Genomic DNA, 72,089 nt, shown 5'->3' with positions numbered 1-72,089 from the left:
TTCGTACATTTTTTTTTTACCAGGCACCCCTCTCCAACATGGGGAGTGAAAGGAGCCACAGCACGCAAAATGACACCCCTTCGCACTTAGTGCAAAGCAACGAAAGAAGGAACGAAAAAGGTTTGCTCTTCAGGCTAAAGTCGATGAGCTAGAGGCTCAGAATAACAAGATAGCGATAAAGAATCAGATCCTCCAGGAGCAGTATAAGAAGCTCTTCAGAATGTTCCATGAAGCTAGGCATACTTAAACACATGAACTCATCGCCCTTGGGGAAGTCAACCACCACCTGGGTGCCCCCCAACACGGGGGATCACCTGCCTTCAACATGGATATCCCTAATGGGGAGCGAGTTACTCATCAAGGTGTTGATGAACATGAGACATTTCTTGACCCAGCTGCTTCGACCCGAAGCAAGAGAAGTGAAGGAAGTCACCTTTTTGCAGAAGGAGTAGAATGATCAAAAGCCGTTTATCGCGACTGTCGGGACTTCCTGATGCAACATCGAGAGAACCCCATCCACATAAGCTCGAAGGTCAATGATCTAAGGGTTTCTGAAAGGTTCGGTCATCTCTCATGCCCCAAGCTAATTGCCAATCTAGGGAATGAGCGACATGTCCTAGAGGAATATGAAGGTACGGGGGACTCGGAGGCGTTTCGACAGGCTCGCCCTGGAAGTCAGTACGGTGAGTCCAAAGAAAAATCCCATGCCCTTGACCAAGCTTTCCTACTTCCAAGAGGAGATGGAGACTTACGGAAGAAGGATCCAGCAGTACCTGACTCCACTCAGGACCCCCTTGTCCTACAACTCCTTGAGGAAGTAAACAAGTTAAAGGCCGAACGTCAGGCCGAAATACCTAACTGGAACTAACCTAGGCCTGGCCCTCTTACAAGGAGGATCCTCGACACCCCCCTCCAAGCAAAGACAAAGCAGAAGCTTGGCTTACAACTCTACATTGGAAGGGAGGACCCGATTGAACACCTTAATCTCTTTGAGTCTGCCATGGCATACCGGATGCACACTGACGAAGAACGATGTCTTCTATTCCCTTCTACCCTCTCTGGCGGAGCTCTGAATTGGTATTGCCGTCTTCCACCTGAGACAGTAGACTCATTTGAGGAATTGAGGAAACTATTTGTCTCTCAACACATCTTCCAGACAGATCGCTTGCATTCCGCAGATGACTTGTACACTATTTGCTAGAAGCCGGATGAGTCACTACGAAAGTATGTCGGTTGCTTCAGCCATGAGTATTCTCGCTGCGCTAAGGCAGATGACAAAACCGCTCTTAAAGCCTTCACGGCAGGCCTACGCGACTGTTTCTTCAAGTACATAATCAATGCTAACACTTGGAAGACTTACTCTGAGGTAATGGCATAGGGTTATAACCATGCCTCAACCGAGGCAATGACATATCAAGGGAAACTCCCTATAGCCATCCCTTATCAGCAAATGGAGAGTAGAAGCCAAATCTAACCGAATGAGAAGACCTCAACCTTCCAAACAGCAGCGACGCTTCCTCCTGCCCTACCTAATACCTCACCAAGTCAACAGGCGTATCATTCTCAGGGCAAGAGGAAAGACTTCCATCCTCACCAGTCTCATTTTAATACTTGCTCGATCACTCGGTTTCTCCTCTGATAAGTTTCTCTGGTGATGTTGTGCAACCTTTAGGGAACATACATTTACCCTTCACCATCGGTACAGGCCCGTACACAGCCACCATCACCACTAACTTCTTGGTGGTTGATTGCCCAACGACATACAATGTCATCTTTGGGCGCACATACATTAATGATCTCAAGGCAATGGTTACATCAAAGGAGATCAACTTAGTGCACGATCATGTTACAACACTTCAGTCAAGCAACAACACTTGCATGTACCCAAAGAAACACTTTCTATACATGACCAAGTTATCAAGACTAGCTCGGACAAAGCCAACTTGAATATTCACGGTGGTAACAATCAACCCAACGATCCTCGAGATGACTCTTTCACCCAGCAAGCACAACCGAGTTGGAGAAGGTCTCTATTTTAAAAGATTATCCAGATCGCATAGTGAAGATTGGCACCACTTTGTCACCACCCATTCGGTTGGCATTAATCTCTTTTTTGCAAGAGAACATTGAAGTCTTCGCTTGGTCATACGAGGACATGCCAGGCATCTCTCCCGATATCATCTGTCATCGCTTGAGTATTGATCCCAAGACCAAGACAGTGAGACAGAAGCAAAGATTTTATGATGCTGAACGATATGAAGTAATGAAGGCAGAAGTTGAAAAACTCAAAAGCATAGGCTTCATCCGTGAAGTCAATTATCCAACGTGGGTAGCAAATGTGGTCCTTGTTAAGAAAAATCTGACCAAGGAAAGTCTCTTGCTTCAAAAGATCTTGTGGAGAATGTGTGTCGACTACACCGACTTAAAGAAAGGATGCCCAAATGATAGCTTTCCCCTTCCTCTCATTGATAGACTTGTAGACTCTACAGTAGGGTGTGAACTCTTGAGCTCCATGGATGCTTACTCAGGGTACAATCAAATCCTCATGAACCCTTCGGACCAAGAACACACGGCCTTCACCACTGATAGAGGACTATATTGCTATAAAGTCATGCCATTCAGCCTAAAGAATGCAGGGGCGACTTATCAAAGATTAGTCAATTCAATGTTCGCTGAACAGATTGGGAAAAGCATGGAAGTTTATGTTGATGATATGTTAGTCAAAAGCAAACATGCTGACCAACACATTGCCAACTTGTTTGAAACCTTCTCCATCCTGAAAAAATATCGAATGAGGTTGAACCCCAACAAATGCGCTTTCGGTGTGGGCTCTGGAAAATTCTTGGGCTTCATGATTAGCCAACGAGGCATTAAAGCTAACCCCGAGAAGATCAAAGCAATCATAGACATGAAAGAATCAGTAACCTTAAAAAACATGCAGAGCCTTACTGGCAAGGTGGCAGCCTTAACCAGGTTCATCTCTAAGGCCACAGACAAATGCGCTCCTTTTTTCAAAGCACTTAAGGGAAGTAAGATGTACATCACGTGGACCGATGAATGTGCCGAAGCATTTAAGAACCTCAAGGAGTACATGAGTAAAGCCCCTCTGCTTTCCAAACCTGAGGTTGGCGACACCCTAATTGTCTATCTATCTGTCTCAGCTTCAACAGTTAGTTCCGTCCTCATTCGTAGGGATGGTAGTATCGAACGACCTGTCTACTACGCTAGCAAGGCTCTCCAAGATGCGGAGACACGATACTCCAACATTGAGAAATTAGCTCTAGCATTAGTCATGTCTGCTCGGAAACTTCGCCCCTACTTCCAAGCACACTCCATCATCGTGCTTACCAATCACCCCCTTCGACAAATACTTCAGAGTCCTGACAATTCGGGGTGAATGATCAAATGGGCCATAGCACTGGGAGAGTTTGACATCTCCTACCACCCAAAGCTAGCTGAAAAGGGCCAAGCAGTTACAGATTTCATTGCGCAATTCACTTATCTCGTTGACATTTCTCCTACACCTGAGGCAGCGGCTTCATCACCCCTGGAAACCCGGAAGGTAGAACCAACACTCCCAGTATGGACTCTATATGTTGATGGCTCATCCAACCGACAGGGTTGTGGAGCAGGACTAGTCCTGACTACCCCCGACAAAGTGGCAATGGAGTATGCTCTTCGCTTCAAATTCAAGGCGTCAAACAATGAAGCCGGGTATGAGGTCCTTTTAGCAGGCTTACGTTTGGCCAAACACTTGGGAGTAAACAAATTAATATCTTCAGTGACTCCCAATTGGTGGTTAACCAGGTCACGAACAACTTTGAGGCTAAGGATAACTCCATGGCAGCGTATCTTGCGCAAATGTAGCTTTTGCTCGGGCACTTCCACTACCAGATCACCCAAGTCCCTCGAGCGGCAAACAGTCATGCAGACGCTTTGGCTCGCCTCGCCTCAGCAGTGGAAGACAAGATTGGGAGAAAAATTCATGTCGAATTGTTGGCAACACCAAGCACCATGGTCATAGAAGTGTGTAACTTGCAACAGGAGGATAACTGGATCACCCTAATTTATAAATTCCTTGTTCATGGCACTCTCCCAAATGATAAAGTCCAAGCTAAATAGATTCGATACAAGTTTACCCGCTACCTGATCATTAATGACCAACTCTATAAGCGAGGTCTTAACCTACCATACTTACGGTGCCTCACACATGCGGAAGCGGAAATTGTCCTTCGAGAAATACTTGAAGGAGTCTGCGGAGATCATGCTGGATCTCGATCCCTAGCACACAAGGCTTTTTGCCAAGGATATTACTAGCCAACACTCCACCAAGATGCCATCAGAATATCCCGCTCATGTGATAAGTGTCAACGCTACGCAACTATTCATCACTCCTCTCCCGAGCCTCTTACTCCTATGATCAGCCCTTGGCCCTTGGCCCAATGGGGACTTGATTTGATCGGCCCAATGCTTGCAGGAAAGGGCAAGGTCCGTTATGCAATCGTTGCAGTTGACTACTTCATAAAGTGTGCCGAAGTAGAACCCTTGGCAACCATTACTGAGGCAAAAATAGAAGACTTCGTATGGGAGAACATCCTTTGCAGATTTGGCATTCCTAATGCAATAGTCACATACAATGGGTGACAGTTCGACAACAAGAAGTTCAGGATGTTCTATTCTAAGTTCAATATCAACTTATGTTTTGCCTCCCCAGCTCATCCCCAGTCTAACGGACAAGTTGAGACCATCAACAAAATAATCAAGCGCACTTTGAAAACCAGCTTGGACAAGGCTAAAGGTTGTTGGGCCAGAATTTGTACCCCAAGTTCTTTGGTCATACCGCACTTCATATCGGACTTTAACAGGAGAAACTTCATTCTCCCTTGCCTTTGGTACAGAGGTTGTTGTCCCAGTTGAGCTTGAGCAAGCAACGTTTCAAGTCCATAACTACATGCAAAGTGAAAATGACAAATAACTCACCCTCAACTTGGATCTAGTCGAGGAACACAGAAACCAGGCTCACTTGAGGAATGTCGCCTACAAGCAACGCATCTCCAACTACTATGACTTAAGAGTCAAACCTCGCTCTTTCAAAGTGAGGGACTGGGTATTGAAGAAAAGACTACTCTGCGATAGAGTCTCGAGTGAAGGCACGCTTAGCCCAAATTAGGATGGACCGTTTGAAGTTATTGGCATCAATCGCCCTGGTTCTTACAAGCTCAGGAGCTCCGATGGCAAGACCCTTGGCCATCCATGAAACGCTGATCACTTGAAGTACTATTACAAGTAGACTCACACTGTACAAGTGTTGAGCTACGGCTATTCGGCATCCTATGTAATGAAGGTCATTTGGCATCAATTCAATAAAGAGGTGATTTAGACAACTTGGTCCTAACTCCCTTACATCCCTATCACTGAAACGCTCAGGTTTGAAGCTTCAACACGAATGCTTACAACATGAAATAAAGTCTAAGTATATGTCAACATGACTTATATCCAAACAAGGGATCCCTTCATGCATAGCCAAACATTCATAAGCATCACTCATGTCAATCAACATAGACATCATACATTCCAACACATTCATACATAAACATCATACATTCCAACACATCCATACATAAGCCAACTATGCTTTGAAAGGGTTCAACATACTTTGTGTCATTTGACACTTACTACAATGTGCCTCGACACCTTGCCCTTATTCTCACCAACCAAGTGATGAAATGTGAAGAAAGAACTCATCTTCATGCCACCAACGAGGTGATGAAATGTACAACCTGTACTCTCCTTCATGCCACCAACTAGGTGATAAAATGTACAACCTGTACTCTAATATCACTTGGCAACTTGCCACTTCTGCCACCAACCAAGTGAAGAAGGAACTCATCTTCGTGCCACCAACCAAGTGATGAAATGTGATGAAAGGTGATAAAGGAACTCATATTCGTACCACTAACCAAGTGATGAAAGCAACTCACCATTCATTACACCAACCAGAAGACGAGTGGTACAACTTGTACATGTGAACTCCTAGCATTCAAAATAATAAAAAACCCTCAAGCTTTACAACTCAACTAGGGGAGCACTTATGCCTAACAAGAGTATAGTCATTAACAAAGTCTTATTGCAAGCCAACAACGGCTTCAGTGCATGGTATACGAAGATCAAGCTCTTCAGCCCTCTTACATCTGATTTAGACATTTCTCCTCTGTAACAATGCAAACACTACAACTCGTAGAAAGCTTCACACACTCTTGATCAAGACTGTTCGAAGCAAATTCAATTTATATGGTTCATCCAAACCTTTGACTACTACAAGGTGTGACTTGCATCACAATCTCTTGCTCAACAGTGTGGAAGCAAAATTTGTATATGTTGTCTCTCTTCCACAAAATTTGTATATGTTGTCTCCCCCACATTTTCAAATTTCTAATTTTCCCCAAAAAAAAAAAAAAAAAAAAAAAACAAAACAAAAAAAGAAAAAGAAATTGGGAAATTCAACAACTTCAACAAATGAAGGGTAACTACAACTCTCAAAAGCTTCACACACTCTTGATCAATATAGTGTGAAGCAAAACCAACTTATGGTGCCAACAAAGCTTCATCAATGGAGAGCAACTACAATTCTCAAGAGCTTCACACACTCTTGATCAAGATAGTGTGAAGCAAAATCAATTTACGGTGCCCAACAAAGCTTCAACACAAAAGCTTCACCTACAAAGTTTCAACATCAAACAAAGCTTCATCAATGGAGAGCAACTACAATTCTCAAAAGCTTCACACACTCTTGATCAAGATAGTGTGAAGCAAAATCAATTTATGGTGCCCAACAAAGCTTCAATACAAAAGTTTCACCTACAAAGGTTCAACTCTCAACTACAAAGCTTAAACACAAAAGCTTCACCTACAAAGTTTCAACACAAGAGCTTCATCTACAAAGCTTCAATACAAAAGCTTCACCTACAAAGTTTCAACACAAGAGCTTCATCTACAAAGCTTCAATACAAAAGCTTCACCTACAAAGGTTCAACTCCCAACTACAAAACTTCAACACAAAAGCTTCAACTACAAAGCTTCAACACAAAAACTTCAACACAAAAGCTTCAACACCAAAGTTTCACCTACAAAGGTTCAACTCTCAACTACAAAGCTTCAACAGAAAAGCTTCAACACCAAAGCTTCAACACAAAAACTTCAACACCAAAAACTTCACCTACAAAGGTTCAACTCTCAACTACAAAGCTTCAACACAAAAGCTTCAACAACCAACTACAAAGCTTTAACACCAAAACTTCACCTACAAAAGCTTCAACACCAAAACTTCACCCAAAAAAAATAATAATAATAAAAAAAAAAATAAAAAATAAATAAAAAATAAAAAAAGAAAGAAAGAAAGAAATGAGCCTCTTTGGGCCTAACAACTTTCATACCAAATATATATGAAGGAGGAGTTTTGGGCAACCACTTAGAAAGGAAAATGGTGAAGTTTTGTTTGAAAAATTGCCTACTAGCAAGACACCTCCCTCGACCGGAGACTTGGAGGACTCTTACCATATACCACTACACCTTGGTACTCAGAAATTTCACGACCACTCAGTGCCTTGGATTTTTCAAGTCCCCAACGAGAAGTTTTCCTCACTCAAGAAATTAAGGGAGCACTACTTCAACCTACAGGGTCCACCCACGAAGTTTCAACATGCAAACTTCAACAAAATAAAAAATTCAAAGAACTTAGTGAAGGATACCTTAGTGTATTTAACACAACACGTTGAATGAAGTAAAGCTTATTTATTGATATCTTCGATAAATTAAAAATACGTGCATACACATGAATCAAAACAAACAAACAGGAGGGCACCTTCACAAAGGCTACTCAGGAGAAGTCTCAACACTCGGCAAAGCCCCAAAAATAGGAGGCACCGAAGGGTGATTATTTGGAGCCTCAGTACTGGGCAGAACCCCAGAAAGAGGAGGCACCAGAGGTTGATCATTTGGAGCTTCAATATGTGGTACAGCCCTAGAGGACAAAGGCAATAAATGCCCTTCGAACAAACTCACAAACCTCTGATGATCATTTAAAATCTGACCCTCGGATTCCTGTAACTGGTCAAGCTTTCTCTTCATGGTTGTAGAATAGCTATGTACGAGCATGTTCAACTGTCTATTCTCGTGCTTAAGCCCTCTGATCTCCTGTTTGAGACTTATCACTTCAGCCGCCAACGATTCAACTTGGCGGGTTCGAGCAAATAAGCGTTGGACCATATTAGACACAGAACCTGCACATTGAACGCTGAAAGCCAGAAAATCCTTAACATCCAACTCATCGGATCGTTTGGAAAGTAGTCTGTTGTCTTTGGGAGTAAGAAGATTCTTGGCCACCACCGCAGTGGTCATATCATTCTTCATCACAGAGTCCCTAATAGTAAGGGGACCAGTAGGAGATAAGAAGGATGGGCACTATATGTTATCTTGAGGAGACATGGCTACCTTTTCTACAACATTCAAGTCTAAATGACGGTCGGACGGGCCAGAAATTCTCAGAAAAATGAAGAAAAAAATGAAGTACAGTAAGTCTCAGAAGTACGAAAATAAGGGAAAAATTCCTACAAGCAATAACTTTCAGAACGGACTCCTTGAACTTAATTGGTGCTCCTATAAAAGAAAGAGCCAGATCTTCAATAGGGCTGCTTGTTCAAAAATCGAAAAGGCACCACTCTCCAAATTTCGAGAAGCGGATTTCCTGGGTTAAAGTTTATTAGCAATCTTCACATGCGACATTAGTTCCTCAGATACCAAGGACAACTTTGCCAAAGAACTCTGACAAAGTTAAGACAGGTAAATGTTGAAGGCCAGTTACCCTACTATTACCCACAAGGATAAAGGAACAGCACCACCACTTGATTATTGGAAAATCCTTATGTGTGTCAACCTCTGTGCTCCGTGGCAAAGCAGACTTGCAAAAATGCCCAACCTTTCTTCACATCTGAGAAAACACTCACAACAAGATTGCTTGCCAAGAAATCGAAGAGGCACCGTTCTCCGAATCTCGAGAACCATATCCCAACAAGATTGCCTGCTCAGAAATCGAAGAGGCACCGCTCCCCGAACTTCGAGAAGTCGGATTTCATTGGATAAAATTTGTCCACAATCCTCACACGCAACATCAGCTTTCTGGATACCACAAACCACTTTTTCAAAGTGCTCTAACAAAGTTAAAACACGTGAACCTTGTAACGACCACTACATTACTGTGACCGAGAAGGGTAAAGGAACAGCATTACCACTCGTTGTTGGGACAATTCCTATATATGTCGACCTCCATCCTCCACAGCCAAGCAAATCTGCCAAATAAAAAACCTCCCTCACATCCGAAATGGCACTCCCAATCTAGCTTCTCGAAATACTCCGTTTTCTTCTCCTTCGATAATACCCATGCCAACCAGCCACATCAGAGCAAGAATATCTCATATCATCAGGGTTGAAAGCAAGAGTATCCCATATCATGTTTTTTTCCCTATCTTTTCCTTTGCCTTTGCTCTTACCTGCAGGACAAGGAGAAAGAATGCAATCAGTCGGAACCTGAAATCAAACTTCCGATCTAGAACTGATTGCCCGGAACCTTTGCCTGGTCGCTTGCCTAGCATTGCGCTCGAGTACTCATCCTCAACTGTTGTCAAGGTCATGAATTCCTTCGGCAAATACCTCAGAACAGTTGGTACGATATTGGCTCTTTACACTGAAGCTGCCAAGCATGGATGAGTCACTGAGAAGTCGTGCTTTGAAGGACCATTTAAATGCAAAGGTTGTGCACCATTTCTGCTATACAAAAGATTGAAGTAGAAGGTTCAACGGCTAGCTAGAACAGATCACTACAGCACAACGCCTTTCTTGTGGAACCGCACAATCCAGACGGAAAAGTCTAAGTCAAATCCAAGCTCGGCATCATTACTCTAATTGAAGAGATCGAGAAGCCTCAACAGCCTTTTGCTAGCACCGTCGTCGAAGAACAAAGCTTCGCCATACCACATCTACTACTTTGTCAAACAGCAAAAGTATCCCATATCATCAGGATCGAACATACTCCAAGTTTGACGAACTTGTTTTGACCCTCAAATTCTAGAGTCGGCTTGCTCTTTTAGAGGAAACCAGAAAACCCTCCAGCCCAGTTCAAGAATACACGTGTGGAAAGTCAAGTACAATAAAGCACGTGCCGATTCGTCCGTCTTCTCCAAAAACAAGAGTACCTCATATCATCTCTTCTCCCTGTTTCTTCTCTTTATCCTTATTGCTAAATGAGAGACAGAGAGAATGAGTACAATCAGCCGGAACCCAAGATCAACCTACCGATCTGAGACTGATTGCTTGGAACCCTGATTGCTTACCTTGTCTGTCACCTCCCTCGGCAGATCTCCTCGCTTAGAGACTTGGGGGACTCCTACTACATAGTTTGTATCGCACTTGACCAAACCTGAAACTACAAGTAACCTTCAAATGAAAATGATACATTACCTTGTGCGTTAACGCCAACTAAAGATACCACTCCTGGATGAAGGAAAAGTACTTCCAAAAGAATATGCCACATCTACTTACAGGACAGAGAAGGCAAATGAAGGCGAAACCACACTTTGGTACTTGGAAGTTTCGTGATTACTCAATGGCTTAGATCTTGCAAGTCCCCAACCAAGGAGCTTCCCTCACTCGGGAACTTAGGGGAGCACTATTTGTACCATACTTGACCAATCCCGAAACTACTAAGCACCGGTCAACAGCATACCGTCAAGGACCCACAAGACTTTTCCTCCAACCAGGAGGCTAATCACAACATGACACATGTCGGTATCAGAGGCCAATCATAGCGCGACACGTGTCGATATCAGAGGCCAATCACAACACGACACGTGTCAATGTCAGAACAAAGCTAGAAACTCTCTTATATAAAAGGGGATCATTCTTCCACAATAATCCCTAATGTCATTTGTACTAAACCATTCACTAGAACTCACTAAAAGAGAGCTTGAACCTATGTATTTGTGTAAACCCTTCACAACTAATGAGAACTCCTCTACTCCGTGGACGTAGCCAATCTGGGTGAACCACGTACATCTTGTGTTGTTTGCTTCCCTATCTCTATTCATTTACATACTTATCCACACTAATGACCAGAGCAACGTAGCGAAGGTCACAAACTTGACACTTTCTGTTGTACCAAAGTCTTCGCCGATTTTGTGCATCAACAAGTTCCAAACCACAGAACACTCTTTTAAGACTATGCCGTATGTATCCACCTAACAAAGACATGATACATCAACGATCATATTGTGTCTACATCACATCAGCAAAGCATCAGGAGTTTAAAGTCATGCAAGCCGATCCCAGATAACCTTACCGACCTCTACACGACGTCACTACCGAAGTCAACCTTCTAGAAGCTTATCCGAGCAATTGGTATACCTAACTATTCATATACAATGCTTATAGTTCTCATTTGGAAGTTCTGTCAAACTTAGAGGGAGTATCCAGAAGTATACTCACTTGATCTTAATGTACTATTTTTTCCTACGATTAGAAACATTTTTCCCACTAGGTTTTTGCTACCTAACTAGGTTTTGACGAGGTACCCATCCTAGGCTAATCATACCCTTGTGAGCTCTTCTACCTGTGTCCAGAAGACATATAGTTTCGACTTAATCCAACTTCTAACTTTTCTCTTTTGTCTATGGGTTTTTATCCCACTGTGTGTTTTACCATAGCGAGGTTTTGTCAGTTTTACCTTTTATGCATTCTTCTGTTGATTTGAGGCTTGCATTCGCTCATTGTGCCGACGAATTCATCAACTGAACTATCTTCATCGCTAAAGACCTGATGCACTATTTACTTGAGTATTTACACACTCAAGAGGGAGTGTTGTAACCCTATTAAATAAGGAATGTGATTTTGTGAATCCTATAATATTTGGGATATCCTTATGGGATTCTACCAAATCTCTTAGACTAGATATTATCCTATTAGAGTTGTAATCCAATTGAGGTAAGGAATTACCTTCCCTACTACTATAAATAAAGACACAATGGGATGAGATAACACACACATCACAATTACACATCTCTCTCTTTCTCTCTACTGCTGCTGCATTCCCTCTCTCTATCCTTTAAAATGATTCAGTAAATAAGGCCTACAACAATGTGGATTTCTTTTTCTTTTTCTTATCACTATGATTCGTAAAAAACAGTCCCCATTTATAAATTGAAAATTGCTTTCCCTGTACTAACTCGTTTTCACTCTGGATTCTCATTGGTATGTATTATGATTTCTATTATTCCAATCTCTATGTGAAATTGAAATACTATGTTATTTGATGATTTGCTTCGTGAATTTGAATTTGAGTGCCTTCTTCTAATGAATGTTGTATGAGATTCAGAAACAACACTCTACAGTTCAATGTCAAGAATGAATGCACGTTACAGACTGTATATTTTGTTTTTTTTTGAACATCGTGTAATCTTTTATTCAAAAGGAATTATGTGTGATGAGTGTTGAACTATCTATTGATACATGATTCGAGAACTGGACAACTTTTGAATTGTTTGGTCCATGTGTACATTTATCATTGAAACTACATATATGGTCAAATTGGTTCAAATTTTTTTATGTAAATTTTAACTAGTAGTAGAGAAATCAAGAACCAATTAGTTCAAGTCTACTGATTTCATTATGATCTGCTGCAGTTTCACTGAAAACCTTGAATTTGGCAAGTGTTCCAATTCTTATTGGTGGCAGTAACTTTAAGAAGCGGGAACTTGAGATCAAGATGTTGCTCACACTCAATGAATTTGATACTGCAATCAACAATCCACAACCCTCATTACTAACTGATAACAGTTCATACAACATAGCCTCAGAGGCGGTGGAAATCAAATAATTGGCATCGTCAATCTTGGAGGCTGGCATCGCATATCATGTTAGAGGAGGTACCAAACAATATGAATTTGCTTTGATTACTTCAAGGCTATTGAGGAGAGATTCCAGGAACCACATATAGCTGAAATTGAGCATCATGACACTCTTGACAACATACAAGTGTGAGGGGTAATGGCTTTTAGATGCTGCCGAGAAACTCGACTGATTGGATGTGCATATGTTGGAGACACAATTAGTGTTTACTGACAATCCCAACGCATAATCAACAGCACGATCATGCATTATTACAAGAAGATAAACAAAGCAAATTTGAGTCGCTCTACACGGTAGGAAGTCCGCACTACTGCCAAGCCCGCTTGTTCTCAAACGTTGCCTTGTGCTCACTAGGTTCTGAGCGGCCAAAAACAAAGTGCGAGTGGATCAGTCATTTATCTAGTCAAAATCATTTGAACATATTAATCTCCCTTTTAGAAACCATATACAGTTTTTTTGAGAAAATGTACGATATTCATTAACGATAGAAATACATGCAATCAATGAGGATAGGTTGCATACAATGGGCCTCGATAAAACCTTGCCAGGAATTTCAACTTGATCAAAAGGAAAAAGAATGTCCCGCACCAAACAAACCAGGAATTACTACCCTCAAAGAGAAGATCCACAATTACATCAAGAGGTTCTTTAAACCAAATAATAGAATTATCACAACTTAGACTCATTCGTGCTAATCTATGCACCACTTTATTTGTCTCCCTACCGCTAAAACCAACTTTCCATTGGGGCAACGCCTGAATCATCGAGTGAGTATCATTTAGAATATTTTCGAACGGCGAGTGATCCTGTTGACCATTATGTTGAAGAGCTACCATCACAAGTAACGCATCCCCTTCGAAAACCAAGGCTTGTAATTGCTTCTCCATGACCAACCATATATAGTTTAAAACTACATACTAGTATCTACTATAATATATAATCAAACGAAATCTGATTCAAAATCATCAAATCAGAAATCATACGAGACCAACCAATAATAATACTAGTATTTACTTGTAATTAACAAGAAATCCCGGTGCATCTCCTCTGACAGATGGTAAGTAATTTCTTTTCCTTCAATTTGGAAGCCAAGAAAACATGTGATCTCCAACTATGTACTTATAATCCTGTGAACATAATTAAAATTTAAAGCAAGTAGTGAAAGCCAACAGAGAAGTCAATGGAATTTGAGAAAATGGAAACCACCAAATTTACAAATCAACCAAATGACACCGAAAAAATATACAAAACCCCCCTAATTTTACGAAATACAATCAAATCAATAATACCCAGACGACTAAATAAGAAAGGGGGAAAGCAATAAAACCTAGACGACTTAAATATTATGTAGAGGCGGAAGGAATAAGGGTGAAAGCAAACATACCCAACTGCAATCCAAAGATTTGGTCGGAAAAGCTTTGCCAAACCCCTACAACTCGTCGGAAAACGAAGTCGTTAAGGTTTCGTTGGAATCAACACAAAAATCGAGATAAAAATTCACATGTAATTGTTCTACATGTACCTTTGTTCAATAGAAATCGTTTGGTGGTGATCTCCAGCCACGTTGTACCTAAATTCAACAGAAATTAGTCTGAAAAACCAGAGTGAGTTGCAATGAGAGAGGAAGTTAGGAGAGTGAAGAAGGAGAAAGAAAGGAAAAGGAAAAGGGAAGGGAACAGAACAAAATGAAACATATTACCAAAGGGCATTTTAGTTATGTAGCTGTACAATTTTTAAAAAAAAAAAAAAAAACACTGAAACAGGGGCAAAACAGTTAAAACACTATCGGTGAACAATGTTTTTTGCTGGGTTTTAGTATATAGTAATTCACTAGGAAGTGGTGCCCTTGCGTTACTGTGGGATAAGAAAGTTGGTAGGTAATAACAACTAAAAAATTAATAAAAATAGATTTTGCATAATTTCTAAGTTTTTGAGTTTTGACTAACGTTATATTAATTTATACAAACAAATGCATTGAGAAATAAAGAGTAAGTGAAATTGGATACATACCTGGGTAGAGAATTTGGATAACGTGTATTCATTGTCTTAGTTTGAAAAGAAGACAATTTGTATATATATTAGTAATAGCTAATTCCCCTAAAGAGAAAGCTTAGTAAAAATTGAAATTAAATGTAAAATGTCAATAAAACAAAATTAATAAAGTAATAATTAATTTTACATACCTTTGAATGTTTGTGTCGTCATTGCTTGAACACGTAATTGTCAACGTTGTAAGTTCGTTGCTGAGTTAGCAATTTTTTTTTTCGTTTCCTAAAATTGTAAAACAAAGTGTTAAAAATAAACGTTTTATGGCAGTTCATAAATAATATGTAATAGTTAGTTGACATGGATGGAAAAATGGAGTCATATGTAGGATGAAAGAGTAACAACTAAATTTGTACAAATAAAAAACAATTTGTAATCCATTACCATGCATCATTATCTATTTTATGCTAAATATAAAAGATAAGGTCTATTACTATGAGTGAAGCTAGTGTTTTTGGTATGGGTGTTTTTAACTGTAAAGAATTGAGAAACTGAGATTAAGAGGAATTCTGATCAAAGAATTGAGAATTAATAGGACTTGGATTGTGACATCCCACATCATCCAGGGAAGTGATCCTTATATGTATATTCTCATCCCTACCTAGCACGAGGCTTTTTGAGAGCTCACTGGCTTCGGGTTCCGTAGGAACTCCGAAGTTAAGCGAGAAGGGGGCTAGAGCAATCCCATGATGGGTGACCCACTGGGAAGTTGCTCGTGAGTTCCCAAAAACAAAACCGTGAGGGCGTGGTTGGGGCCCAAAGCGGACAATATCGTGCTACGGTGGTGGAGCGGGCCCGAGAAGTGATCTGCCCCAGGCCGAGATGTGACATTTGGTATCAGAGCCTAACCCTGGTCGTGGTGTGCCGACGAGGACGTCGGGCCCCTAAGGGGGGTGGATTGTGACATCCCACATCATCCAGGGGAGTGATCCTTATATGTATATTCCTATCCCTACCTAGCACGAGGCCTTTTGGGAGCTCACTGGCTTCGGGTTCCGTAGGAACTCCAAAGTTAAGCGAGAAGGGGGCTAGAGCAATCCCATGATGGGTGACCCACTGGGAAGTTTCTCGTGAGTTCCCAAAAACAAAACCGTGAGGGCGTAGTTGGGGCCCAAAGCGGACAATATCGTGCTACGGTGGTGGAGCGGGTCAGGGAAGTGATCCGCCCCGGGCCGGGATGTGACATGGATCCCATCTTTTCTTCTAGTTTATTACTATTTGGTATGTATATAATGAAAGAGTTATCTTGTTGCCAAGTTTGAATTTCACCAATCATAGGTTTAAGACACTTTGGACAATTGTTCTGTTACAGCATACAACTATTCTCATGGAAAAAACACAATTGAATCAAATTATAATTGTACAATGATAGTTAGGATGTTGTATGATAGTTTAGCAGCATATCAATTTTTTTTGCAATAAGACAATAGCACTTATCAACTTATACAAATTTGAACTTCATTTGGGCTTCCAAAAAAGTGAACGATCAATAATATAAAAAAAATCTATGCAACCACAGAAGCAAAATTTATTTTGCAAATAAGTTGTCCTATGAACACTGAGTGCAAACTGCAAAAATCAACATTATCCACAATGTTTATTTTGAATGAAACACAATTTAAGAGAAAAAAAAAAAAGAAAAGAAAAAAAACTAATCAATTAATTTTTGTTAACAACACATCTGATTTATAACACATAAAGTGATGGCTGGATTATAAAAAAAACCTAATTAATAGGTCACATGCATTTAACAAATACATATGTTTAAAAATATATATCCATTAACTGAAAGAAAAATTATTATCACAATAGAAAACTGCAATGTTACCCTGTAATATTCACAGTAAACCAAACATTCAACTTTTCTGGTATCAGAGTATATAACTATAAACTTATAAGCTGAGTTCGTAAAAAACCGTTTGATATATAATTTAGACCACGATATTCAGTGTTACTAAAAACGATACCACAATACACCATCTAAATTCCATATACAATTTAGACCCACATCATTCACAGCAATGAGATAGTTGACGAAGAAAAAAACAGAAATATAATCTTTCACAGAATATTAGCATAGTGAAAAGCACTTACAAACACACTCAATTGTTGATAAACTTGACAGCTAAAATTTCGACGGGAACTCTGATGCAACAAATTTTTTTTCAAACCAAAATTAATCTGCAGATGATTTCAAACACAAAAATAATTAGTTTTCAAACAAAGATAAGACGAACTTAAAATATTTGCTGGCCAATTTGCATAAGAGGAGAACAAAAATGAAGCTTTTATCAACATGACTGTCAAATTTATACACATTAGCGTAAATCTAATTTAAACACTTAACACATAGGATTTATAAAAGTAAAAAAGAAACAAACTGTAAGTCTAATTATAACAAATAACAGTGTAAATGTTAGCAAAATAACTTGTCACATAAATTAACTAACACTGGTAAACCACAATATTAATCCACCTTGAAGAGAGAAAATTGAAAAAAAGAAAAAGATAAAAAAGAAACCAAAACTTTAACCATCACATATAACAAACAGATTAACGAATGCACAAAAAGCGAACAAATTGAGTCAAACTGAAAAGAAAAAGTAAATTCAAACAATTGGAAAACATACAGATGAAGCAAAACATGTAGAAAAAGTCCAAAAAACTGAGTAAAAACGAAAGAAAAAAATAAATACAAACAACAAAGAAACATATACAAAGAGCAGGTAGAACCATGCACAGAGAAGCAGCAAAAATCCTATACTTATCTTATTCTCCTCAAAACCTACCACATCCTTCTCACTGCTCAAAATCCAAATAACCACTTAAAATTGATAAAATTACAATTAAATTAAACAACAATGCACCAAGCAACATTTAAAAGCAAAATCCAGTAAAGGTAAAGATGAATTGAACAACCTAAATGAATGGAAACATTCATACCTCAATTGAATTTTCAACTTGATTTTCTTGCTTAAAAATCTTAATCTACAAAACCAAATTAGTTTTATCAAACAACATTCAAAAATAAAATCCAGTGAACGCAAACATCAATTGAATAACCTAAATAAGTGGAAGCATTCATACCTCAATTGAATTTGCAGCTTAATTTTGTCGTTTAAAAATTCTGATCTGCAAAGCCAAATCAGTTTTATCAACAATAAACTATCAATTTATGAAAGCAAAGACAACACATAAAAAGAACATTAAACTGGGAACAAAGTCATCATACTTTACTATAGTCTTGTGACAATTTGTCATTTGTAGTTTTTTAATAGAAATTATTATACCATACTTACGATTTCTTCTTGTTCATAGCACTAACTATTTGCACTGTAGAAAATTCTTCATGTGAATAAATTGAGTTTATACACCTGCACTTATATTTTTGTATTCACAGAAGGAAAATTTAAAACCAAAAGAGTAGAGTTTCTTAGTTCATAATTTTCTTGCACCATACAGAAATAAAATAAAATAAATTCAGAAAACGCAATCTCAAATACCAATCATACCATACACAAAAGCCAAACAAATACATGACAGCCAATAATAAAATGAAATGGAGAACTCATTAACCTATTTATTAACAATTTTCTTATGTAGATTGCCAACTGTCCATTCTTAATTATCAAATTCATTAAAACCATTCAATCTCTTATATGCGACGGTAGCCCTCGCACCCCAAAACGACAAACCAAAAATTTATCAATGTCTTAAACCTTTCAAAGACTTCACAAACATACATAAAAATACATACACTGAATCATTTTTTGTATCTATACACCAATAATTTGACATTCGATACGGAAAACAAATCTATAATCCAGGCTTTAAATACATTATAAACTCAATTAATACAAACAAACAAAGAGCATCACATCAAACAATTTCATCAAGTCCAGAAATCTGATTGCCTCATCACTTCACAAAACAATATATTTGAAAACAGATTGAAACAAAGCACCACTAAACTGCTATTTCCTCAAAATGAAAAGAAAACCAACTTATCCAGTTACACCTAGGATCCAAACACATAAACAGAACCCTCTAAATTAAAAAATGTTCTCATTTTTCCTGTATTTATATTTATCAAATCATCCATTTTTTTAGCTTTTTGAATAACATATAAAGCCATGGTCCTGAAGCTATGAAATGAAGCTAACACAACTTCCACCACACTGACAAACACATTGGACCAACTACTGTCCTAGGCATATCCATTCCTCGCTAATCTTTGCGCTTTTAAGCAAAAATAAAAAATAAAATAAAAAAAAAATTCGGTTCACCCATATAAAAACGGAAACAGTCAAAGTAAATTCAAAAATTAATCATGGCTATCCGTATCTATTCCTCACAAAACTAAGGGCTTTTAATTAAAACACTAAAAAAAATAAAAATAAAAAAATTGTTCACCCACAGCAAAAAACGTAAATATCAAGGCAAAGCCCAAAAACTAATCATGTCCATTCCTTTTTTTTTTTTTTTTTTAATTTTGAGGGACAAATCGTGGTATTTTCAGGCAAAAATTGAACCACAAACAATCAAAAAACCCTAATAAAATATAAATTTAAGAGCAAAGAGATAAATTATATACCTCACCTAAAAAGGGCTTGCAAAGTCGTAGTAAAACCCTAAAATTGGAAGACCAAAGTTCCCTGCAACCAAAAAACGAAATCAGACGAAAGAACCAGATGCAAAACACGAAAAAATAAAGAAAACATTGAGCAAAATAGATGAAGAGCCAAACTTTACAACAATCAATTAAAGGTCGCAGTAATACCCTAAAATTGGAAGACCAAAGTTTCCTGCAACCAAAAAACGAAATCAGAGGAAAGAACCAAATGCAAAACACGAAGAAATAAAGAAATCGTTGAGCAAAATAGGTGAAGAGCCAAACTTTACAACAATCAATTAAAAAAATTTCTTCCTAATAAAAAAGAAAATAAAATAACGCATGAACAAACGCACCTAAAGCAGAGTGACGGGTTCGTGGAAAACAGCGACAAAAACAGGCGAAACACTCTTCCACACGGTCCGATCAGAATCAAAACCGAAAGACAGACGGAGAAATAGAGAGAAACGGGAAGACAGAAGAAAAGAAGAGTAACACTACGTCTTCAGCGAAGAAATTTAAAAATCACGGAAATTGAGATCGGATTTTATTTTCTAAAATTTGTAAATTTTTTTGTTTGGTTAACCTAAAATAGCAATAGAATTGAATACAGAATTTGTTATTTTTAAACTCTCAATCATAGAAATTGAGAAATGACATCTATTTACATGAAATTTGAACTCAGGATTTGGAGGTCCCAAATTCCAAGTGTTTTTTTTCTACGCGGAAATTCTAAATCTCTATGTTTATGAATCCAAACAATGAAATTGGTGTCTGTTAATTTATAAATTCTGATTTTTATCAAAATTCTATTTTTATTACCTTCATCCAAACATAGTGTAAAAAGTGGAAGATGCTCCTAGAAAATACAACACGGACGGAACAAAAATGAGAGTGACAAAATGGCCAATTCACCAGCCAACCCCACTAAAGCCCAAAAAACATGAAGAGAATATGGGGAAGAACCGGGTGGGCACTGTTAATGAACAATAGTCATCCACCGGGTTTTTTTTTTTTTTTTTTTGAAGACAGAATTATATATCAACCGGCAAAGATGCCAAAGGGTTACAAGAAGGCCTACAAGGAGGTAAACAACCAATACAGCAAGAGGGAAGTGCAAGGAGGTAACAAGAACTAAGACGCCGCACCAAGTGCTACCGCGTCCCTTCTCACACTACCAACACAATTAATGCAGACAGGAAGTCCGTCATTACACAAAACATGAATAAGGGAGGATGGGGGTCTATCGACCCACGTAAAATCACATGCTTCCTTACAACGCCGCGAAGCTACCAGGTTTTAGTATAGATAAAATATCACTAAAATATGCTAACAAAGTTGCCATTTTTGTTCCAGAGCGAACCAAGTTATATAAATAGCTCAAAACAACTCAAATTTTTTAATTGAGCTTGGCTCGTATAAGAAGCAAGCCAAACTTAGTTTCATAGCTTGCACAAAATAAAATAAATAAATTACACAAGAAAAAAGCTTAAATAAAGTGATATTCAGTTTATTCACCTTGTTGTGAATTTTCTAGTGTGAAGAAATCATTCTCGCCAAATTTTATTGAGTCTCTTGAAGATGATTATTTTTTGAATTTGACTTTTTAATATAGAATTTTAGTGGTTTTACAGCTTATCTTAGGGATGCTTTTGTCATTACGCAATAGCTTAACTAACTCTAACATTTCTAACCCTGACATCTCAGCGGGCATGGGACTCGACTCAATAAGTTAATATAAAAAGAAGCATGATTTTAAAGGAAGATGATAGTGCTACTACCAGTGTGGTCCTCGCATATCAAAGAATACTGAGTAAAACGTTGAACTTATTTTCAGAGTTAATTAATTTGCTTCTAAGAAATCATTCTGTTTTTATTTCCAATAGAACAAGCGCCACAAAAAAAATTAGAATTCACTCACACACCTTGAACACATTCTTCATCTATCAACTATAACATGACTAAATTAAAACAACTGCCGCAATGCGCATGAACGATTCTAGCAAATCTCTTCCAATTCCCTCATCACATGATGGATGGCTACGAAGGTTCAAGCAACTCCAATTTTCTGTCCATGCATTGTTCAATACGGAGAATTCAAGGTGTTTGCCACGTCAATGACAAAGCGGTACTTAACATCAGCCTTGGCAACTCTTTCAAAGGCGGTGTGGACGTAATCCATAGGAATAACTTCGACGTCCGCTGTGATATTATGCTTTGCTGCAAAATCTATCATCTCTTGTGTCTCCTTCATTCCCCCAATCGCACTACCAGCAATAAGCTTCCTCCCTATTAGAGATTTATAGAGTTTCAATCAATCTTAAAGCAAAAAATGTAGGCAGAACTAGCCGCTAGGGAAAAAAATGAACTTACCCAAGATTAACGGGAAAACTGGTAGTTCGGGAGGTTGGATTGGAGCACCCACCAGAATTAGTTTTCCATTGGTCTTCAACAACTCAGTCAATGGCAAGAGAGGGTGAGGGGCCGAAACTGTATCGATGATACCGTCCATTGTACCCATGGCAACCTAATTGCATGTAATCACATCTAAGTATGTAATAAACACAAACTTCAAATGAAAAGGTCACAACGAGAAAAAAAATTTTGCTCAACAGTTTGACGTGTTACGTTGTTGGACTTTAATTAGATACTGTTAATCAAATTAGTGAATTCTTGTTACAAAGATCTCACTGGTGCAGGTCCACAACCGCCTTATTTGGACTTTGTTATCAAATGTTCATTTAACCCAAAAAGGAAGTGAATTCTGCTGGTTTAATGGAAAATGTCAAATGTTATAAATATACCTGCAATTGCTCCTGGTCATGACTAATCAGAAATTCATCAACACCAAGTTGTTCCACTGCTTCCTTCTTCTTATTCGGGGAAGTACTGATTACAGTCACTTTTGCTCCTACAGCTTTTGCAAACTTCACTGCCATATGGCCAAGGCCACCAAGTCCAACAACACCCAAGTGCTTACCAGGATCCATAAGTCCAAAGTATCTCATTGGACTGTACACTGTGATCCCAGCACACAGCATAGGTGCAGCACCTTGTAACAACAAGTTATCTGGGATTTGGACAGCAAAGTGTTCATCGACTACTAGTTTGTCTGAGTATCCACCAAATGTTCTTGATCCGTCTTCGTGGTGTTTGTTGTATGTCCACACCATTTTGGGGCAGTAATTTTCTAAGTCCTGCGTGCAGTTATTGCATGAGCGACATGAACCCACCATGCACCCAACTCCAGCAATGTCTCCTACTTTGAATTTTGTGACATTGCACCCAACCTTTGTCACTTCGCCTACAATCTCATGACTACAAAAAAAATTTATGACGTAAAAACTGACAACCAAAAAAGAATTACTCAAAATCAGCTTAATTATTAGAGATAATACATTGAGTAAGGGAAGTAGGTACGTACCCTGGGACGATGGGATAGATTGTCATTCCAACTTCGTCCTTAGCAAGGTGAAGGTCGGAGTGGCAAATGCCACAATAGAGTATCTTGATGCGGATATCATTATTACCAGTGGCTCTGCAAGTAAAAAGAAACACACATAACACCAACTTGTTACTACTGATGAAACCTGTATCTTACTTATACATCAATAACTTATATCTTACTTATACATCAATAACTTAGAGTCGCTAAATTTGTCACCAAATGATTTGTGACTACATATTCCATAAATGAACGGTAGAGATGAAAAACTACGATATTGTTTGTTGAATAAAATTTGATCATCAATGTAGCGCTGATACGAAGAAATAATTGAGTACCTCCTAGTGAAGTGGAACGGAGAGAGAACCCCCGAGGAATCTCTAGCGGCCCATCCATAGGCTTTCACTACTTCCTCTTCTGCAACTGATATTTCTTGAGACATTTTGCATTCAAGATATTGTATATCTGTGTTTGATAGCTAATTTCAAAAGAGATCGAGTGATTGAAAATATTGACATCGCAAAGAGTCTGTTCTGTTTAATTGCGTTGAGGGTTTGTTGTGCATTTTGTTGGGGGTTTACGTACATATATATACTATATGGTTGGGTAACATGCAAGAAATGTAAGAGTACGACCAAATACATCTTTCTGAAATTGTTAAGAGTCATCAGTGACGGATAATTCACGTTCGTGGACATTTCTAAAATCTCCCTCGCCGATTCACCCTTCCCCAAGCCAAAGAATAAACAACATTGACCAAATCAATTGGACGACTCTTTTTCTGGTTAGTATATGATATACAGCACGTTTTTTATGGTGAGAAAAGTTACACACTCATGGAGATATTTTCCAAGTGCGTACATGCAGTGGCTGATCCAAGATAATATTAGGGGGGTAAGTAAGAATAGCGAGCGCATTGCGCAATTTTTTTATACCAGAAATAGCATGCATATCATCATTTCATCGAGTTTTGGTAGACCTGAAGTCATTTGGAAAGACATAATGCACACCTGTTAATGCTTCATTTGCGAAGGTAACTAACATATTCCAAGGCTGCTCCCATATGGATGCTTAACAAAGAAACACACTTATCTTAAACACACTAATAATGTTTGATATCATTGCATCCCATTAATATGTTTGTCCAAAAATGATGATGCTTTGTCATTCACTGAGGTCACTATTTTATTCACTCTTCTTCCAGACATTTTATCAAACAGTTGGAGGGCATGTATCTAATCTTCGAAAGGGCAGCACCCAAGGTATTCATGAACATTCACCGAAGTTCGGAGGGTCAGCATCCAAGGTATCTATAGACGTTCACCGAAGGTTGGGGAGTCAGCTGACCCCCTGCCCCTCAATGCATCCGCCACTGCGTACATGTCATAATATAGGTTGAAAATTTTCTCCAATCACATAAAAAAGGGTGGAATTAAATTCGCTTTGCCTTATTTAGATTTTACCAATTAAATTTCACTAAATTAATATAGGATTAAGTTCAGATAACTATGCAATCTTTATGAGTAATTTCAAATTGGTCCTAACCTTTTAAAACATTCTAAATAATTACATAAAGTTTTGAAAAATGGATATCTGTTAGATTCTCTAGTGTTAAGTGATGTCATGAACAAATATGAACATATGTTTCAACTCTCAAGTCATTTATTGAGCTTTTAGTCTCCAAATCAACCCATTTTAGCTAAGCAAATTACTCTCAAGTCATTTATGGAGCTTTCAGTCTTCAAATCAACCCATTTTAGCTAAGCAAATTTACGGTTTAATTTGGCTAAAAGGGGTCAATTTGGGCGATTAGAGCTCCAAAGGCGATGATTAGTGAAAACCAACTTTAGTATTTATCCAACTCATCATTTAATGCTAGTAACATCATTACTTAATGTTGGTAAATGTGGGACCAAGATTTTCCAAGGCTGAAGTAAGGCATATCAGAATACGAATACCACAGAAATCCAGTCATGAACTCAATAGCTTCTGCTGCGGAGCTGCACAGATGGAGTGATTGAAAATATTGAAATCACAAAGAGTTTGTTCTGTTTAATTGCGTTGAGGGTTTGTTGTGTATTTTGTTGGGGGTTTACGTACATATGTATAGTACTATATGGTTGGGTAACATGTAAGAAATGTCAGAGTCGACCAACTACATCTTTCTGAAATTGTTAGCTAGAGTCATCAGAGGCGGATAAGTCAGGTTTGTGGACATTTCTAAAATCTCCCTCGCCTATTCACCCTTCCCCAAGGCAAAAGAATAAAGAACATTGACCAAACCAATTGGACGACTCTTTTTCTGGTTAGTATATGATATATAGCACGTTTTAGATGGCGAGAAAAGTTACAATCTCATGGAGATATTTTTCCAAGTGCGTACATGTTATAATATAGGTTGAAAATTTTCTCCAATCACATAAGAGGGTGGAATTAAATTCGCATTGACTTATTCAGATTTTACTAATTAAACTTCACTAAATTAATATAGGATTAAGTTCGGTTAACAACGCAATCGTTATGAGTAATTTCAAATTGGTCCTAACTTTTTAAAACATTTTAAATAATTACATAAAGTTATGAAAAATGGACATCTATTAGATTCACTAGTGTTAAGTGATGTCATGAACAAATATGAACGTATGTTTTAACTCAAGTCATTTATGGAGTTTTCAGTCTACAAATCAACCCATTTTAGCTAAGCAAATCTACGGTTTAAATTGGCTAAAAGGGGTCGATTTGGGTGACGATGATTAGTGAAAACCAACTTTAGTATTTATCCAACTCATCAATTAATGCTAGTAACATCATTACTTAGAGCATCCCCAGCGTGGGGTTTTGCTCGGGGGAAAGGCTCCAAAAGCATGGCCCGAGGGCCGGTGGTGATGCTCCAGCGTGAGGGAGGCCGAAGGCAGGGGGAGGCCCGAGGGCCAGGCCCGTGAGGGATTGCCAGGCCTTGAGCCCGAGGTGGGTCTGACGCAATGCTGACGCCAGGGTGGCGTCAGCGCATTATTTTATTTTTTTTGTGTCAGGCGCGTGCACCCCACCTGCGCGTGGGGGCGCGTCGCCGACACAAAAAAAATTAAAAAAAGCAATTGTCAGTTACCGTTGGGAACTTAATGTGGACCGTTAGATCCTAACGGTCACTTAATGTGGACCGTTAGATCTCAACGGTAAAAAAAAAAAGAAAAAAGTCAGATTTAATATCCACCGTTCGATCTGAGATCAACGGTGGATATTAAAATGCTTTATAAATTAAAAAATAAATGAAAAAATAGTTTTAAAATTTTGAAAAGTTACCGTTGTGACACGTGGCACAATCTGGAGCGTTGGAATTCAAATTTTTTTATATCTAACGGCAGAGATTAATTAATTGAATAAAAATTTAAAAAAAATTTAAAAAAAATTGTAAAAAATTCAAAAAAATTCGAAAAAATATCTGAAAAATCTGAAAAAAATTGTAAAAAAAATTGTTTTTACTTTTCTATAAATACCTTCTCATTATCATCTACCTTACACAACAATTTCATATTTTCTCAACTACTTTCAATCACATTCCTTTCTTTGTCTCAAAGTTTGAATCCATTTTTTTTCAACAAAATGACCACTGGTGCAGGTACGAATTGGTCGCTTATTGAAGATGTTGCGTTGTGTACTAGCTGGGTTGAAGTTACTCATAGTTCGCTTACGGGTAATGAGATGCAGTTGCGAGAAATGTGGAGTCTTATTCATACCAATTTTCTTGAGAAAATTGGTGGGAAAAGAACCAAAGAATCGATGTCCAGTCGTTGGAAATTACTTAGCCAATCGTTTAGTACGTGGAGAGACGCTTTGGCACAAGCTAGTAGTAATATTCGAAGTGGGGAAAATTACTCGGATCAGGTAACAATATATTATTTATTTGATACCCAAATTTACATTATAATTATTTGTTACTTATATATATATATATATATATATATATATATATGTATATATTTGCTAGTTACTTATTTTCATTAAAATTATTTATTTGTTACTTATTTTCATTATTTACTAAACTTGAAGCCTTCTTACTTATTTTCATTATATTTGTTACTTATATATATATGTATATATTTGCTAGTTACTTATTTTCATTATAATTATTTATTTGTTACTTATTTTTATTGTGTAGGAACTTCAAGCACAAGCTTGGTACGCTGCCAAAACCAAAAGCAAAAATAAATCATTCAACCGGTGGGAATGTTGGAATATTGTCAAAGATTGTCTTAAATTTAGAGTTGTGCCAGTCGGTCCAGAAGTGCACATGAACAGCACCCCTCTACACTCTACACCCGATCATGCTCATGAAGATGATGCAGAAGAAGTGCCCGAAACGCCCCTCCCTGAACGCGCGTCGGGTTCGACCTGTTTTCCAATTAGGCCTGAAGGTAAGAAGGCTTCAAAGAGAAAAGGGAGTGCTTCGAAGAACGATTATGCAAAGTTCATGGAAGAACTTACTCGCCAAGGTGAATTGACTTTGGCGAGGGACCTGGCGAAAGATGAGGCTGATAAGGCTAGAGAGGCATCAAAACAAGCAGCTGTTAAGAGAGAATTTTATGCTAATGAGAGAGAAAGAGAGCTACTTAGGCAAGAAAGGGAACATGTTAGAGAAGAAAGACGGGCTCAACAAGATCGTGAGATTATGAACATGTCTTTAGAAGGGAAGTCTCCAAATTCTAAATTTTTTTGGAAGTCAGAGAAAGCGGACGTTGTGCGAAGGAGGCGTGCAAGAGAAGCAATAGCAAGCCAAGGTGGTTCTAGCACCGCAAGAGAAGATCATCCTAGCACCACAAATTGGTTAAGTGATGATGAATAGAGTAATTTTTGTAATCGGAGCCCATAATTTTCCAATCACTTTGGGTTGTAATTTATTATTTATTGTTTGTATTATTTATGTTGTTTCCAATTTCTTGAATATTTATTCAAATTAATTTGGTAAGTTATTTATTAAAAGTCCATCGTTCTAATTAAAAGTCCTTTACATAAACATAAACATAAAAAAATTACATATACTAAGAATTACATAAACATAAACATAAAAAAAATACATAAACATAAACATAAACATAAACATACTAAGAATTACATAAACATAAACATAAAAAAATTACATAAACATACCAAATAATAAAACACACCAAATAAAATAACATAAACATACCAAATTCAAAAAAACACACAAAATGAACTTAATTATCTTCAGCTTGTTTCAATGCCCACTGGTGCTCTATTAAGTCAATTTGTCGGGCATTGTGCATGTCTGGCATTTGAAATGCAGTATATCGTTGAATGAGCCTTTCGTTGTAACGTTCATCCCTTTGTAATGGCTCATGTTGCACGGGCTCATCGGTGGCGTCATGAGCACAATATATACGTGTTCTTGAATTGTTCATCGGGTCTAGCTCATATTCATCAACAGCTTCATAATCGTACTCATCTTCCACAATCATGTTGTGAAGAATAATGCACGTCATCATGATGGATCGAAGCGACTCTACATCAAACAATCTGGCAGCACCCCTTACGATCGCCCAGCGAGCTTGGAGGATACCGAAACAACGCTCCACATCCTTCCTGCACCCCTCTTTACAGCTTGCAAAGTGTTTTTCCTTTGAACTCCGCGGACGTGGCATTGTTTTGACAAAGGTTGACCAGCGCGGGTAGATGCCGTCAGCTAGGTAGTATGGCCCGTCGTACATACGTCCGTTGACCTCATACGTAACTTTTGGTGCCTTTCCTTGCAGGACATCGTTGAACACTGGAGATTGGGCAAGGACGTTGATGTCATTTTGAGCTCCCGGGACCCCGAAAAAGGCGTGCCAAATCCATGTATCAAAAGATGCCACCGCCTCCAGAATGATACTTTTTGCTCCTTTTCTGTCCCCGTAAGCGCCTTGCCATGCACTTGGACAGTTTTTCCACGTCCAGTGCATACAATCAATGCTTCCAATCATCCCAGGAAAGCCACGCATCTCCGTCTTCTTCAACAGCCACTCCAAGTCCATGCGTGTAGGTTTGCGGAGGTACTCAGCGGTGTAGATAGATTCGATTGCTCCGCAAAACCTCATCAGGGACTCAAGAATGGTTGATTGCCCCATCCTCGTTATCTCATCCACTTGGTCTGCAGATGCTCCATATGCAAGCATCCGCAAGGCATCAGTAATTTTTTGCTCAGGCAGTAGACCCATAGCACCAAAAGCATCTTTTTTTTGCACAAAATAAGAATCATGGTTGCAAACAGCAATCATGATTTTGTTGAACAAATGTCGTTCCATTCTAAAACGACGTCTAAAGTACGTATCAGGGAATGCACTATTAGGAACAAAATAATCATCCAAGAGTTCCATACCTCGTCGTTGCCTGCTTCTATCAAGGTTTCCGGAACGGCTGGGCCTGCAGATCTGAGCCGCAGCTTGGATGACTCGACGGGAATGTGAGGCTCTGCCCCTTCTTACTTCGTCATTTCTCATTTGACGCTCCTCATCCTCTTCCCTCTCATTTCTTACCCTCTGGTGATTGAAGATTGCTTCAGATTCGTTAAACAATTCTTCCTCTTCCTGATTGTATTCCCACATCATCCTTGAGGAAGAAGAATACGACATTGAAATAAAGAAACAGAAACTATGAATAATGATACAAATTTTTGTGAATAAGGAAGCAGAAACTATGAATAATGATAGAGATCTTGAGAATTTTGGTGTGAGATTTGTGAGGATGGATGGTGGATTATATAGAGGATTCAGAAAGGATTAGGTTCTGCATAATGCCACGTGGCATGCCGTCATTCGTTACAAATCTGATGGAAATCTATCCTCAAAGATTGTGAACAGATTATGACACGTGGCATGCCGTCATTCGTTAAAAATCTGATGGAAATCTATCCTCAAAGATTGTGAACCGATTATGACACGTGGCGCAACGTGATTGGTTAATAATCTTATCAGAAATCCATCACCAATAATTGTATTATTTTGTATTATTTAATAATACTTCGGATAATGACACGTGGCGCAACGAGAACGATTAAAAATCTTATTCGATATTACAATTAAAATTATTTTGTATTATTTTAGAAAAAAAAAAAAAAAATAATATTTTATTGCCTATTGCCAGGGCTATTGAAATGTAACGGTGGAGATGCAAATTCTATTGCCAGGGCTACTTACTGTTCATTAAGGGCAGTTACTGTTCATTAGGTGGATTGAATAGTGTATTGCCAGGGGGGAGGGCTCCAACGCTGGAGTTGCTCTTAATGTTGGTAAATGTGGGACCATGATTTTCCAGAGTTGGAGTAAGGTAGATTGGAATACGAATACTACAAAAGTCTAGTTGTTGAACCGTATATTTTCACCAAAAAAAAAATAATAATAAACAAAAATATAAGAGAAGTGGAGTAGACGTGGAGAAGTGCGGGGATTGTTCGTGCCTATTTTTAAGGGGTGAAAACAATATGGAAGTCGTTGTTTTATCCCTAAATATATAAAAATAAATAAAAATAAAAATGGGGTAAAATCACCGTAATCACGTTCTGAAACTTCAAGAAGTGGTTTGCTACCAGAACAGTCCCATTGTCCCACGTCTTCAATTAGAGCAACGTAGTGGCTCTTCCAAACCGCTCCACTTCGTGAAAATGGCAAGCAATTGCTCCACGTCTACTCTCTATAAAAGGAGGGGACGGCAAAAGCATACGGGGGGAGAGACATAAAAAAACGCTGCAGAAATTGAGAGACAACGGGGAAGAACAGACGGCAGAAATCTTCAGAAAGTTAAAGAGAGATCAAAGAAATAAAGTGCTGCGGAAATTCAAGGAGACAAAGGCAAACAGAGAGGAGGATACACGGCAAAGGAAAGCAACGAAGCATTCAAAGGTACAAATCCATCCTTCTAGATCTTTCTTTGTTTGGTTTCTCTCGGCTTTGCAGGAAAAAGAAAAAGAAGCAATTTGCTTCTTCAACGCTCTTCGCTCCCCACCTCTGCAGTCAATCCCATGAATTTCTTCGGGGTTGTCTAAACCACCCCGTGAAATTCCAATCAAATGCAAGAGCTCCGCTCCCCGCCGCTGCAGTCAATCCCATGAACTTCTTCGGGGTGGTCTAAACCACCCCGTGAAGTTCCAATCAAATCCAAGAGCTCCGCTCCCCGCCGCTGCCATCAATCCCATGAATTTCTTCGGGGTGGTCTAAATCACCCCGTGAAGTTCCAACCAAGTCTAAATGATCACTGCAACTGCAGCCGCCGATCACCACCATTTGCAGCAGCAACAAATCTGAACCTACAGCGGATGAAAACAAAGGAAGCAACTGGTCCCCGTTGTCCGTGCTCACATATGCAGCAGCCCCTCAACTAACGCTCTCCAAAATCAGATCATCAAGGTCTCTACCGGTGATTGTAGCAGTTCGGCATGGGAGAACAAAAAAATGGTCCTTGGCTATTTAAGAAATTCCGAAGATGGTGAACAAGAAAAAAGATGAAGCAAGTGATAAACCTACAACGAAAGACTAAAGGAAGCATCCCCATCGTCGTCGTCTCGGAGTCCAGAAGAAACTGAAGTTAAGGTCGGCGTTAAAAAAAAAAAAAAAAGAAAGCTGCGCTCACGCATAAAGTGCATAAAAAAAAATAATGCAGGTTTTGGCCCAAGTCTCCAGCGGAAAAGAAGATTGCTTAAGTCATTGACGGAGAAAAACGGTGCATAAAAGAAACGCACAAGATCTTCTCAGAGCACTAGAGAAACGAAGAGGAACAAAAATTCCTTCTTATCCTCTGCAAAGGCACAAATCTCCGGCTAAGTCTGCATGTGGCATGCAAAAGTCCAAGTCTCTGCACAAAAGCTATGCTGCTGTCGAAAGAATGCAGAGATCAAGAAAGTAATTTTAAATATGACTCGTCATATTTATTGTAATAAACTAAAAGACTGTGCCTCTGTTCCGCAGAGAAGAAGACCATTGGTTACTGAAGTAGGACAAAGTGCATCCGGGGTTCGAGATGTCGACAGAAAAGAAAATTGCTTGCAGAAATTACATATTGATCATGGTTATCCTCAAAAGCCCTTGGTGTTCTTCCTTGCGACAGAAATCCGAAGAAAGCACAACCAAAGAAGAATGGGCGCTGGTTGTCGCTGACCAAGTTTCGTTCGAAATCCTGTTTAAATTAGGAATTGGAAGAAAAAAAGATCTCCAGCAAGCAAAAAAGGTTTCGTGACTTTAGTCGAAGACTGGTTTTATCCCTGCAAGGACAAATCCATGCGGGATGTAGTGGCCTCAAAAGAAAGTGCATTTTTTCATATAGCACGTGGCACCTCAAAGATGAACAAACTATTATCAAATGTTGGGCCAAAGTTAAATTCAAAGTTGGAGACAAAGGACAAAAAGAAAAAGAGTTTAAAACTCAAAAGGAAGAGAAGAAGAGTCCCAGCCAAAAAAAAAAAAACACAAAAGAAACTTTTGTCACATCAAAAAGTAAAATTTAAAAATGTTGATGTGGTCTTCTTTCCTTGACAACAGGAAAGTCACTCACGTGGCAATCTAAAGAAAGCTATAACTCCCCATCCAAATTTATATTGGCCCTGTAAATGACTGACCCTATGAATTTGAATTTGGACCAAGTATTGAATGGCGAGGGGACGTTGCGTATTAAAACGAAAAGAAATACAAAGACAATGTCAACATTATGAAGACAATGTCGGCATCAAATTGGTGGATAGGCATCACTTCAAATACCTTGATGCAAACCATCTCAAAGCACAAAGTTCGATGGGTTTGTCATCTAGTGGACCTATTCCACATCAAAATTCCAAATAGCACGAAGCCGCAGTAAGTTTCAAATGACACGAAACCGCATCAAGTTTCAAATGACATCAAGCCGCAACAAGTCTCAAATGACATAAAGCCGAAGAAAAACGCTCCAATGGCAAGTCCTCACCCGCATGAATTAAAACTACACAAGGCATTAAATGCTCCAATGACTTAAAGTCCTCGCCTACATGAGCTAAAACTGCACAAGGCATTAAACGCTCCATGAGCTAAAACTACACAAGGCATTAAATGATCCAATGGTTTAAAGTTCTCGCATGCACGAGCTAAAACTGCACAAGGCATTTAAAGGCTGCAATGGCTTAAAGTCCTTGCCTGCACGAGGCATTAAATGCTCCAATGACTCAAAGTCCTCGCCTGCACGAGCTAAAACTGCACAAGGCATCAAATCCAAACAAGTACCAAATACCAAGGAATTACGAGTGACTTGATCCCTCAACGAGGGTACGTAGGCAATCTAGGGCTCCACCTAGATGCAGTCACAGAATCAAATAAACACCCAAATCCCCAAGTTACGATTTATTCATATTAGAATCAAAGGGTATTCCTTTCCCAAAAGAAGGGTTGTAATTAATAGGCGCGTAGCCTAGAATGGGTCGAACTCAATTTAATAAAACCCTCTTAAAAAATGAATGAGGGTGAAATTGTGTCGAGTGAATTATTGGTTTACATATTGTGTTCAATTTTTACTCAACACCAGTCATGGACACAATAGCTTCAGTTGCGGAGCTGCACAGATGAAGCAGTGATGCCACCATCATCCTGTTCTAGATTAATGCACGAAATCCGATGACTTCGTTAAGATTGACCATACTTGTTCGGCAAGACATGGAAACCTGATTCAGTAAGGAACCAATCAGGTTTCTTATATTCTTGCAATCTTTACAATCTAAGGATTAGCGGTCATCGTAAGTAATTGTACTCCAAAGAGCACTTCTACTTCTAGACATCTTCTGGGATTCTCCTGGTTTAATACGGATTCCATATCCTAAAAGATCTTTATCTCGACTGGTATAAATACACCCATCTAGGGGTTCATCCCTAGTAACGAGTTTGTGCATCTCCTTAACACACAACAGTGCACAAATTTGGTTCCAACAATTGGTGCTTTCATTAAGAGTGAACTCATATACTTTGGAGGCAAATATGTCCCCACCATGGATCAAATCTGGAATACATTGATGAAGATCAACGCTTTAGCCAACAAACTTCGAAAGGCCTCACGCATGAAAGAACAGTCGAAGCTTATTGACCTTGAAAGGCGTGGAAATGCCCTTAAAGACATCATTTATAGATTTGAAGAGCCACCAACTAAGGCAACACCCATTTAAACCCTAATAAGAACTGTGATCTGAACACTTGTGTGAAGTGTCGTCGCCCCACTCCCAGAGCGCTCACAAAAGATCCAAGAAATCCCATGGATTTTTTGGAAGCCAAAGTCTAATAGAAAAACCAGTTCTCCATGCCAACTACATTTATGGAGAATAAAAGTATCGAGGTAACACTAGAAGAGAAATAATGGCGGCTTACAAGAAGCTTAGGATAGTTGTTTCCATCAACAAACCCCTTTTAATCGACTCAACATCTTGGTGTTCTTTGGTGAGGATTTGGAGGATGTACAAACCCCCCACGATGATGCATTAGTCATCAAGGTACGAATCTTTGACGCTATAGTTAGTCGTGTTTTGGTGGACAATGGCTCTGAAGTCAACATCTTCTTCAAAGACGCATTTGAGAGTATAAGAATTCTACACAACATTAGTAAAGGTAAAACCACCTTACATACCTTCAAACGTACTCATTTCTGGTCGCTCGGATCAGTGAAGCTTGTGGTTCAAGTGGAACCATACAACTACTTAGTGGCCTTCCACGTCATGGATTGCATGACCTCATAATGCCATACTAGGTCAGAACTAGCTCCACCATATGAGGGCAGTCACCCATCCAACCACTAATACTCTGTTACCATGTACTTGGAGGAGTAAATGAAATTAAAAGGGAACAGGTAATAGCCCAATGATGTGCAGTGGAAAACATGAATATGATTCGCAAAGAATAACGCAGTTGTACTGCTCCAATAAACTAGTTGGGTGCAATTCCACTAAAAAAACTTCCCACATGTAAATTACCAAACTTCCCTTTAACAATTTAAATTTAACTAGACTCTTGTACCTCCGAATTTGATTATGCTTCCCTCCACTCACTCTTGAGTGTGAAAACTAATTTAATGAAATAGGAAAACATGAGAAACTAAAATTAAACTCAGCAGTCCAGAATTATTTAAAACCCCATACTAAGGGTATTCTAGTCAATTTGCAATTCTTTGTGATGAATTACATTATTTTAAGGTACAGGTTACAATAGTCTACCCTTTTAAGAAAATTTCATCATCGAAATTTCTACAACAAACTAGTAGAAAAGATATGGATACTGAGCTCTTATGCTTTCCTCTGTCTCCCAAGTGGGTTATTTAACTTTGTGGTTTCTCCACAGAACTTTCACCAACAGAATCACCTTATTTCGAAGAACCTTCTCTCTTTGATCCAATATAGTAACTAGTTCATCTTCATAACTCAAATCCTTCTACAATTCCACTTGTGGTGATTCCAATATATGCCACTTGTCTGGCACATAACTTTGACGCATCGAGACATGAAACACAGTATTACCATGCCATAATTTAGGAGGCAAATCCAAATTATACGCAGTAGCTCTAACTCTTTTGGTGATATGGCAAACACTGATGTATCGATAACTGAGCCCCACTTTTCGAACCTCACCACACTTTTCCATGGTGATAATTTCAAGAATACATGACTGCCCACATTATAATCTTTATTCCTTGGATGACCATCAATAATACTGTTCTATCTATCTTATGCAATTTTGAAGTTCCAGCTGATCATCTTCATCTTTTCTTAACACCATCCACAAGTTTCAGACCCAAAATAGTTTGTTCTCTAACTTCATTTTAACACAAAGAAGTTTTGCAAGACTTACCATACAATGCCTCCAAAGGTGACATACCAAGAAACTGTTGTTATAAGCAAATTCCATCAAAGGCAGATGACATCCCAACTTTCATCAAATTGCATTACAGTAACTCTCAACATATTCTTCAACGTTTAAATAGTTCTCTCAAACTATCTATCGGCCTGATGATGAAAATAGTACTGTAAAGTAAATGAATACCTATAACTTCCTAAAAGGCATTCCAAAACTTAGAAGTGAATCGGCCATCCCAATCAGAAATAATTGTGACACTTGCACTCCAAAAAGCTTAGCCAATTTGACAATATAATACATTTCACCAACAACGAGGAAATGTGCTGACTTAGTGAGACGATGAACAATGACCCATATGTCGTTATGACTATCTCTTGTTTGAAGGAGTTTGCATAGAAAATATATTATAATCTTTTCCCATATCGGTAATGGCGCCACAACTTTATTACAAATACTATTGCTGTCAGTTGCAAATCACTAGTATGATAGTTTGCCCATGACGTTTCAATTATTGAAAAACATCCCATGTTGCATTAAAACACAACCTAATCTTGGGTGTGAAGAATTTGTATACACTTCATATTCCCCATTCTCATTAGGAAGAGCAAGTACTGGAGCACGAGTGAGGTAATACTTCAATTCTTGGAAACTACGTTCATAGTCTTCATTCAGCTCAAAAGTTACCTTCTTTTAAGTTAACTTAGTAATAATTGCCAATCCTAAGAAACTCGTAACTTCAGTCACATTCTTAGGTTGTTCCTAGTTAACAATTGCAGAAGTCCTGCGTGGATAAAAGATTCCTTTAACCGAAATGATATGACCTAAGAAACCAATGTTATTAAATCAAAACTGACATTTACTGAACTTAGCATAGAGCTTTCTTCTCTTTAAACTTTTTAGTACAAGTCTCAAGTGCCTAACATGTTCTTGCTTACTTTTAGAATAGACAAGTATGTCATCGATAAAGACTATCACGAGTTTATCTGTATAAGGTTGAAAACCCTATTCATTAAATCCATGAAAATTACAAGGGCATTAGTCAACTAAAAGGCATGACAAGAAACTCATAGTGTCTATACCATGTTCTGAAGACAATTTTTGGAACATCCTTAGCATGAATCTCTATGTGATGATATCCTGACCTTAAATCAATTTTGAAGAAAACTTGAGCTCCCTTCAATTGATCAAATAAATCATCAATCCTAAGACGAGGAGATCGATTCTTGATCGTTAACTTATTCAACCAACGATAGTCAATGCACAGTCACATACTACCATCATTCTTCCTCACAAAAAAAATTGGAGCTTCCCAAAGAGAAGTACTCAGTTGTATAAAACCCTTATCTATTAACTTTTGTAATTGGACTTTCAATTCTCTCAACTCAGCTGTTGCCACTTGGTAAAGTGTGAGAGATATAAGATATGTTCTTGGTATGAGATCAATGATGGATTCAATCTTGTGTTTTGGTGGAAATCCAGGCAAATCTTTAGGGAACACATTGGGATACTCATTCATAACGGGACATCTTCAATATGAGTAGTACTTTTATCCTTAACAATAACATAGCAAGATATCCTACACAACCCTTAGAAATGAATCTTTTAGCCCGAATAGATGAGATTAGGCTATAAGGTAGACTTTTTGGCTCACTTTGAAATTCCATTTTTGGTCTCTCAGGTGGACAAAAAGTCACAATCTTCCCATAACAATCAATACAGGCATGATGCTTGGAAAGCCAATTCATTCTTAAGATATGATCGAAATCTACAAGATTAAGTGAAAGAAGATCGGCTTCCAAGAGTTCAACACCCATAAAGATTGGACAATTCTAATTTCTAATCTAATGGATGCTAAACACTTCACCAGTAGGAATAAATAATCCAAATTCTTGGTCAAGTGGTGACAGATAAACATTTGCCATGCATGCAAATTGTGGAAAAATATAGGAGTGTAGCTCCACAATTAAAACATGAGCTGAGTAACCAAAAGTATTTGACGTACCCGTTATGATAGTATGATCATTGAAATTAGGTACCAGGAGGAATATCCTTTAAGTAAAAATTTAACTTTGCACAGTAAACTAGTCAAATGAGATAGTCAACTAGTTACAAGTTAGTCAATGACATAAAGAGTAGTTGCAATAAGAAATCCTAATTGACCAATACATCCAACTAATCAAAGTTTGGCCAGATTAGTTTCACAACAATAATTCATAAACTTGAACACATTTACATATTAGTTCATTACGCAAACAACAATGACAAAGCAATTGTGAAACAAAGTATGCCAGATTGACTAGTCAAGCTCACCAGTCAACTAAGTATAGATTCGTCAGTTAATCAAATGCAAATCTACGAATCAAACTTAGTTCACTACAAGTTATCCTAGTCAACAACAATTTAGTTCATTGCTTATAATATGTAGTGTAAACTTGGTCGCTAACACATATCAAAGAACAACTCAGAAGATGCATGAAACATATGCAAGTAAGATATGTAGACAAGTTTAATAGACAAGGAGCGCAAATTGACAATCCCAAATGACCTAAGTAACCCTAAAATTTTTCACTCTTCTGACGAGAACTAGTTACTTGTTAGATTAGAAAACATGTCCATTTAAAAATGCTTTTGTGCAAGAGTACATAACAATGTACCTAAACAATTTGGACAACACACAACAAAAAATTGAGATCAAGGAAGATATGCATAATCTAAGCACTAATAAACTACAGCTAACGAGACAAACCACAAGGGAATTGAAACACGAAGTAGTTTGAATATCTGTACTTCCAAAGTATGATTAGCAATTCAAGAACTTGAGAAATAGATATGCAATGCAACTCTCAAATGAAAAATCTTTAAAGGCATGCATGGAGAGTAAAGCATAGATTAACACCAGATCATAATGCAACAATGATGTGTCAAGGTATAGGAAGAGGGACATGTGATAGCCTTCTTGAAATCATAGCTCCATGTCACTAGGCCCTAGGTTAATTCAAAGGCTAACCAAACTCATATCTATTAAGATTAAGAAACAACACTTCCTTCATAATATAAACAACGGACAAAACTCGCAAAGAGCATTACACGAACCTTAAAAGAAAGTTAACTTTGGCTTGAAATTTGAATGAGACACCAATTTGAGATATGCCAAGGTCAATTGAATGAAGGTGAATATTTATGAGACACCATTTGATTTTTAGAAATTCGAAACCATGACTTGTAGAGGAGATCTTGAAGCATAACTTCATGACGTTGCATGGAAGGTCAAATTGATGAGATTTTCCCATTTTGGATGATATAAAATTTCTTTTTGAAAACACCCTATCATACAACACTTTCCCACTTTAATTTTTGTTTTGATATGGAGAAAGGACAAAAAAGAAGAATAGAAATGACACATGGTCTAGGTTATAGGGTAAGTAAAGTCACTACAACTTAATCAAGACCAAAGTGAACATAACCCTCAAATCAACCCAAACTTTTATGAGGTAAGAAAAATGATTTTTCAAGGGCTATTTGAAGTAATAGGGAAAACCTTTGACATCATAGTGGAAAAATTATCCAAGGTTAATCCACAAAATACTAACAATGTATGACAATTATGAGATGCATACAAAGAGAAAAAAATACAATTATCTAATGAGTCAATTGACAAGGCAGAAGCATGCACATAAATTGGACATAATAGAAAAATATGGACGCTTAGCTATTCAACCTAATTAATTTAGTACAAAGACAACTAGCTGTTTTTCAATTAGCACAAAGATTAAAGTAAGAATTTTACCCTTCATGAGATCTCTAATAAAGTGATGTCGCATGTCAATAAGTTTGGTTCTTGAGTGTTGGACAAGGTTCTTTGAAATGTCAATTTAACTCACGAGACACCAAAGAAAAATAAAGAGAGTAGATAGAGAGATACCTAATAAGTAAAGCAATTTTGTCAACCATTTGGAACAATTTGACCTCCAAATGGTATGCACTGGCATATTCAAGTCAAGCAACATGAGTGAAGATATCATCAATGTCAACACCTTCAAATTGAAAGTAGCCTTGAATAACAAGTCTGGCCATATTTCTGATTACATTTCCTAACCTAACAGACTTGTTCATGTATATCCATTTAGTGCCAGTAATACTGATGATTGATGGGGCGAATGGCAATGCACCAGAGAACATTTCTTTTAAGATGATTTGGATTTTCATTCACAGCTGAGATCGATTTCTTATTAGTCAATGCATCTTTGATGTACTTTAGCTCACACTGAGAAACAAACCACACATGATCAGTCTTGATTCTGACTAAAGTAGGAAGACCAGATAGATTCATTTAGTGTAACTTTGTACTCAATGAGAAATCGATGTGAAGTGTCAGATTTCTCTTTCAAAACGTACACCCAGGTAAACATAGAGTAGTCATCCATAATAGCAGACTAAAATTGTTCCCATTGACAGATAAAGGCAGAATTGGACCAATAAGATTCATGTGTATTACTTGAAGAGGTATGGATGTTCCAATGTTAGAAAATTCCTTGAGGACCACCTTAGTTTGTTTCCCCAAGAACCATGATCCACAAACACACGAGTCTGAGATAAAATGATGTGGCAGCTCCCTAATAGCCTCTTACTTGGGTAATCTTTGTAAATCCTTGATGTTCACATGACCAAGTCTTCTATGAAAAAACACATTTGTTTCATCAATTGCTTGGTCAAACTTTGAAAATTCACCTATTTTAGAAGCATTAAGGATGTAGCACTTTTCAATTTTATCAATAATCTGACAATATGGGAAATAACTTGTTTCTTGAACTAGGATTGACAATAGAAACCAAAAGTTTTGATTCCTTCACAATCTTTGTCTTGGTAGCCATAGAGCTTAAACCACTTTCAACAAAATCAAGAACACTTTTGTCACCATATAGCTTCCTAGAACTCAATTTTTTGTCAACTTTTTCAGCGACACTAGTAAAACTAATGAACTTGTTAATTGCCTTAATTAACATGACAAATGCTTCAAGTTTGCCTTATGATACATAACATTGTTTGCCTTTTACACCTGAACTTAATTTGACAAGTTTTCATGAAATTTCTTTAAGTCCAGAACTTGTGCTTTAAGAGCAGCAGCAACATCATCATTTTCTTCTCTATCATCACAAACAGACCCAGATACTCTTAGTGTTTTTTTGTGACATCCCACATCGCCCAGGGGAATGATCCTTATATGTATATTCCCATCTCTATTTAGCACGAGGCCTTTTGGGAGCTCACTGACTTCGGGTTCCATCGGAACTCCGAAGTTAAGCGAGTAGCGCGCGAGAGCACTTCCATGATGGGTGACCCACTGAGAAGTTCTCGTGTGAGTTCCTAGAAACAAAACAGTGATGGAGTAGTCGGGGCTTAAAGCGGACAATATCGTGCTACGGTGGTGGAGCGGGCCCATGAAGTGGTCCTCTTGGGCCGGGATGTGACAATTTGGTATCAGAGTCTAACCTTGGTCGCGTGTGTGCTAACAAGGAGGTCGGGCCCCTAAGGGGGGTGGATTGTGACATCCCACATCGCCCAGGGGAGTGATCTTTATGTGTATATTCCCATCCCTACCTAGCATGAGGCCTTTTAGGAGCTCACTAGCTTTGGGTTCCATCGGAACTCCGAAGTTAAGCGAGTAGCGCGCGAGAGCACTTCCATGATGGGTGACCCATTAAGAAGTTCTCGTGTGAGTTCCTAGAAACAAAACTGTGAGGGTGTAGTTAGGGCCCAAAGTGGATAATATCGTGCTACGATAGTGGATCGGGCCTGGGAAGTGGTCCCCCCAGGCCGGGATGTGACAGTTTTGACATGACCTCCGAGAGAGACAACATTTTCAACCAGTTCCTTTTTGTCCAGACGGAAAACCTCATTTTCTTTCTGGAGAGTAGTAAGCTTTTTGTTGAGCTCAATATTGTTGTCTTTGACATTACAAGTCTCATCTAAGAGGGAGTCAGACTTGAGACACCATTCATCATAAGTCAACACATCAGGATCATCCAACTCATGTTCATCAACACTGAGATGCTCTTCATCAACTGAAGCGACAAAAACAATAGCTTTCTCCTCATCATTTGATGACCTTTCAGAACAATCAGATTCTTAACAATTTCTTTCACTCCCAGAAGACATCATAATTTGTTTGCACACTCAGTAAAATGATGACCAATACCATCATAAGTGAATCACGGTCTAGGCTCACTCAAAAATGATGTATATCTAAGATTGAAAAGTTTTGCTTGCTTCTTGTCAAAAGACTTATTTTCTTGTGATTGAAACTGTGGTTATTTGGAAGAGTCTCCAATCATTTTGGCATCTCTTTCTTTGTTCTTGAGAGTCTTTCTGAATTGATTGACATACATAGCCAAATCCTCTTCAGGAGATAGATCTTTTGATCTCACAGTAGTTTTAGCTTCTTGGACCCCTTGGAAAGCAACATATTTTCCCTTTTTCAAGTTTACATCTTCCATATCAAGAGTAAGATAATCAAGGGCAATCAAACTATGAACATTCAATAATTTCAAACTTCTCACTCCAAGCAATATAATCCATTACATGGAACAAGAGAGGAAAGTTAGAAAAACCACCAAATTAGTCATGATCCATGGTGAGATTCCACTTAATACCAATAACCCCAATAAATCACTCTATGTATATCTAGAGCAAGGCTCTGATACCAATTGAAATTAGGTACCAGATGGAATATCCTGCAAATAAAATTTTAATTTTGCACAGTAGACTAGTCAAATGAGCTAGTCAACTAGTTACAAATTAGTCAGTGATATAAAGAGCAATTGCAATAACAAATCCTAATTGACCAATATGTCCAACTAATCAGAGTCTGCCCAGATTAGTTTCACAACAATAATTCATAAACTTGAACACATTTACATATCAGTTCATTATGCAAGCAACAATGACAAAGAATTTTGAAACAAAGTATGCTGGATTGACTAGTCAAGCTCAACAGTCAACTAAGTGCAAATTCGTTAGTTCATCAAATGCAAATCCACGAATCAAACTTAGTTCACTAGAAGCTATCTTAGTCAACAACAATTCAGTTCATTGCTCATAATATGCAGTGTAAACTAGTTTAACCATTGTGAATCCAAGGTGAGGATTTGAAACCACAAGGCCATCACATTAAGAAGTGGCAAGGAAGTTGGAACCGACCCACAATTGTCCAAATCAAGCCAAAAGGAGGATGATAAGCTACAGCTCGAGGAAGAGGAAAAAGACAAGGCCACGACAAGGGTAGAATAACCCTTGCCGCAGCCACCTAGGGATCCTAAATCGTCTTACACAGGTAAGTTAGGTCCAAGTTCAATTAATTCTAACCTTATTCCACCAAATGTGCCTTTCCCTCGCAGATTTATGCAATCTAAGAAAAAAAAGAGTGACAAGGACATTCTTGAGACGTTTAGAAAGGTGCAAAAGGTGCAAGTCAATATCCCGCTCCTTGATGCAATCAAACAAGTTCCAAAGTATGCCAAATTCTTGAAAGAACTTTGCACAACAAGGAAGAGGATTTTGAACAAGGAAGTAGTAAGGGTAGGTGAGAATGTGTCAGCAGTTTTACAAAGAAAACTGCCCCCTAAATGCAAGGATCCAGGGAGTTTTACAATCCCTTGTGTCATTGGCAATGCTAAGTTTGAGCATGTCATGTTAGACCTAGGTGCATCCATTAATGTCATGCCTTACTCTATTTATGCATTTATGAACTTAGGAGAGCTGAAAAATGATGGAGTTATTATTCAATTAGCCGATCATTCTAATGCATATCTGAAAGGAGTTTTGGAAGATGTTTTGGTGCAGGTTAATCATTTAATCTTTCCAGTCGATTTCTATGTGCTTGAAATGGAGGATTCGACCCATTCTCCTCCATTACCAATCCTACTTGGAAGACCATTCATGAAAATAGCCCACACCAAGATTGATGTGTTCAAGGGGACATTGGCAATGGAATTTGATGGCGACATTATTGATTTCAATATTTCTGAAGCCATAAGGTATCCTATTGATGATCATTCTTGTTTTTCTATTGATATACTCGATTCATTAGCACAGGAATATCTTGAAGACCTAAATAAGGATGCCCTTGAAATGAACATTACAAAAGGAATGAGACTAAAAAACGAAGAGGCAGGAATCAAGCACACTCACGACATGCATAAGGAGGTCCTTGCCGTGCCTACATGTGAAGAAGAGGCGGAGATGGTGGTTGCCCTTGAGTCCTTGCCACAACATATTGGTAAACATCCAATCCCAATTCCAATTCTCGTTTCCACTAATAAGTTGTTACCCTCAGTGATTCAGACGCTCTCCCTCGAGCTTAAATCATTACCAAATCATTTGAAGTATGTTTTCTTGGGAAATAAAGAGACTTCGCCTGTCATAGTCTCCTCATCACTCATGGCATTGGAGGAGTAAAAACTAGTTCAGGTGTTGCAAAAGTACAAAATAGCCATTGGATGGACTTTGGCTAATATCAAAAGAATTAGTCCTATAACCTACATGCATCACATACTTCTAAACGAGAGGGCTAAAGCAACTCGAAAGGCTCAACGCCGACTCAACCCTCCAATGAAGGAAGTTGTGAAGAATGAGATTATCAAGCTTCTTGATTGTGAAGTGATTTATCCAATTTCGGATAGTCGTTGGGTTTCACCAGTTCAAGTTATTCCCAAGAAATCTAGATTCACTGTGGTGAAGAATGAAGAGAACAAGCTTGTGCTCACGGGTATCCAAACAGGTTGGAAAGTTTGCATCGATTATAGGAAGCTCAATGTTACCACAAGGAAAGATTACTTCCCTTTGCCATTCATTGATCAAATGCTTGAAAGGTTAGCCGGTCATTCTTTTTATTGCTTTCTTAATGGTTATTCGAGATTTAATCAAATTGTTATAGCTCCAGATGATGAAGAAAAAACTACTTTTACTTGTCAATTTGGTACTTTTGCTTATCATCGAATGCTATTTGGTTTATGTCATGCACCAGCCACCTTTCAAAGATGCATGGTAAATATCTTTTCAGATTTTGTTAAGAAGATTATTGAACCCACTTTCAATTTTAATGGCAATATTGTTAAAGGAATAAAAAATTCAACTTTGAGGTATAGGACAAGGGTACCAAAAGTCTCTGATAAGCAATAGATTCTCTTAGATAATTTTTGGAACATCCAAATCAAACAGCCAAGCATGAGGTTAGGTCGTGAAAAACTAGCCTTAAAACAGGAGTTTGATAGTTTTAATTTCAATTTCCATCAAAGCCAGCATCATATTCATTCCCTTGAGCACAACCTTTAGGTCATTGCTAGAGACCATGAGTCATTACTTAGTAAGTTTACCAAAATGAACCAAGAACTCCAATCTCTTATAATGCAACAAAAGGCAAGTGACACCCTGAAAAGAGAATTGAAAATAGGTTTGGAAACAATTGATCAACATAAGAATAAAGAAAAAGAGGTTATTGAACCCATAAGACAAGAGGCTAATGAGCCCATGGAATAAATTAAGATTGAACTCTTAGAAGAAGATATTGAAATGGAGCAGCATTAAAATAATGAGCAGCATCAGCATCTGAGTGACAAAGAAAAACAAGAAAAATATGAAAGTTTTCTTAGGAATTTACCTTTAGATTTAATATTAGATGATATTTTATTAGAAGAAATTTCAAAAGCAAAATTAAGAATAATGCCACCAGACATGCAGAATGAAATCCTAAGCAGAGCATCACAGTTCATGAAAGAATTACAATTACAATTATAATGTGCTTTGTATCAGTCAATCTTTGATCCAAAATCAGGGATGAATATTATTACAAAGATGTATCTACCATGTCTTTGTGATAGTACAGAGAATTGTATTTGTAAACCAGAGGTTAGCATAGCTGTGACTAGAATTAACATGAGAGATTTTAGACCATGAAAATGCATAATTTGGTAGAAGTTACCCCTGCTTTACTATTAGAGTTTGGCTATCTTGATTAAATATTCATTAATCATATTTTCCAACTGGAATCATTTCCTGAAAAGCTTATGAAAGTAGCAAAAGATTATCAGGAAAAGTGGAACGAAATTTGCAAAAGTTTTATTAGTAGTCATCCAGATTGGTATGTACATATAAATAAGGAGAAAATCAGACATATAGCCATGATTAATGAAGAGTTCTTTAGACCATCCCTTATCTCTTCACATGGACTCCTTCATACAACAATATTCTAAAATTTCGAGGGATCCAAATGTTTGCCTTAGATGAGTTTGAAGATTTTAGGTATGATATGATATTAGTAGCAGAAGAAGAAGAAATGCATATTTACAGCAAGTCAAAAGCTCGTCATCAGCCATACTGGAAGCCTCAAAATTTCAAAGGAGAAACAGAAGATATGTATTACAAGGTGAAAGAAGATAGAAAAAGAGATGTAGAGTTAGTGGAAGGCGATGAACAGTACTGGAATAATTTGACAAAAGAAGAGCTACATAACATCGACAACATGATGAAAGCATGAAGAGCTGGCAGCAAATTAGCATAAGTTGAATAGCATCATGTAAAATAATGTATTTCCAGACAGAAATGTCAACATCATTGTGGATCACTTTTAATGGCATAAGAGTAAATAAATAAAGGGACTTGACCCATTATGGGCTTTTCATACACAAAATGTTCTTTTGATTAATAATGAATAGTGCTAGGCCCTTTTCATTAAAACTTTTTTTTTTTTTTTTAACTCTACTTAAATGGTTTTCGGGGAACCAGTCATTTATGTTGTTTCTTCTCTCAACTCTTCGCTTTTAGTTGTCTAACTATTGGACTATGGATCTTGATTGAATTGATTGTTTTAATCTAAACTATTGGTAGTGATTTTTTATTTAATTGATCATATTATTGAAAGAATCGCTTAGTACAACCAGATTAAAAAAAAAATAACTTAATATCATTACTATTTTGGATTGTGTAGTGTTGAGTATTAGTTGTTGATTCCGTTGTGCATTGTGATCAAATCCTTGATCACATTCTCCCTTTCAGTTTATTGAGAATATGGATCTTGATTGAATTGATTGTTTTAATCTAGACCATTTGATACAATTTCCAATCTCGCAGCAATGCTCGGGCATAAATCTCTTGTAGATTCCTAAACTACAAGATGTTCACAACTGAATAATATTAAAATTAATTGACTTTTTGTTCGAAAACGTTTACTCACAAAGACCATGGTCGCGCGTAATATTACCTAACGACGTAATATTGTTGCCGTAAGTTTGCGTGATGACATGTTTCCATTCCCCAATATTTTATGTGATGAATATGTCCTTCGTCGCGTAAAATCCTTCGTCGCGCAAGCAGTTTTGCATGACGAACTATATTTTGCTCGTCGGGCAAACGATTTTTTCACAAGCTTTGCGCGATGACATCTTTGCGACAAGGTTTTCATTGCATTAATGTTTAAGGGACAAAAACGTCATTGCGACAAATGTTTCTTTGTCTTGAGAACTGTTAAATGTAGTAGTGCTTGCAATTATGTCTCTAAGAAAAAGATTAAGACTGCTAGGAAGAGCATTGTTAATAGCACGCCAAATAAAATTCAAGACTTCGGAATAAGCTTTGATCCCCCATAAAATCTTCCAGATATTTTTCATAATAAAATGGGAGGAAGCGGTGGTGGTCACCGTGGTTTTTCAGTGTTGGAAAATCCAATGATATTCACTCTTTGAGGTATAAACCCCATTGTTGTTCCATGGCCAGAAGACATATTTTTCAGTAAAATGTAATTAAAATGAATCCATTCATTCCTTAATTAATAAGTATACACCCACATAGCCTATCACATTGTACTATGGGTCGTGATTAGAAGAGACGTTTATAAAAGAAAGTATACAATAACAACGTAGCCCACCAAATAAAACACAATCTATTTTCCTCTCACCACTGTTTGAGTTTAGAATGTGAAAATTTTAAGCGGCAGACTTCAATGTGTTTCCAATGTCGATGACAAATCGGTATCTAACATCGGCTTTGGCAAGACGCTCCATCGCTGTATTCAAATAATCAATTGGAATAACTTCGATGTCAGCTGTTATGTTGTGCTTGCCTGCAAAATCAATCATCTCTTGCGTTTCCTTTAAACCTCCAATGCAACTACCAGCTACTATCTTCCCTCCTGTAATTGCAGAAGAAAGGGTTGTTAATAAAACAATTATCCACTTTAGTTTTCATCCAGAAAGTATGTACAAGCAACTTTTCAAGCAATACTTCTTTTAATAAACAATATTAGTTTTCCTATATTCAAGTCGATTACAATATATGTCACGTCATAAAATTACCCGCGACCAGTGGAAAAATTGGAAGCTCAAAAGGCTTTTCTGGTAAACCAACCATTACAAGTTTCCCATTAGATTTCAACAAACCAAGTAAAGGCAAGAGAGCGTGGACTGCAGAAACCGTGTCAATAATACCATCCATTGTGCCCATGGCAGCCTACAAAAGTGAAATGACAACATATAGTTAGGTCACCTTAATTATCTATAAACACAGTGACCAAAACCTTGTTCAAGTCATCCAAATGCAAATTAATGTTTAAATATTTACCTGCATTTGATCTTGTTCACGGCTAACCAAAAATGAATCAGCTTTGAGACGATTAATCGCTTCTTCCTTCTTGTTGGGGGAGGTACTAATCACTGTGACCTTAACCCCAAAAGCCTTGGCAAACTTCACGGCTGCATGTCCTAGACCACCTAGACCAACCACACCAATATGCATACCGGGTTTGTCAAGGCCATGAAGTCTCAAGGGGCTGTAAGTTGTGATCCCAGCGCAAAGGAGAGGAGCAGCACCATCAAGAGGTAGTTTGTCAGGAATACGGACAATGAAGTTTTCATCAGCCACCATGATGTCAGAATAACCCCCATGTGTCATGGTTCCGTCGTGGTACTTGGAACCATAGGTTTGTATCATTTTGGGGCAGTAGTTCTCCAAATTTTTGGAACAATTATCACAAGATTGGCAAGAACCCACCAAGCATCCAACACCTACTTTATCTCCAACTTTAAATTTTTGTACTTTGTTTCCCACTTCTGTCACCGTACCAACTATCTCATGCCTGCATCACCAAATTCAAGGAAGAATAATGGAATATGACGTAGTTAGGAAGCATACAGTCTGATAATATTCAAATGATGGAGCTTACGACTCTAGGCTCCATGAAAAAGAGTTGATGCACGTTGATTTGTGAATACGTACCCGGGAACTAGAGGATAGGTAGTAATCCCCCACTCACTCTTGATTGTGTGAAGGTCCGAATGGCATATACCACAGTACAATACTTTGAATGTCACGTCCTTCTCGCCAGTTTCCCTGATATCAAAAGAAATTCGATTTGATTTTAGAACCAACAAAAGACCAAACTAAGATTTAAGACCGCAAATAGTCAATTAAGAATTTGACGGACACCTTCTTGAGAACTTGAAGGGAGAGAGAACACCAGACGAATCTCTAGCCGCCCATCCAAAGGCCTTCTTCGGGTGTTCTTGTTCTGGTGATTTCGCCATTTTCTGTCTCGTAAGTATAAAAAAGTTACACAAACAACTTCTAAAATATGAATATGCAACGTAGTATAATATATAGAATAGAGAGAGAGAGAGAGAGAGAAAGAACTAGCTACCAATGACGTAGTGCTAGTCTTAAGGGAGGTTTTTCTGTTGGAAAGTCAAGCATCCTTTCACATAATCAACTTTCTTGGCTTCTCTTTAATTGGAAATGAAATTTTTTTGGCTGACCAGACATCTTTCCCGCGAAAGTAGAGTGGTGTTTGATTATAATGTTCCCTAATTTTTTGGTTGATTACTTGATGGATCAAAAGAGCATTTATATGTCCTTTAGAATTTTTGAACTAATTTTTGTATGACCAAAAAATGCTAGTTTTGTGGTAATTGTTTTGGCATATTGTTTGACTCGAATATCAAAAGTATTATGTTCCCTCATGTAGTATTAGAGCTGCATCAATGGATTATTAGTCTTTCATTATGTGTGGTGGGACACCTCTTAAATTCAAAATAAAAAAAATAAAAAAAAAAGATTAAATCGATGGTTTTTAATAAAAGTGCTTAGAGTAGTGTGACAGCCCGTCCTGGATTATTTGTACCGTAGGTGTGAAATGACGTTTTTTCCCCTAGTGGTTATGTTTCGTTGTGTGGTTGTTTTGGGCATTTGGTTGGCTGCATCTGGATCACACACACCCACATTCTCATCCTCATCACTTTCCCTGTCCCGTGTCTTTCTCTTTCTCCCTCTCTTCTTCTTCTTCCTTGTATGGACCAAGATTAAAACCTTTGAAAACATTGCAGATCGAGGTGGAAAGTTATACCTTTGTGTTCGTGAGGTTCATATGAGTTCAACCATACCCATTTTAGGTAGGAAATCCTTCGATTTCACGTCGAACCATGGAACCCCGATTTTGGTCACTGTTCATGCATACGTGAAATGTTGTTTTTCAGGGAATTTGAAGCTTGTAGGAAGCTTAGTGAGGTCCTTAGGAAGCTCGGGGTGGTTCGTTGGAAGGATTTGGACGTCAGGATCGTGAGTTGCAGGTTTGGCCGAATTTTGTGAAGTTTCTCCGATGAGATTTCGTGAGTTTCAGGGCTTGAAAGTGGTAAGATTTTGTTCTACTTGTTGTAAGCTTCATTTTGGTACCAATTTCGTGAAATTTGGTTGAAAAACGAGTGAGAAACGAAGTTTTGAAGTTTTTTCGGTTTTTCAGCAATGGCGACAGCATCGGAGGTGTGCCAGAGAAGATGACGAAATATTCCGTCAATTTGGACGGAATATTCCTAACGGCATTAGGTTAACTTTAACAGAATCTGTTAGTTTTAACGGAATATTCTTGACGGCATTAACTAACGCCGTTAGCGTGCTTGGCACGTGGCCGCGCCTGGCCGGCGCAAAGGGCGCGTGAAACGTTGAAAAATTATTTTAAAAATATAAGGATGTTCATGAGGTTGAGGAGATCACGTTGGTGTATTCATACACCCCATTTGAGCATTGTATGAGAAATTATTACTTAGTTTTGGTTATGTGCTTTAAATTAACGTTTTTATAGTTGTTTCACATATAGGTGAGACCTATCCCGAGGACGAGCGCAGTCACTTGAGGCAAGGGGGTTACGACCCTTTCACATACCAGTGAGTGGGTTTTTGGTTTTCCGTATATACCTATATATTGAGGTTTTTCCCAGAAAATGAAATGGAATGTTTATATGTTTTAACATGCCATGCTTAGTGTGTGCCTATTTATATATACATTAGTAGTTGCATATATGTATGTTTGGTGCTGTGGATGCACAGGTAGTTGCATATATGTATGTTTGTTACAATGATGATTCTAGTTATGTGATATGCCTAGAGAGCTCATAACCTACACCTCCGGTGTTAGTGCTCCCGCCCAGAGTAGGGCACATTCCTTCACGTGATGTTCACCTCCCACACCACTCACTCATCTTGGATCCAAGTTAGGTGCACAGTCCTGTCGTACAGACCACTATAGGTGGTTCCGACTCGTAGGTGACCCGTGATTATTCCCCAGTCTTCACGTGATCGTAGCACTTGAGCGTATTTATTTACACCCAATCCTGTCGTACAGACCACTTTAGGTGGTTCCGACTTGTGTGCAGGTATAGTTAGTGAGTTGGGGATTTGAGCTCTAGATTCAGCCGTACAGGTCACGTTAGGTGACTCCTGCTGACATGTTATTTGCATTGTTTAGCATTACCTGGTTTGCTTACATTTTATGTAGAGGCATTCGACATGGCATATTTATGAGCATGTTTTCTATATATGTGTACATTCTATTTTCTGGGAAACTATACAGGTTTTACGGCAAGGGGTTAGAACTTTTGATAATGAAATGATTTTGAAAAGCTTTATTTTTGCCCACTCACACTTTCTGTTTTGCGCCCTTTTAGGTTCTCGTTTGGAATGCTCTTTTGGTGGCTCACGAGGAATCCACGGCATATCTGACAGATTATCACCAGTGTAGGACCCCCTCTGGGTGTGTTTAGTTAGTATTTGTTCCCTTGGACTGCACTAGGTTTTCTATGCTCTGAATATTATTTTTCACACTTACGTTTACGCATGTATGTTAATTACTCTATGTGTAGTTTGGTTTTTATTTGTTAGTACTTTTATTATTATTCTTAGCTTCCGCATGGTGCACATGCTTACGTCACCCTCACGTGACGGCCAACATGCCCTGATTTCGGTTGGGGTGTGTCAGTTTGGTATTAAAGCATAGGTTTGGCAGTCCTATATATTTTTGTGAGTGTTCTAATTGTTTTGGTGTCTTCTGTCAGAACTATGTGCCTCGTAGGGAACCACGTCGCTCTGTTGAGCCTAATTTCCCGATGTAGCTCAACTGGAGGAAGTTATCGCTACCGCTATTCAGTCGGCGCTCCGCCCTCCCTAGATGACTCCTCTGGAGACTATGTACAATTTGAAGTTAGATAAGTTCGAGGGCCACGAGGGTTTTGAGGGAGCTGAGCGGTGGCTGGAACATATTGAAAAACTTTTCGAGTGCTGCATAATCAGGAGGTTTGTCGTTTGACCCCGGAGAAAAGGACCGACTGGGACGTGTTCAGGCAGTTATTTCGAAAAAGGTTTGTGCTTTCTAAGTACATTGATTGCAAAAAGCAAGAATTTACCGAGTTGAAGCAAGGGAAGTTGACGGCGAACGAGTATTATCGGAGGTTTACTGATTTATCCCGTTATTATCCGAAGGTTGCTGCCAATCCGGGGGAGATGCTTTGTCATTTCCATTTGGGTACTAAGAAGAAATGATGTTTTATGGCGACCACTACCCCTTGCGATTCTTACCAGGAGTTATGTGAGATTCTGTTGAGGATTGAGGATTCCAAGAACATGCCCAGCGAAAGTGAGGAGGAAGAAAAAGATGGCAACCACAGGAAAGACGACAAAGGCAAAGGTCAGGTATCTCTCGGACCTCGCAAGACCCAGAGTTTTAAGCGAGGTAGGACTAGTTCCAGTTCTTCCAGCGGTGGTTTTAGTGCCACTGGTCAGGGTCGGGTGGTAGATTTGCTAGGGGTACTAGAGGTCAGAGGCAGGGTGATACTGGTAGAGGAAGGGCCCCGGTTTGCTGCAGGTGTAATAATCGACATTTTGGAGAGTGTAGGAGAGGCAGCGGTGGTTGTTTCACCTATGGGCAGATGGGACATCGAGCTGGAAATTGTCCCCAGAGTCAGCAGAGGCCCCAACAGTCTTTCTTGCCACCACCTGTGCCGATCCAGCAGGTCCCTGGCCCTGATAGTTATGGTCAGACGGGTCGTGATGGTGTCTATTATTATCAGGGTGATGCAGTTCCTTATGCCCCAGGGCAGTATCCGTATCCCTACGATCCTTATTCACAGAGTGGTTATCCCTAGTATTCGGGTGGCTATATGCCGTATCTTCCAGTTCCAGCGGGTGGATCTCAGTGGTACCAGGGAGGATAGCCTCAGCAGGGGGAGATTGCTGTTAGTAATGCAGGGTCTTCAAGACAGTCTGGTCAGCCCAGTCAGGGGCTAGTGTGCAGAGTTGAGGTGGTCAGACTAGTAGAGGTCGTGGTGGACGGCAGCAGACCCAGGGGCGTATCCACAATATCTCTCTGCAGGATGCTCAGAATAATCCAGACTTGATCATGGGTACGTTAAATATCCTTGGTTATTTTGCTAGAGTATTGATTGACTATGGTGCTGCATATTCTGTTATTTCTCATACATTTGCTCAAGTGACGCAACTTCACCCTACACCTCTAGGGTATGATTTAGAGTTTGCTATGCCTAGAGGGGAGAGATGTATTGTTGATTGTGTGTACCCAGGATGTCCAGTGATGGTGGATGATGTTGTTATTCCAGCTAACCTTATCCTGTTAGATATTGTTGATTTTGATGTGATTTTGGGCACGGATTGGTTGCATTTCAATCGTGCCAATATTGATTGTTATGGGAAAATAGTTACCTTCCATCGTCCTGGATTACCTGTGGTTACTTTTGTGGGTGAGCAGACTGAGGTGAGACATGGCGTTATTTCTGCTATGCGAGCAAAAATGTTGTTATCAAAGGGTTGCCAGGGATACTTAGCTCATGTGGTGTTGAACGATGTTGCTCCTAGTAGTGTGGAGGATGTAAGGGTAGTCAGGCATTTTCCTGATGTTTTCCCTGATGATTTACCTGGTTTGCCGCCAGACCGAGATGTGGAGTTCACCATTGATTTGCTTCCAGGTACTAATCCTATATCCTTGACTCCTTATCGTATGGCTCCTGCTGAGTAGAGGGAATTGAAAGTCCAGTTGCAGGAATTAGTGGATAAAGGTTTTATTCAGCCTAGTACTTCACCTTGGGGAGCTCCAGTGTTGTTTGTGAGGAAGAAAGACGGAACTTTGAGGCTATGCATTGATTACCAGCAATTGAATCGGGTAACAATTAAAAACCGTTATCCATTACCGCGTATAGATGATTTGTTTGATCAGCTTCGAGGTGCTTGTGTATTTTCCAAGATTGATTTGAGGTCCGGTTATTATTAGTTGAAGATCAGTAGGGAGGATGTCCCTAAGACAGCTTTCAGGACTCGTTCTGGTCATTACGAGTTTCTGGTAATGCCATTTGGATTGATGAATGCACCAGTAGCTTTTATGGATTTGATGAATCGAGTATTCCAGCCGTATTTTGATAGGTTTGTCATTGTCTTCATTGACGATATTCTGGTATACTCTAAGTCTAAATCTAAGCATGTTCGACATCTTACTTTGGTGTTGAAAAGGTTGAGGGAACACCAACTGTATGCTAAGTTTAGCAAGTGCCAATTTTGGTTAGATCACGTGGCATTTTTGGGACACGTCATATCTGCTCAAGGTATTTTGGTGGATCTTCAAAAGGTAGTAGTTGTGGAGAAGTGGGAGCAACCATGAATCGTCATTAAGGTGAGGAGTTTCCTTGGTTTAGCAGGGTATTACCGACAATTTGTAAAGGATTTTTCAGTGATTATTTTACCACTGACGAGGTTAACGAGAAAGGATGTTAAATTTGAGTAGGATGATAATTGTGAGCAAAGTTTCCAGCCGTTGAAGTATTGTTTCACTCATGCACTTATTTTGGCACTCCCGGATGATAGTGGTAATTTCGAAGTTTACAGTGATGCTTCCTTAAATGGTTTGGGATGTGTGCTAATGCAGCATGGTAGGGTGATTGCTTATGCTTTATGACAATCAAAGCCTCATGAATTGAATTACCCTACGCATGATTTGGAGTTAGCGGCCATTATCTTTGCGTTGAAGATGTGGAGACATTATCTTTATGGGGAAAAATGCAAGATCTTTACGGATCATAAAAGTCTTCAATATCTTTTCATGCAGAGGGATCTTAATCTTCGTCAGTGAAGGTGGTTGGAACTGCTTAGTGATTATGATTGCACGATTGATTATCACCTTGGTTGTGCGAATGTGGTAGCTGATGCACTTAGCAGAAAATTTCAGGACCGTATCAATGTGTTGTACACTAGTCGTGTTCCTCTTCTGGCAGACTTGAGATCAACTGGAGTGAGGTTAGAGGCAGAAGATCAAGAGGTAGCCTTACTTGCTAATTTTCAAGTTAGGCCTATTTTAATTGATCGTGTACTTGAAGCCCAGATGGTTGATGAAGAAACTCAGGAAATAATTCAAGCAAGGAATCAGGGGAAAATGAAGGACCTCAGAGTTCGTGAATCGGATGGCATGCTTATGCAGGAGAGTAGGATGTTTGTGCCAAATAATTTGGAATTAAAGAAAGCAATTCTTGATGAAGCGCATATCTCAGCTTATGCGATGCATCCATGAGCTATTAAAATGTATCATACGATTCGACCATTTTATTATTGGCCGGGTATGAATAGGGAGATAGCTGAGTATGTGAGTAGGTGTGCCATTTGCCAACAAGTTAAAGCTAAAAGGAAGAAGTCGTTTGGGTTGTTGTAGCCGCTTCCTGTTCCAGAGTGGAAATGGGAAAACATTATGGATTTTGTGTACAAGCTTCCGCGTACACATAATGGTTTTGACGACATTTGGGTGATAGTTGATCAGCTTAGTAAGTCAGCGCATTTTGTTCCAGTGAGGGAAAAGTATTCTTTGGGCCGATTAGCTGAATCATTCATATCGAAGATCATGAAGTACCATGTTGTTCCAGTGAGTATTGTCTCGGATCGTGAGCCAAGATTTACTTCTAAATTTTGGGTGGCTTTTTAGGAAGTTTTGGGTATGAGATTACTCTATAGTACGACATATCATCCTCATACAGACGGACAATCAAAGAGGACTATTCAGACGTTGGAGGATATGTTGAGATCTTCGGTGTTGCAATTTGGAGATGCTTGGCACAAGCGGTTGGATTTAATGGAATTTGCCTACAACAACAGCTTTCATTCGAGTATCAACATGTTACCATTTGAGGCATTGTATGGTAAATCTTGTCGTACACCCTTATGTTGGTCAGAGGTCGAAGAAAGAGTTTTGGTGGGCCTCTGAAAGCAGCCCAGGATCTACAAAAGAGCTTAGCGGATCGGCATGCTACTGACAAAGTGTATGAAGTAGGTGATTGGGTGTTTCTGAAGCTTTCACCGTGGAGAGCTGTTGTACAGTTTGGAAAGAAAGGTAAGCAAAGTCCCAGGTTTATTAGACCGCAAATAATCACCAAGCGAGTTGGTGAAGTGGCTTACAAGCTTGAGTTGCCTTCTGAGCTGGCTAAAGTGCATAATGTTTTTCATGTGTCTATACTTCGTCATTATGTTATGGATTCGTCACATGTGATACCTCCTCAACCCTTGGAAATTAATCCGGATTTGACTTATGATGAGGAACCAGTAAGGATTCTAGATTGGAAGGAAAAGGTTTTGGGGAACAAGACTGTGAATTTAGTGAAAATTTTATGGAGGAATCACTTAGCGGAGGAGGCTACTTGGGAGACAGAAGATCGGATGTGAGATTTGCATCCTCGGTTGTTCTTTGATCGCTAGTGGTTGGTGTGAGTGGTTGCTATGAATTTCAGGACAAATTTTTTTTAAGGTGGGTAGGTTGTGACAGCCCGTCCCGGATTATTTGTATCGTAGGTGTGAAATGACGTTTTTTCCCCTAGTGGTTATGTTTCGTTATGTGGTTGTTTTGGGGATTTGGTTAGTTGCATCTGGACCACACACACACACCTACATTCTCATCCTCATCATTTTTCTTGTCTCATGTCTCTCTCTCTTTCCCTCTCTTCTTCTTCCTTGTACAGACCAAGACCAAAACCTTTGAAAACATTGCAGATCGAGGTGGAAAGTTATACCTTTGTATTCGTGAGGTTCATACGAGTTCAACCATACCCATTTCAAATAGGAAATCCTTCAATTTCACGTCGAACCATGGAGCCCCTATTTTGGTCACTGTTCATGCATACGTGAAATGTTGTTTTTCAGGGAATTTGAAGCTTGTAGGAAGCTTAGTGAGGTCTTTAGGAAGCTCGAGGTGGTTCGTTGGAAAGATTTGGACGTCAGGATCGTGAGTTGCAGGTTTGGCCGGATTTTGTGAAGTTTCTCCAGCGAGATTTCGTGAATTTCAGGGCTTGAAAGTGGTAAGATTTTGTTCTACTTGTTGTAAGCTTAATTTTGGTACCAATTTCGTGAAATTTGGTTGAAAATCGAGTGAGAAATGAAGGTTTGGAGTTTTTCCGGTTTTCCAGCAACGGCGACGGCACTGGAGGTGTGCCGGAGAAGATGACGGAATATTCCGTTAGTTTGGATGGAATATTCCTAACGGCGTTAGGTTAACGTTAACGGAATCTGTTAGTTTTAATGGAATATTCCTGACGGCGTTAACTGACGCCGTCAGCGTGCTTGGCACGTGGCTGTGGGTGGCCAGCGCGTCTGGCCGTGCCTTGGCCAGCACGTGGGGGCACGTGAGACGTTGAAAAATTATTTTAAAAATATAGGGATGTTCGTAAGGTTGAGTAGATCATGTTGGTGTATTCATACACCCCATTTGAGCATTGTATGAGAAATTATTACCTAGTTTTGGTTATGTGCTTTAAATTAATGTTTTTATAGTTGTTTCGCATATAGGTGAGACCTATCCCGAGGACGAGCGCAGTCACTCGAGGCAAGGGGGTTACGACCCTTCCACATACCAGTGAGTGGGCTTTTGGTTTTCCGTATATACCTATATACTGAGGTTTTTCCCAGAAAATGAAATGGAATGTTTATATGTTTTAAAATGCCATGCTTAGTGTGTGCCTATTTATTTATGCATTAGTAGTTGCATATGTGTATGTTTGGTGCTGCGGACGCACAGATAAGTGCCAGGTAAGTTATGGTTATGATGATGATTGTAGTTAGAGAGCTCATAACCTGCACCCCCGGTGTTAGTGCTCACGCCGAGTGTAGGGCACAGTCCTTCACGTGATGTTCACCTTCCTCACCACATGCTCATCTTGGATCCTTGTTAGGTGCACAATCTTGTCGTACAGACCACTATAGGTGGTTCTGACTCGTAGATGACCCGCGATTATTTGCCCCGTCTTCACGTGATCGTAGCACTTGAGCGTATTTATTTACACCCAATCCTGTCGTATAGACCACTTAGGTGGTTCCGACTTGTGTGTAGGTATAGTTAGTGAGTTGGGGATTTGAGCTCTAGATTCAGCCGTACAGGTCACGTTAGGTGACTCCGCCTGACATGGTATTTGCATTGTTTGGCATTACCTGGTTTGCTTACATTTTATGTAGAGGCATTCGACATGGCATATTTCTGAGCATATTTTCTATATATGTGTATATTCTATTTTCTGGGAAACTATACAAGTTTTACGGCGAGGGGTTAGAACTTTTGATAATGAAATGATTTTGAAAAGCTTTGTTTTTGCCCACTCACACTTTCTGTTTTGCGCCCTTTTAGGTTCTAGTTTGGAATGCTCTTTTGGTGGCTCATGAGGAATCCATGGCATATCTGACAGATTATCACCAATGTAGGACCCCCTCTGGGTGTGTTTAGTTAGTATTTGTTCCCCTGGACTGCACTAGGTTTTATGTGCTCTGAATATTATTTTTCACACTTACGTTTACACATGTATGTTAATTACTCTGTGTGTAGTTTGGTTTTTATTTGTTCGTACTTTTATTATTATTCTTAGCTTCTGCACTGTGCACATGGTTACGTCACCCTTACGTGACGGCCAACATGCCCTGATTTTGGTCGGGGTGTGTTAGTAGTATAAGGACCTTTCTAGTTAAGCAGTTCCAAACGGGTTAACAAACGTCAGTAATTAGGTCGTAGAAATAAAACCACCTAAATTAAACATGGTAACTTGTTCAAATCAATCAAATCCTGATTATTAACATAGAGAGAAGGGGTGCTTTGTCTGCAAAAAGAGGTTATAAAAAATTAAAGTGCGATTCTCTCTAGATCACAACATTACAGCAGCCTCTCACCAATGTGTCTCTCATTGGACACATTGTGGAGGATGCAAAAGTGCTGTTGTCCAGAGTCACTGGAGTTGTTCTTGCCCACACTCGCCTACATGCTAAGGGAATTGTCCATCATTTAGCTCACCATGCCCTTCAGGTTGATGGTTTTCGGTCTTGGTTTGAAAAACCTCCTAATCTTATTGTTGACCTTTTGGTGAAGAAATGTAACGGTTGAGTGAGCTATTCATTGCCTCAACCGTGCTTGTTGTATTGGATGTACTGTTGTTGCCTTTTTCAATGAATATGTCGTTGCTTTCCACGCACATAAAAAAAACATAGAGGGAAACAAAGGGAAATGAAGATGTATTGTCACAATTTTTACTGTGATCTTAAGCCCCACGTTCGCAAACTAATTTACATCTACATGGGCATACCTAAACCAACCACAGCCACAAGGTGGAGAGATTTTTTAGTGTGATCGGTATACGGAGTGGTACACCACATACCATTATACAAATGATGAGATATGTGTGCTAAAAAAGTTAATAACTTAAAAAATAAAATTTCCACTTTTCTTATTAAAACACGTGGTGTCCCACTTGTGTTTCCGTCACAATTAAAATTGTGTCGGGTGTGCTAACATCTATTATCGCAATTTTTTGTTGGTGAAATAATGAAACTTACATGTGCACAACGATAACAAAAAAAAAAAAAAACACAAAACACAAAAAACAAAAAACAAAAAACAAATCTATAACCTCATTCTCCCATAGCAAGCGATGGATTACCATGGTGGTTAAAAAAAAATTTGTTCAACTCGTAATTTCCCGGGTTTAAACCCTTATTCTTCCTTTTAGTGTAACCCTATAGTAGAATTATTGTTTGTAATTAGATTAAAAAAAAATCATTTCCAAATAAAAGCATACTTGCGATTTTATTTAGAATCCAACATCTGGACCAAGTTGGCTTCGTAATGTATAATTTTCACACGAGAAGTTTAATAGACAACAAAATTGAGACAACTTAATTAAACCCAATTTCTTCCTTCAACCCGGCCGCAATATCCAACAACAGATGATGCAAAATTTAAGAGCTAGATATCAACGTGTTTCCAATGTCGATAACAAATCGGTATCTAACATCCGCTTTGACAAGGCGCTCCATGGCAGTGTTCAAGTAATCAATTGGGATAACCTCAATATCAGCTGTTATTTTGTGCTTGGCTGAAAAATCAATCATCTCTTGTGTCTCCTTCATACCCCCAATGCAACTACCGCCCACTATCTTCCTTCCTATATTTAGAAAATAAACGTTTGTTAATAACATAATACACCAGTTATAATGCACAATTACAAGGTTAACATCGAAAGCAAACTTAGAAAATATGACCTATCACCGGTTGTAAAAATGTACAACTAGACGTAGGTGACTACGAGATAAACTATGAGAACAGTGATATGCTTACCCATGAGCAAAGGAAAAACTGGAAGCTCAAGTGGTTTATCGGGTGCACCAACCATCACAAGCTTTCCATGAGACTTTAACAAACCAATCAAAGGCAAGAGAGGGTGGAGTGCAGAAACCGTATCAATGATACCATCCAATGTCCCCATGGCAGCCTACAAGATTTACATGACGACATATAAGATTACCTTGTGCTATACACACACACAGACGTAATCAATTTAAAGTACAAAAGCAAATCCTTCAAATAATCACCTGCATTTGATCTTGATCGCGGCTAACCAAAAATGTATCAGCATGAAGATGTTCAATAGCTTCTTCCTTCTTATTAGGGGAGGTACTGATCACTGTGACCTTAACCCCCATAGCCTTGGCAAATTTTATCGCGAGGTGCCCTAGACCACCTAGACCCACAACGCCCACATGCATGCCTGGTTTGTCAAGTCCGAAATATCTCAAGGGACTGTAAGTTGTAATCCCAGCACACAGGAGAGGAGCAGCACCATCCAGAGGTAGGTTGTCTGGAATGCGGACTATGAAATGCTCATCCGCCACCATGATGTCGGAGTAACCTCCATATGTTATGGTGCCGTCAAGGTTCCTGGCACCATAAGTGAGTATCATTTTGGGGCAGTAATTCTCGAGGTGGTTGTTACAACTGTCGCAAGAGTGGCAAGAACCCACCATGCATCCAACACCTACTTTGTCTCCAACTTTGAAATTTTGTACTTTGCTTCCCACCTCTGTCACTACACCAACTATTTCATGCCTGCATTTCCCATTTATGGTCATACTTGGTTAAACTGATATCATTTTCTTATTAGAACTCATTAGGACTAATGGTAAAACTTTGATAATTCCAGCAAGTTAAATCGAGGGGTAATTTTTATTTTATCCAAACCCCATTGCCTAAAAAAAAATTAAAAATTAAAAAAATTAAAAAAAAAATAAAAAAAAATAAAAAAGTTGATGAGTAAAAACTTTCAGATTGGTCTACCATCTTTTTCCTCCACTAACTTCTTTGAAGATGCTTTTAAATCAGTCGTTGTCACTTGCTAGCAACCAAATAAAGTCCTGATGTCACTTGATCTACCATCCTATATCATGGTTGTTCCACCTTAAATGGTTGCCACATGGATTTTTATGGCCATCAAATAATTACTTTGGCTCAATGACTGTATAGTTAATTTAGCAGTGTGCAGTATGCGTCTATAGTCACTTTCGTCTGTATTCAGCAATAATATTTACTAAAAGTACGGACTATATTGGTGAAGGCATTAAAAGGATAAATAAACACATTTTTTTCTTTCATTATAAACATTCTTATTTGATCTTATCCTTTGTTTTTATTTAATTTTTTTCAATTCAAAAATCAAGTGATCAACAATAAAGATGGATGTGAGCGTCTGAACGCCTATTGCCTAGTGTGTATGTGTGTGTGTGTGTAAATATATATATATATATATATATATATATATATATATATATTCAATATTTATATGAAAATACCATTTTAAATAGATGTCGATAGAGAGGCGAACTTCTTTACGAATGTTATTATGGATTTAGGTCATTTTACCAATGGTCTTTATTTATGGGGTAGAGCTATTTCCTCCATTGCTAAAAATACTTGTATTTTAAGGTATTGATTTCAGTTGTAACAGGGCTTAATTTCAGAGTCTAAACCCTACCCTAGTTTATTTCTTAAACAAAAAATAATATAAACAAATCTTTATAGCATGCTGCATGCACCGTACTTATGGGTTCTGTTTCTATGAATTCCGCCAACATAAACAAATGGAAAATGCTAGCATCACTCTAAACTAATTACATATCCTATCGAATTAATTGTATGAAATTTTAAATAGCACTTCCAATTTTTTGTTGGTTGCCCAATTGCTCTTTCTATCTCCGATATATCCGAAGAAAAGAAAACATATATTTGACTAATCAAACTCAAAGTCATGCCACTGAATTAAAAAGTTGGGAAGAAATAAGTACCCGGGAATCAGAGGATAGACAGAGGAACCCCATTCGTTCTTGACCATGTGCAGGTCCGAATGACATATCCCGCAGTACAGAACTTTGAAACAAACATCTTTCTCTCCAGTTTTCCTGCAATGAAATTAGTTCAATTTAGACATAAATGAAAACTCAGATCTCGTAAAAGTAATACTACCCAAAAATTATAACTATCAACTTCTTCGGTACTTATTGGATATGTGGCCCCTTCATCTTTTATGTGACACGTTCCGTGGTTTACAGTAGCAAAGTTTTACTTACAACCTAAATGCCAAAGTTTACTAAGATAAAAACAACCAAATCAAACGGTATTGATTCATATTTAAATCCAACAAACATTTCCGCACGTGGTTATACTCCTTTTGCACAACCTGTTCATTATGATTTTTTTTTTTTTTTTTAGATTTATTCTATCAAAAGAGCGACGCCAGATTAAGGTGTGCAACATCAGAAAATAGGGGAAATAAAATTTGTTTATGATGTTTAAGACGCACAATTAAACAAATTTGAGAGAAATAAAATCAAACGAAAAAAAAATATATGGGAGAGCTATAAAGAATAATAATAATAACCTTCTTGAGAATTTAAAGGGAGAGAGAACGCCAGATGAATCTCTAGCAGCCCATCCAAATGCCTTGTTTGGGTGCTCTTGCTCTGGAGTTACCACCATTTTATTTTTCTCAAAGTAACAAAAACCAACTAAAACTGAATCCACTGAATATTATGAGATAATAGACAACTAGAGCGATGGTGAGGGAAGGGCAATTGAAGGGAGGTGTATATATAGAGAGACGGTGACGATGGTACGGTGACGATTGGGCTGGCCTGACGTACTGGCTGAGCAAATCGAAAATCGTAGTGTCGTTTTCGTACATATTGCAAACTTCATTTCATTGGCTGGGATGGCAACTTTACTTTGCCTCTGAGAAGTGAAAAGTAATGACGTCTTCGTTTTGTTGGGAGAAATTTCCACCACATATTAGGCGTGCGATTCTAGAGGGATCGGTTCTATTGGGATTGTGTTCTCATTTTGGAAGTAAAATGAAATTTTGACACCAATTTATCAATTATCAAATGAGAGATTATGAGGTTAGTAACCAAAATTTGAAGTGTTTTTCATATGAATTTTTACGAATTGACAAAAAAACTATATATAGTGGAGTAATAAAGAGGAGTAGATAAAGAAGAGGACTAGATAGAATGGAGCAACCAATTGATAATATTCGGAAAAAATATGGTTAAAAGTGAAATGGAGGAGTGCATAAAAGATGTTAGGTAAGATGTAGAAAATTGTAGAAGTGTGCACAGACAGAAAAAGAAAAACCAAATATATTTCAAACTTTTGTTTATCGAAAGCAAATTCTATAGTAAGGCTTGGTTTGGTATTGCTGTGTTTTGAAAAAAAAAACTAATTCTACTGTACTGTGAGGATAACAGCTGTAAAATAAAACAGCAGAGTGTTTGGTAAACTTTTTTGTAAAAGTGCTTTTGAAAAAAAAAACAGTATTATAGTGTTTGATAAATTTTTATATAAAACAGATGTGACAAAAAACTAGTTTTTCAAAGCTAGGTTTTGCAGCTTTATGTTTTTGGCTTTTTTTCACCCAAAACTATGAAAAAAAGCTGAAGTTGAAAGTTTACCAAACATAAAAAAGCTCCCAACTTTTTTTGATATCAACTTTTTTCAAAATCACCTAAGTACCAAACTAGGGCTAAGTTGTTTTGTTTTCATATTAATGATTTTTTTTTTTTTGAGTAAAATTAAAAGATTTTTTTTTATATACATTCTTCTTTATTGTTTTCTCTCTCTCACTACTATTCTTCTTTCCGTTTTTCTCTTTTAAAATTTATCATGTCCAAAACATTTAAAATCCAAATAGCTATCAAACATTACCCTGGGTTAAGTGTCATTTAGGGTTCTAAAATCAGAGATTTCTACACACACAGATAAGATTTATATAGGCCCTTTAAGAAAAGGGATCTTCATTATTTTCAAAAAATGAGTATTAGTTGTGGGACTGTTTGGGCCCACAATAATATTTTGGGCCGAGCTTAGAGTTGTTCTCGGCCCAGTAACATTCATCTAGAATCGTGTCATGGGCTGTCCAGTCAAGGTTGGGCGAATCCTGTTGCTAGGAGGATTGGTTTAGATAAGGGTGAGGTAGTCGAACCCTAGTGCAACAAGGAGTCTTAAAGCTGAAGATGCTTAGAATTAGGGGATGAATCTGGTTCGTTAATGAGCTTGGTTCAAAGTCCTATAGGGGTTAAGATTGGCCAAAACCTGATCAGATTGGGTTGAGGAATTTTAATTCGAGTACATTTCTAGTTTGGCCATGAGGGGGGTTCACTGCTATAAATAGAGAAGGGAGTGCATCATTCAAGGCCCCTCTAAATCAACACACAAATTGCCCTGTGCAAAGCTTCTCAACAACCTTAAGATTTTTTCCTCTTCCCCTTTCTTCCCACTAACACATCTATAGTTTGGATAGATAGCATTGTGAAAGCAACCAGCGACATCTTCTGTTTGGATATACATCACTGGAGCCATAGAATTAGCCGATCGATGAGCACTTTCAGTTTGAATAAACAACACTGTTTCGAGGCCAATTGGTTATTTATCCAAGTCTTGGTCAACAAGGATTTCCGAGTCCTCGTTGGTAGAGGTCATCTCATCAGCCTTCTCGCATGAAGTGAGGTGTTACTAGGTTACTAGGCTCGGCACATTGAAAACCGAGTTTTATTTTATGAATGGATATTCACAAGTACATTTTAGAGTTCGTCATTCCGGTGGCTGATAGGATTTTTACCACCTACAAAAGTAGGGATAAAAACACGTGAAATACTTGCAAGAATACAAGGATGTTGTAGTATAGATGCTCATGCAAGGTCGTTCTCCTCAAGGACTCTTTTAATAATTCATGTAGAAACAATTCCTAATTAAATGCTTAGAATTAAAAATTGAGAGAAGAGATTTTGAAATTGGCTAATATTAAAAACGAATTTTAATTAAAAACTGATATGACAAAAGAAAAGAGTTTTAAATATCAATTTATAAAAGACTAGGGTTCCACTATCACCTAGCAATCCTATGAATTTATACCAATTACTTATGACCTACACATGCCACTTTGAAGGTTAGGTTTTCCTAATTTATATTCTACTTAGAACCTCCAACATATAATGTATATCTAACATGCAACCCGTCTAGATGTTTGAATCAAATTTGAACATGAATGACTCATTATGTTTTATGAAAACCCCTTGAAAAACCATTCAACCCCTAAGACGTGATGTTCATCTTAAGTGCAATTACAATTATTAATCACAAAGAAGCCAATGTCAATTTCAGGGAACCTTCCGACCAAAATTGCATTAAATTACTTTTCTAAAGATCCTAATTGTGATCAGATATTAAGACAATTAGATAGTTCGCTGATCAATAATTCAAAGTATGCATGCAATCAATCATAAGCAATTAAATAAAAATTACATATTCATGTTAAGGGTCAAGGCTCCGCCCTAGCAAAAGGAATTAGTTACGCATATTCATAATTGAAATCATAAAAAATATTATTATGAATAAAAGGAATGAAAAACCTTCAAGTAGAAAATCTCTAAGAACCCTAGCAATTACTCTCTGTCTCCAAAATTGCATAAACGAAAGCGTAGAAAAAACTAAGAACGGAAAAGCAATATATTTGCTAAGCCATCACACAAACCCTAAAACATAGGTCTCTTATTCCAACTAGGAAACTAAATAATAATAAATATCTTAGAAAATAAAGTCCTAATTAAACTAGGAGAATCTGCAAGGAGACAATCCAGCCACGTTTTAGCCTCAAATATCCTCCAAATCCGGCCCATGATAGCTTGTTTGAAGATTAGGACGTTCTGAACACATCTCTAGAAGGCCATGAACCCATCCGAGGTCATCTTTGGCTCTAAAAACGCAATTCAAGTCCAAAAATGTCACTTTCCAACACCACGCATTGCTCATTTATTCTATCACCAAAAAATAACCGCTTGTTGGAAAAATGTGATATTTTGATACGATCAACCTAAGTGACTTATGAACATCCTCCAACTGGAATTACTCCAAAATTCGTCCATTTGACCATGTTTTGCTTTAGTCGAAAGTCTTATATTGAAAATACAATTCAAAGTATCAAAATTCTTTCAAAATATTAACCAAAATACACTAAGAATAGGGTTAAATATATAATATAAAATCTACTTATCAGCGGCCGAACCACATTTACAATTAAGACATTTATCTCTTTAGAGTATTTGTGTCTGTATAGTCTGGTTCTAGTTCGGTGAACTTATACTCTTATAAATATAATTATCGAGATCGAACCCGGTGCCGACGATTTGTAAATTTCAAAGAAACTAGCAGCCTTGTCTTCAGGCTCTATAACCTGAAGGCTGAGACGTGTTCCTTCCTTGGCCGTAGTCACAAGATCAAGAAGTTAGCAGCGCGGCCAACGCCACATCAACATATTTTACTCCCCAGCCGAACTTTGCCAACGAGTTGGCAGCCCCGCAGTCATCCAAATGATATAGTTAGCTTATTAATTACTCGGTCTGCACGTCACGTAGGCATGGTAGTTTTTAGGATTAACACTTTGGCACGCCCAGTGAGACCCAGTGCTAAAACTACGAAGTTCATGACCATTAAAACACAATCAGTAAAAAAGAAAACAGTTATGGGTAAGTGAACGACTAAACTTCCAGTATAGTCCAAAGCCCAGGACACGATGGCTTGTCACAGGCACATAATCCTCCTGCTGCCGTGACAACTGAAGCCACAAATAGAACACGCCGAGAAAAAAAAATTAATGTCGGCAGTCAAACTCGTGATGCAGAAATCCTCACCAAAATGACAAAATGCATTTTTATTGAAGGACTAGTGGAGGATTGTGACAATGACAATGATGAGGCCTCCAATCCAACATCTAGATCTTTTCTCCAGTGATGATCTAAAGAATAATCCTCTGCCAGCGATACAGGCCGAGACATGATCTGCTCATCTCAAAATGATTGACTTAGAGAAAAATGGTGAATCAAGCAGCAAATTGGTTTCAACTGACCAATGAATAGAAGCGGCGTCTGTTAACATGGTTGAAGTCTAAAGAATGATTGATTTGGCCTTAAAAAAAAGGCCAAAGTTTCCAAAATTCATTCACCCATATTCAACCTAGGTTCGAGTATCCTAAAGGATTCAAGATTCCAGACATTAGCCTTTTTGTTAGAGAATCATCCTTACCCTCATTAGAACAAGTGGCTCGATTCACTCTTCAATGTGGAGACGTTAACAGTGATTTTCATAAACTACTACTATTCAATTTTGTTACTAACCGACTCAGCGTTCGCATGGTACATCAACCTTTCACCCAACTCCACCCAAAGCTGGGAGAAATTAGTCAAGATATTTCATAAGCAATTTTATCAGCCAGGGATGGAAATATCAATCTCTTCTTTGGCCAGGATGGCTTAATCATCAGACGAGTCACTAATGGAATATCTTACGAGGTTTAAGTCGGCAAGAAATTGGTGCCGAGTATCCCTCCCTGAAGTCGAGTTTGTTAGGCTTGCCCTAAATGGCCTGGATGTGGAGTAAAAAAATAAATTCTTGGGGGCAAACTTCCAAGATATGTAAAACTGGCTTAACATGTCGAGCAATATGATTATTTGCTCCGAGAAAAGAAAATCTTAAAATCTCCAACTCGTGGGACGATCTACAAAAGCCTAACGGTAAGTTATGCATCGGCCAAAGACGAAGAGTCCCAATATGCTAACATAGATGCGGCCGAGATAGTAATTAACAAACCATACGTATGTATAGCATTGGCTCACGCTAATTCCAAAGATGTCAAAACCCACTTGGCCTCTGAGGAAGCCGCCGTCAAAACATCAAAGGTCTACACTTTCGACATCACCAAGGCCGATTCCATCTTCGACTAGTTGTTACTTGCAAAAATTGTCAAGCTTCGGCCAGGGCATAATATTCCTAAGGTCGAAGATTTGAAAGGAAAGATGTAATGCAAATACCACAATTCAAACAACCATATGACAAATAATTGTGTTGTATTTCGCGACACCATCTAAAGCTGAATTGACAATGGCAAACTCAAGTTTCTGAAAAACCTCTAATGGTTGTTGACACCGATCCTTTCTCTTCAGCAACGGTAAGCGGTAAGCATGGTAAATGCTCATCTACCCAAGGATAAGAGAAAAGGAAAAGTCGAATTCATCTTGACACAATACGTCCCTAAGCATAATTCTCGACCACGATTGAAAGTTGATCTATCTTTGGACGAGCCACCCAAATACTTTTCAAACCCAGTTTATGTCGAGTCAATATCGGACTCCAGCACAAAGGAAACTAACAGGCTGATGGTTTTATGTAGTCAATGCAAATCAAACGTCATCATAACTGAGTTGAAGGAACATCCATTTCTAGCTCAAGCACTGCAACTGGCCCTGTAGTTGCAGCAACATCTCAAAAAGTGTTTAGTGCATGCCAATGCCAGAAAGTTTTCGATAGGCTCGACCCTCAAACATATAATAACAAGCTGTTTTTGGCCAGACAGTAACTTGATTTCAATGTGCCATTTTACAATGAAGATTATTTGCACGCAACTCTGGCAACTTAAGTTCACCTGCTAATCGGTGAATATTCAAGCCAACTGAGTCACGCAACCAGCGTTGGTAGAGATTAGACTATATGGCTCACCGACAAGCACCCAGGTTACCCTAATTACCAAATGACAGCAAAAAAAATGATGGGTAACGAAGATGACCAACAACCTCCGGCAATCATAACCGAGCTGTTTTAAGGAAAGAAGGTAATCGATCACAATTTTGAAACCACAATTGAAGAATCGAAGAAGCGAATTAAACTCATTCTTTAGCCTGGGGAGATGAAAGTTCATTTTGAGCACTTCCGGAAGGAAGCCAAAAGCAAACTTCCTCTATTACCCCCACAAGAACCATTAATTAAATTCAGACGGAATCACCACCCGCCGTTTTTCGGTGAGGCTTTAGAATATATATGGAAGCTACATAAGAAGCATTCAGATAATGACTTGTATGGCCTGCAAAAAGCATGCCAAGAGTCTCTTGATCTGGCGTTAACCTACCCGATGTCGAACAGATTGTCCAAAAATGGTCGGATATAGGAATGAAGGCTAGGAACATATACGCGAGACCTGAGTTCAGCTTTGAGGTAGAACCATATACTGATATTGATACTGCCGATCTTCATTTCTCTCTCGAATACTTCCAATATCTACGGCACCATTTTGAAGTTTTCTCAGCCATTTCCTTCTTCGGCCTTACGACAAATGAAGAAAAACGCATGGCACGATTAGATACTTACCTGAACACAAGAGATGCCCGCATCGCATATCAAAGCGAACTCGCAAGGCTTTACAAACGTAAGACCAAGTCTCAAAGCCGAAATAGCCAGTGGTCAAAATTCAAGACGAAACAACTATGACCAACGTGCTGCATGATCGTGTTTTCGCTGCAGCCGAAGATGGCCAAGTGAGTAATGTCCATGAGTAAGATATCTCACCCAAAAATCCAGAAGACTAAGATCATGACCTGGGCCCTTCGGTCATCGACAACATAGAAATCAGCATGGTCCATATCTTACCGCAGAATTTCGGCCGACCACATCCAAACTAAATTTCCTGGACGGTGACGTGATTGCCGAGGAGGCCACGCAGGTCAATTTTGTGGTCACTGAAGAAAATGAACAAATAAGCAAAAAGGATAAACTTAAAGTAGTTTTCACCGAACTGTTTCCTCGTCCTTCATCTGTTAATCTTCATCACTTGAAGTCATTGTATGTCACGTCCCATATTGAAGGATGCTCAATTTCTAAAAATTTTGTCGACTGTGGAGCAATGGTCAATATCATGCCCGTTTCTATCATGAAAGCATTACATCGCTCTAAAGATGAACTCATTCCATTATGGGTGACTATGAGCAACTTTGTCGCATGATAAATCTCAGACTAAAGGAATGCTTCCTTTAGAGGTGAGTATCGTAGGTCGAATTCACATGATTGCATTTTTTATAGTCGACTAAAAGATCGAGTATAATGTATTGCCTGCTCGTGACTGGATCCACCAAACTGGATATATCTCCTTGTCATTATATCAAGCCCTCATCTTCTGGGACAACAAATGGGTTGTAGTTCATCTAACTGATAATCAGTCATTTGAAGCTAATATGATTCAAGCTCACTATTACGATGATCATGTCAGCTACATCACCCTGCAAGGTTTCAATGAAGAAGGATGGTTAACTCGAATCTCAGTTCAGAAAGCCATCGAGGTTGGTGCCGAGACTGTTCAGCAGGATTCAACGAGACTTAGGTTGGCTAACTTAATTGATGATCCTGATGCCTGATACCAAACAGGATAGACGCGGGCCGCAGTTTCATCTATCATGGAACGTCTGCTGGTTCATTGGTATACTATTTCCAAGTAACCGAATTCTAGCCTGAACTTAGTAGAGTTCCTCCTCGAATGAGACAATGGTCCAATCCTATCACTTGATAAAGTCCAAGCTACCCCAGCTGAGCTCGAAGACAGTCGACCTCAAGTCAAAGATCCGTTAGACGAAATAAACGTTGGAAAGCTGAGCTTTGTTGCCCCAACCTATGAAAGCTGAGTTTTGCAAGTTGCTCAAAGAATTTAAAGATTGTTTTGCTTGGAGTTACCATGAGATGCCTGGCCTGGATCGAACACTCGTCGAACATTAATTACGCATCAAGGTTGGTTGTAAACCTTTCCGTTAACCCCTCCCCGATGATTCTTGACCGAAGTTCAGCTCAGCAAAAAAGATGAACTCGTTCGACTTTTAAAAGCAGGTTTATTCAGACGGCTCGATATGTCCAATGGTTGGCGAATATTGTCCCAATTTTAAAGAAAAGTGGTGTTCTACGTATTTGCATTGATTTTCGTAATTTGTACATGGCAACCCCTAAAGACGAATATACGATGCCAATTTTAGACTTGTTAATCGACACTGCAGCAAACCATGAGATGTTATCTTTCAAAGACAGCCATGCTGGTTACAACCAGATTTTCATTGCTGAGGCCAATGTCCACAAAATTCCTTTTCGTTGCCCTGGGGCACTTAGGACCCACAAATGGGTCATTATGCCTTTTAGACTCAAGAATGCCAGTGCCATATATCAACGCGCAATGAATACCATT

The 72,089-nt window shown here is 38.6% G+C and overlaps 3 protein-coding genes and 1 long non-coding RNA gene across 4 annotated transcripts; all 4 read right to left on the bottom strand.

Moving 5' to 3' along the window:
- Nucleotides 1-13,534: 13,534 nt before the first annotated feature.
- On the bottom strand, nt 13,535-20,124 carry LOC137713197 (uncharacterized). The gene is made up of 10 exons (XR_011065286.1): nt 19,969-20,124; nt 19,781-19,805; nt 19,595-19,655; nt 18,088-18,132; nt 17,944-17,988; nt 17,095-17,181; nt 15,138-15,225; nt 14,477-14,999; nt 14,339-14,383; nt 13,535-14,081 (listed from the first exon to the last, which is right to left on the bottom strand). It is a non-coding gene; the product is annotated as an uncharacterized lncRNA (long non-coding RNA).
- Nucleotides 20,125-21,469: 1,345 nt separating this feature from the next.
- Nucleotides 21,470-23,599, bottom strand: LOC137711574 (probable mannitol dehydrogenase). The gene is made up of 5 exons (XM_068450829.1): nt 23,396-23,599; nt 23,037-23,150; nt 22,417-22,930; nt 21,986-22,139; nt 21,470-21,901 (listed from the first exon to the last, which is right to left on the bottom strand). Exons 1-5 carry the CDS (start codon nt 23,497-23,499, stop codon nt 21,696-21,698), a joined length of 1,092 nt encoding a protein of 363 aa, XP_068306930.1. The 5' UTR covers nt 23,500-23,599; the 3' UTR covers nt 21,470-21,695.
- Nucleotides 23,600-47,769: 24,170 nt separating this feature from the next.
- On the bottom strand, nt 47,770-49,467 carry LOC137714725 (probable mannitol dehydrogenase). Its single transcript, XM_068453871.1, has 5 exons — nt 49,370-49,467; nt 49,160-49,273; nt 48,506-49,019; nt 48,241-48,394; nt 47,770-48,077 (listed from the first exon to the last, which is right to left on the bottom strand). The coding sequence occupies exons 1-5, from the start codon at nt 49,465-49,467 to the stop codon at nt 47,872-47,874; spliced, it is 1,086 nt and encodes a 361-aa protein (XP_068309972.1). The 3' UTR covers nt 47,770-47,871.
- A 10,809-nt stretch (nt 49,468-60,276) lies between these two features.
- Nucleotides 60,277-63,620, bottom strand: LOC137735498 (probable mannitol dehydrogenase). The gene is made up of 5 exons (XM_068474933.1): nt 63,429-63,620; nt 62,836-62,949; nt 61,090-61,603; nt 60,836-60,989; nt 60,277-60,662 (listed from the first exon to the last, which is right to left on the bottom strand). Exons 1-5 carry the CDS (start codon nt 63,524-63,526, stop codon nt 60,457-60,459), a joined length of 1,086 nt encoding a protein of 361 aa, XP_068331034.1. The 5' UTR covers nt 63,527-63,620; the 3' UTR covers nt 60,277-60,456.
- Nucleotides 63,621-72,089: the final 8,469 nt, after the last annotated feature.

Source organism: Pyrus communis, chromosome 1, assembly GCF_963583255.1.
Source record: "Pyrus communis chromosome 1, drPyrComm1.1, whole genome shotgun sequence".
NCBI classification, from domain to species: Eukaryota; Viridiplantae; Streptophyta; class Magnoliopsida; order Rosales; family Rosaceae; genus Pyrus; species Pyrus communis.
This window is presented reverse-complemented; position numbering and strand designations above follow the sequence as displayed.

What these genes read in the sequence shown, in the direction of transcription:
- LOC137711574 (XM_068450829.1), bottom strand. Translation starts at nt 23,499, where the DNA reads ATGTCTCAAGAAATATCAGTTGCAGAAGAGGAAGTAGTGAAAGCCTAT. An exon ending in CCGTTCCACTTCACTAGGAG is followed by an intron (nt 23,151 to 23,395) that starts GTACTCAATTAT and finishes TTTTACTTGCAG; the next exon opens with AGCCACTGGTAATAATGATA. An exon ending in AGTTTTCCCGTTAATCTTGG is followed by an intron (nt 21,902 to 21,985) that starts GTAAGTTCATTT and finishes AATCTCTAATAG; the next exon opens with GGAGGAAGCTTATTGCTGGT.
- LOC137714725 (XM_068453871.1), bottom strand. Translation starts at nt 49,467, where the DNA reads ATGGCGAAATCACCAGAACAAGAACACCCGAAGAAGGCCTTTGGATGG. An exon ending in GTGAACAAGATCAAATGCAG is followed by an intron (nt 48,395 to 48,505) that starts GTAAATATTTAA and finishes TCACTTTTGTAG; the next exon opens with GCTGCCATGGGCACAATGGA. An exon ending in AATTTTTCCACTGGTCGCGG is followed by an intron (nt 48,078 to 48,240) that starts GTAATTTTATGA and finishes CTGCAATTACAG; the next exon opens with GAGGGAAGATAGTAGCTGGT.
- LOC137735498 (XM_068474933.1), bottom strand. Translation starts at nt 63,526, where the DNA reads ATGGTGGTAACTCCAGAGCAAGAGCACCCAAACAAGGCATTTGGATGG. An exon ending in GCGATCAAGATCAAATGCAG is followed by an intron (nt 60,990 to 61,089) that starts GTGATTATTTGA and finishes TAAATCTTGTAG; the next exon opens with GCTGCCATGGGGACATTGGA. An exon ending in AGTTTTTCCTTTGCTCATGG is followed by an intron (nt 60,663 to 60,835) that starts GTAAGCATATCA and finishes TTCTAAATATAG; the next exon opens with GAAGGAAGATAGTGGGCGGT.